The sequence below is a fragment of the Polyergus mexicanus genome, unplaced genomic scaffold, assembly GCF_030449975.1.
Source record: "Polyergus mexicanus isolate NDT 795.1 unplaced genomic scaffold, iyPolMexi1.0 SCAF_22, whole genome shotgun sequence".
NCBI classification, from domain to species: Eukaryota; Metazoa; Arthropoda; class Insecta; order Hymenoptera; family Formicidae; genus Polyergus; species Polyergus mexicanus.
Window position 1 is genome coordinate 2,955,669 of NW_027223342.1, and position 72,089 is coordinate 3,027,757.

Sequence of the window (72,089 nt, forward strand, 5' to 3'; positions counted from 1 at the left end):
AAGAAGAGAAGAGGCACCCCGCACCATCGGCTTCTCCGGTCTCGTTTAAAAGTGATAAATGCGCAGCTGGGAATATGACTGAGAAAAATAACGCCGAGAGAGAGAGAGAGAGAGAGAAAGAGCGGGTTGCCAAAGAGCGGCGGAGGGCGAGGAAAGAGGGATCGCCGATTGGGGCTCGAGAAATCGAAAAACTAATATCCGCCCCCGGAGGCCGTTTGTTTCGTATTGTTTCGGACGCCAGACTCCCAGGCGGTTGTCTTTGGCGTGATTGAGTATCGCCATTCTTCATGAATTCCGCGCTTTCTTTTTATCGTGTCTCGAGCTTCCCGATGACGGCCGGTGCGCACGGAGTAAACGAAGGGCAGAAGCGCGAAGGGAGCTGAATCAAAGAGCTAGAAAGATTGCCGTAGCTGTATGAGATTTTCAAACTAATGTTAAATTCTCTCTCTCTCTCTCTCTCTCGATATCGCTATCGATAAGAAAAGACTGGATAAGTGAAAATTGATCGTTTATGGTTTGAGACAGAATTAATGTCCATGTAATAGGTAATCTGCGAATTGCTCCGGCAAACATAAGGGATGCTAAAGTTTGGCCCTTCCTACTTAGTTGGTCAACAAACTCAAGGGCATCGCGCGGGCGCTTTAAGGGAGGTTAATACGAATACCCCGAAGGGTATAAATACGGGACCGTCTAATATCTCTCGTAATCCCCGCCATCCTTAATTATCATACACAGAGATGAACCACAATGAGGCAGATTAGAAGGTTTTAACGCGTATACAGCCATATATTCATCAATTCTCCGAACGGACGGAGAGAGTGTATCTTCTCCCGAAAATCGCGATGCGATTCTGCGACGTGTTATTCAATTGTATATTAATTTAAATCGATTAGATAAACTGGAAAAGCATTCTAAATTTGCGCCATAAAAGGATGTAAAATTATGAACGTTTAATAATATTTAATAACGAGAAACGTGAGAGAATTAACGACAACGTCGCTATTCTAATTGCGCGGAGCGCTGATATTTCTAAGAATTAAAATATTAAAATAACGAAATGACACTCTCGAGTCCATCGACTCGAATAAAGTGCACGCTACGCCGTCTAAAAGATCTTCAGGTATCCGCCGTGGCATCAAAGCGCCGCGCAAGAAATCAATTTTTAAGAGAACGAAAGATGTCGAGCGGATGTTGCAGACTCTACTACCTAGTGAGGGTGCTTTACTCGCCTCTCGGCATCCCCGCGCGGATCTCTCCGCGGACCAGACCGAGGGAGGGTAGTTTTGATTTATGGAGACCGGCCGGCAGATTTACGAATATCAAATTCGCGTTTAAGGGGGTCGATGGTGCCATCGTAGAGAGGGCTACGAAAGCTACGATGCCACGTGGGGATGGGGGCTGCGTCTCATGTGTGTACATTACTCTGAGAATTTACAGTGTTGTAGAGGGCAAGTGCGAGCCAAACGTCGCGCATAACTTTCGAAGGAGATGAGGGAGAGTTCTTAGACCCTGCAAGTCTGCCGTGGAATTTCCGGATACCCGTTTGCCCTTCGCCACCATAATGCCGGTAGAATGAGTTTCTGGTAATTGGATAATACTCTGACGAGATATGTATTAGCCAATATAACCAGAATTGATTCTTTCGTTCTTAATTTTAAAATGTCCTTGATATAGCACGACATCGTCTGGCAATGTCTTTTAATGTGTTACGAAATAAATCGATTGCCTTAACCGTCCACACAGTAGATCCAGCATGAACGGCAAGCAGGTAGAAATTAAACGATCTTTACAATATTCGTAGGCTTGTATATTACTTGGCTCACCCAGAGCCAGAGCATCGAAACAACCCTCGCCCGGGGAAGCTACTCCCGACGTTTAATTACGCGTCCCTCCCGTGAAGCGACGAAGGTTCCCTTTCATTAAGGCAATAATTTTAATAATTTTTATCTTTCCGTATAATCTGCCTAATTAAAATTACGCTTTGATCGCGCCACAGAGTCCGCCCTACTTAATACCGCTCCCCCGAAGGTATTTTCTACTGTCTGCCAGTTTAATGTATGGATTGTGTGCCAAGACCTCTCCGCGATATGGCAAATCTGTCGAAGTACTATAGTGAATGCTTAATAAACTGTCCCAATTATTAAGATTTTTGTTATCTTAAAGAAGGATCTTGTTTTAAATGCAAGACACGAGCGGCGCCTATAATTGCTTCTCGACAAATGTTTCTTTGTGCGGTGAGTCTAAGACTTAAAAAAAAAAAAAAAAGGGAAAAAAGTGAATAGTATCTCTTTGAAAGAAAAGTAAAAATTCGTGAATTTGCGACGAAAAGAGCGTTGTATCGAGCAGAATGTCTTTTGGAAGGCTACGTTATCGGCGCTTCTCGTTTCAGCCAACGCTTTTGAAAACTTTCCAACCCGCTCGTCCCTTTTCTCGCGCATCTCGTTTTCCACCGGTAGCCAGCTCGTCCACGTAAAAAGATCCAAAGGGCTGGAAGTTGTTTAGGTAGATCCGGAAAAGCCGAGGGAAGAGGAAAGGGAAGAGAGAGAGAGAGAGAGAGAGAGAGAGAGAGAGAAAGGAAAAGAAGGATGGCGTCGACTCGCGGAGGAAAAGGAGGCACGTATTCAAATGTTGATGAAATTGACCAGACGCGCTTTGATCTGGCCTCTTCAAATATTCGCCAAGAGATTGAAGTGAACATCTGAGAAGAGCGAGAATTATCTTTGCCGGTCGGAAAAAGACGAGAGAAGGAGATTCGACGAACGCGCTTCGCTGCGCGTGCAGCGAATCGTAGAAAAATAAAAAAATTTTACAGGTGGAGTAAAAAAAAAAGATAGAAAATATCGCCACGAGTTAACGATCGATACTTGCAAATTTATGTTACGCGAATGAGTAATTTTTTTTTTTTTTTTTTTGTATTAAAAAGAGAATGACGTATGTAGAATGAAGTAAATATTTCTCGACGTAATAAACGAGCCGTCGTTTTTTTCTGATACGAGCAACGAAAGTCGGAGACTTTCTACAACTTTGTACATGTCAGTGTGTAACATTTGCTCCCCGTTCGAGCGAGCAGTACGCGCATTAGCGTGCTTTATGCGAGGAACGGCTGCCGCGAAACGAAGGTAGGGCATACGCTCCCCCCGACGGATTTAATATTTAAAAGCGCATCTGAAATATGTCGATTCTGGCACATAAACACGAGACCGCCCAGCAGGTACCGACTCACCACTTAGGGTCGCTCGGAGTGTCTCGCATGATTTATTCGCCGCGTTACTAGGACCATGAGGTTTACCCTAGACGGAATTTTGCATTCTCACGTATATCCTTAATCAGAACTATTTAAACGTGCAACTCTCGGTAAGCTTTGACATAATTTCGAACATTGCAGAAAATTATTTGTAAGGATATAACGAGTCACTTTTCTACCCCGACCTGATGTTTCATTTGTAGAAGCATTTTTATTTCTCAGGAATTGTTTAAAAAATCATTTATATCCGACATATTATTTATACCAACACTAGTCGGTGATGTTTCGTAAATTTTTCTAACATCTTGTGTTAAGAAGTGTAGAAAGAAAAAAATATTAGGTGTACAACTTTGCTTCCGCCGTTTTTTTCCGAAATTTCCGAGGCTTTATTGTAAAAAACTGGTTATTGCTTGTTGAGTCACTCCCAATGATCGTGCCAATTGTTTTTGACTTTGACTCGAGTCTTCATTAAGTAATGCCTCCCATTCTGCATCTTCGAAAACCTTCTCTCTTCCATCGCTATGCCGGTCTTCGACGTGAAAATCACCGTTCTTGAAGCGTTGAAACCACTCACGACACGTTCTTTCACTAATAGCGGCTTCACCATAAGTATTTGAGAGCATTCGATGAGCCTCAGCCGCAGATTTCTTCATATTGAAGCAGAAAATTAAAACCTTCCGCAAATGACGAGAATTTGGCTCGTAAACTGACATTTTCAATCGAGAATAACTTTATGACGCGGACACAAATCGATTAATGTTTCTATGGGGTTATGTTGACAGATACCCAAGTTTATCGCATGACATCTATGATCTATTTATTGTATTTCGACCACTACTTACCGCTAAAGCCATCTATAGGAAAACGGCGGAAGCAAAGTTGTACACCTAATAGGTATGTAATTTTATAAAAAGTGAAAGCAATGACAAAATGTTAACATATAGAGAGAATTAATTATGTACTTCAGTTGCAAAATAATTGTCCAGAGTCTCTTCCCATATAATAATTGACAAGAAAAGGGAAAATTTATATTCAAGGATTAGGATATCAATTGGAATGTCGATCGAATCCTTCGGCCTTAAAGTCAATCTCTCGTCAACATCCTGAGGAGCACCAATGGAAGGTCGATAAGAGGGCCGCCCCCTTCTGATGGCAGATCAGCCCGCAAACCGCAAGGTGCCACCACACCCCCGAAAACCACCCCTGACACCCCCGCGGCCAATGATCGGGGCCTAGCCACCCCCAGAACCACAAACCAACCGCAAGACGATGCGCAGAATCGCCTCGTTGACGCACGCACCGCGCATTCCAACCGCAAAACAAAATGGAGCCGAGGAAACCGCTAAGATTTTCAACGGCGGCCGCTCGGCATTGGAAGCGACTCTCCGAGATGTCGAGTGCAATGAATCGCGAATAATAAACGAAGAGAAGGATTTCATAAACGAGGAGCATATTTTGTAGGAAGCTCTTGGCAAATCTTCAAACTGCTTATTAATAAACAATTGATACCTCGCGTCCCTTGATGATAACGTATTCTGTCACGTCTAACAGGGCCAAGAGAAATGTCCTCATAGAGAATACGCATCGACACGCATCGCGTAATTATTCGCCTGATATACATGTACTGGTTAGTCTAATATATTATCAGTTCAATATGAGTAACGTATAAAGAAGAATCGATTCTAACAATCTTTTATTTTCATCTTGAAAAGAAGCATCGTACTCGTTGGCATCGTAGAGCCGCATTCATGTAGAAATCATGTCGCGCTTCTGCTTTTATTCCCCGCCGGAGGATCCGAATGGCCGTCGTCAGATCGCGGCAATAGACGAGAATTTTTCCGCGAGAGTTTCTCACGAGTCTTGGCACCTCGCGGAGGTGGGCAACCTGGCAGGTTGCAGCCTGGGGTTCTGAGGTACCCCAGCGTGGCCGTTGTGGCAGTAACTGGGGGAACCCGCGCACCACCCGCGGTGAGGAAGGAGGCGAGTGCGCGGCCGTTGGGTGGTAAAGGGATGACGGAGGGTGGTCGAGGATGCGGAGGAGGGATTTTGAAAGAGGATCGGTGGTCGAGGTGGTAGTGGCGGAGGTTGTTGGAGAAGGAGGAGACGGAGAAGGAAGAGAACGAAGGAAGAGGAGGTGGAGAAGGCACCAGAGTCTCGTGGAGGAAAAGGTGGCAAAGGGGCGAGAGAGAGAGAGAGAGCGCGAGAGTACAGAGGTGAGGAGAAGGAGGAGGAGGCGGTGGGCCCTGGGGGTGGGTTGCCTAGCTACCGGCGAGACCCGGCCAAGATACTCCGAGATCTCTCTCTACTGCTTCAGGTCGGGCTCGCGTATTTCTCCAGCGCGTTTGACCAGGTTCTTCCGAGTCGGGAGATCGAACGCAGAGAAATGGCTAACCGACCGAACTGACCATCATCAAGTGCTAGGACGCTCGTGATTCTCGCGAGAACTCGGCAAAAGGACACGAGCAACGGACTAAAAATTTCGAAAATTGATAACTGAATTTTTGAGAATTATTCTGATGTTTTTTTTTTGTTTTTTTAGGAAATAGACATGAAAAATATTTTCCTACACTTTCCTTTTCAAAAAATGATATTAAGGATTTGATTAACATTTTATATGTAGCGGATATTTGCTTGAATTACAAAAACAATACTTTACAAAAAAGATTTTAATCAAACACATTTTTTCAAATAAAATCACAAAAAGTAAAAAGACTAGGTGCATTGTTGGAGAGAAGAATAAAACAGAACTCACAAAAAAACTCTAGGTCTTTTGAATAAGTTAATGACACCGTTTGACAAATTACAGAGAATTCGCGCTCTATAACTCGCTACAAATTAAACTTTGTAAACTTGTTATTAATTACAACCACACTTATTAATTAAAATAAACTCATAGTCTTATCAATCTTTTTTCTTAAGGAGATACCAGTGTCGCCCTCGTACGAGAAAGATAATAAAGACATTTAAGAAGACTCACCCTCCTCTCTTTCTCGCCCCTTCTTTAGTTGTAAGAAAACGTCACCCTTGGTAAGGTAGCTTGCGAAAAGGTCGGTAAAGAACGAGTTTAAAAAATGCAACGATATTAATTACTACAATTGGAATACAATTTATCACCAAGTTCTCTTATTTTATAACTTTCAGATATTATTTTTTGAATAATTCATCAAAGAGAGAGAACGTAAAAAATATCTTTTTCTCTGTGTTCTTTAATTTTAAAAAATATTCAAGACTTTAGAAAGAAAGACAGTATATCGTTTTAAAAAATATATCTTTTTAGTTTATATATTTGCTACTGGATCGACGTAAGATAGGGGGTGAACTTGGGCTATTGAACTTGGGGCGAAACGAGTCGGTAAGAAAGAAAGAATAAGGAAATTTTCTTAAAGAAGTTGCGCCGCCGGCAAGCGTCTTTTAAGAAACCGTTCGTACGCTTAGTTGCCATTGGGAAAGATGGCGCCTTCTCTAAAGAATTTTAATATCACCGCTTTATTTAATAAAAAAAAAATATATATATATCACACTTTATAATAAAAAAAAGAAAAAAAATATGTCACACTTTTACGTACTAATTCGGATTTTTTTTTTCTTTTTTGCACTTATAACATCCAAGAAAACGCTATGCAACCAGAGAACTGTTATTAACATCGTTGTATCTAAATATCTGAATCGTCGCGATTTTACATCGCAATCTGAACCTCGCGGGAGATCCCCGGAATCTCCGTGCAAGCTTTTTTTCCCCGACGCTCCTCATCTCTTTTTCCGTTCCTTTCGGCGTGTCTGCGTTTCCGCCGCTCCGCACGAAGAACAAAGGACGGCATCACGGTCGGTTAATTTAATCTAAGCAAACATCATATAGATGGGTACGGGAATGTGTTTCACGCGATGTCAGGGAGATCGAGGAGGGTGGAATATATTCAGGCTCTGTACCGGAGAATACGCGCGTACGGGGTTGAAGGGGAGGGGGATAGGGAGAGGATCCGCGGGCCGTGGATCTAGATACATACGTAAGTACAAGAGTATTCAAGACGGTACCGTGGAACGGTGTTTAGCATGTAGATGAAGATCTTGGTAATCAAGGACTGGCGGCCCCGCGGGCACACTTCGTCAAGTCTCTCTCTCTCTCTCTCTCTTATTTCCAGACATCGCCATGCGACGCACGAATCCGGCGTCGTGGAATTTAATATCGTGCTCTCTGTCCAACTGGTTTCACGCGCGATTTTTTTTTACGATATAAGAAATTGCATAATACTCATGCGAATTAAAATTTTCAACAGATCTACGCAAATCTTCTCTTCTACAAATTTTTCGACAAATTTTGTATCGGAGATATTTTGTATCGCTCACGTTACCCGAACGATTGATTTTATAATAATAGAATTGGAAGAGAAATTATTGTATAATTCGTTTGTTCTGGCAAGAATCGCGGTAGAAAGAAAGAGAAGGGCGCAAGAACGTGACGACGATTTCCGGAGCGATATCTCGAACCGGAGCCGTATCTCGTTCGAAATGATCGGGTTCTCGTCGTCCGAAAATTCACCCCGTAATCGACGGACAAAAAGTAATTTCCCATCGAGCGCGACAAAGGGTGATTTTGCATGGAGCGGGGATGAGGGGGAAGGGGGGGGAGAGGGGAGGAGGTTGTGTCGGCGATAGCCACGGGGGTGGCGGCAGTGACCGGTGCGTGTAACGACCACGTCGTCCCGTCTCACCGACCCCCTCGCTGCCGCACCCCCCCCCACCCCCGCCCCTCCTTCACCCCGCATCGCCCACGTCGCCGACCAAAACGAACGTTTACGGGGAACGCGCCACGTGCGCTCGATGCGTTAGAAAATATGTGGGGATGCGCGTACGTGTGTACGACGCACATTATTCGATCCGGCCAGTATGTGGGGCTCTGGGGCATTTTTTCCTCGTGCTTTATCGTCCCCAAAATTTTTACGCACCGAGATCAGCAGAATGTCGTTCTCGCAACGACAATTCGTCTCATTGATATAATTGATTAATACATAATACACCAATACGCAAATTAGATCAATTATGTGAAAAAATATATGGGCAATCTTTTTAAGGAGAAAGATGTATCAAAAATTTTGGTGTACGCGATCGCCATTATTATTTACATTAATAACGTAACCGTGAAAAATAAATATCGAACATCTCTATCGATCGATCGCTTTCAAGTTATATTGAATATATGGGCTGGAAAGATTTCCTCATAAATTACTTTGTGCGTTGTAAATAAAATTTACAGCACGCCTTCCGCGAGCCTTCTCTCTCTCTCTCTCTCTCTCTCTCTCTCTCTCTCTCTCTCTCTCTCTCTCTTACCCCACTGCTCCTCTACATTTCATTTCTTTCTCCATCGAGAAAGGCTAATACCCGTATTCATAGTCCGTCCTTGAGGAATAAGGATTCCTTGTTCCTCGTTTCACGTTTCATAAACTTTCCTTGACCGAACAAGGAATCTTACTGGCTCCCTTATCTCAAGGAAGGTCACGAGCTTCCTTGAGGAGTGATGCGACCTTTTTAACAGACGATACGCAGAATATAACCAAATATAACCTCCAAAAGTTAGTTTCGTTACATTTGTGGTTTTGTGGTTATTTGTTGTCGCGCTCTCAAACTGAAAGTGTATAAAGGAAAAAGGGATAATGGACAATGAATTTTTAAATGATTCCGACGATGGATTTGAAGACGAAAATCCAGCGAATCGGATTCTGTGGCGGATTCCGAAAAGATACATTCGCGATTGGGAAATCCCGTGGAATTTTTTGAAGATACGAAAAAGTTTTCATATCTATTATATGAAATTAGTTGCAGGCAGCATAAAACGGTGCTGCCTCCAGTCGGTCACTAAAAATCCCTAAAATATTCCTTCCTTCTGAAAGGGAGACTCGAGGTCCATCTATGAAACAAGGTGGCCTTGCAGATTCAAGGAATCCTTCATGGAGGCTTCCTCCGTCCTTAAAATAAGGAAGGACTATGAATACGGGTATAAGTCTCGACCGCGTTATAAATTATGTTATCGCTCTCTTGATTATGCAGGAAATGCAGGGAGTCGCCCCAGAACAGAAGCGTTTTCGACGTTCGAGATTCATCCCGGGTGTTTCTTTGTTCGTGGTAGCGATATACAATATATCGTCCTAGGAGACGAGGACGGAAAAAAAAGAAAGAAAGAAAGAGCGCGAGAGGACGACGGAACCTCGTGGATTTAACGCGGAATCTGTAACGCGGCGTGGCTGCGGGATACGATAAATCGGTATGGCCAACAACTGCTCGCTCGAGTCAACGAGCCGTGTCGAGTTTGCCATCCCGGTCGGCGAAGAGCGGGTGTCCTCGCGGGAGGGCGAGCGAAACGGCCGGACGAAGGGCCGGGGGGGGGGGGCGGAGGGAGAAAGGGAGAGAAACGAAGAGCCGCCGCGGAAGGGCAAGGAGGGTGGGGGATTCTATGCCGACATTCACCGCACGCTATTCTTCATACTCCATTATCCGTGCTCTACTCCACTCTACTCCATTATGCCGGCACCGCGTATAAACGGGGTACCCCCCTCCCCCCACCCCCCACCCCGCCGGTCCGACCCGACGCGAACCACCATATGTCCATCAGGCCCGTCCATCCGCTACCTCGGCTGTGTGCGATAAACACACCGGTGCCCATGGTGAGCGTCGACTCCGGTTATCAAGTGAGAAAGGTATACGGTACTTGTTATACGCAGACCGCTTCTCGTAATCCGCATCAAACTTGGCCGGGATGTATGGCTACGATCTTCCAATTTCGACAACGACATTCGTAATTACGAATGTCTTCGATATAATTGATAGGATTCGTAAATGTATAATTTGATTATTAGAAAAAAAAAATTATGATCGTATCCTAAAGATAAGTTGAGATAGGACTCTGTCGTCTCTTTTTGCAGAAAAATGTTATATAATTTATTATTATCGGTAACATTCTTGTTATTATTTTTTAAAACCTTCTTATTCTTTCGACGTTGATACTTACATTTGATTTTATTTTCCTTTTAGCGTGTTATTTCTTTGGACGGTATCCTTGCTCTTTTCGAGACGTCTTTGCGTAGATTATTATCGTCATCTCGGGAGGACTAGCGGCAGATCTATATAAGGTAGGTAGAAACGAATCTCTACACAGGGGTCTCGGTAACGTCGAGGGTTCTAAAGCATTCTCACTGACGGAAGTGCGTATATGCAAATTTGCAAAAGATTTAATTAAACCTAGTCTCGGAAGGGAAATTCGCGTCTGCCTCAGGCCAAGTTATACGTACGTATATGATGAAGGCACATTTCATATTTAGTACATCGGAGTTAAGTATATCGGAGTAACAAATTTTCAAATGTCAATATATTTTGTCAATTTTCATTATTGTAGACATCGAGAAAAAGCATGCGAACGAGCAGAGGGAATACCAGATATATAAATATGAAACCGGAATTTGCCCATAGCTGGCCCTAGCTGTCAATGTAGCTACCGTCAAACCGCGTCATTGGCGCCATTTTCTTCTTTTGACATCTGATAAAGATTTTCAACTCGCAACAATACAAGTTTCATACAACGGCATAGTTTTTAATAGCGTTGAACATGTCGAATTTTGCGCCTGGAAACTACGATTTGCGGACAGCATTGATTTTCCGTTACTGTTTGAAGAAAACTGCTGCAGAATCGCATCGAATGCTTGTCGAAGCTTACGGTGAGCATGCTCTTGGTAAATCGCAGTGCTTCGAGTGGTTTAAAAGATTCAAAAGTGGCGATTTTGACGTGAGAAACGAAGAACGTGGAAGACCACCGAAAAAGTTTGAAGACAGCGAATTGCAAACATTGTTGAATGAGGATGACGCTCAAACGCAACAACAACTCGATTTGAATCAAGCTTTGCGTGAAAAACGACCAGAATATCAAAAAAAGGCAACACGAAATGATTTTGCTTCACGATAATGCACCATCAAACACAGCAAAACCGGTCGAGGAAACGATTGAGGCGTTTATACCCGTATTCATAGTCCGTCCTTGGGGAATAAGGATTCCTTGTTCCTCGTTCCACGTTTCATAAACTTTCCTTGACCGAACAAGGAATCTTATTGGCTCCCTTATCTTAAGGAAGGTCACGAGCTTCCTTGAGGAGTGACGCGACCTTTTTAGCAGACGATACGCAGAATATAACCAAATATAACCTCCAAAAGTTAGTTTCGTTACATTTGTGGTTTTGTGGTTATTTGTTGTCGCGCTCTCAAACTGAAAGTGTATAAAGGAAAAAGGGATAATGGACAATGAATGTTTAAATGATTCCGACGATGGATTTGAAGACGAAAATCCAGAGAATCGGATTCTGTGGCGGATTCCGAAAAGATACATTCGCGATTGGGAAAATCCCGTGGAATTTTTTGAAGATACGAAAAAGTTTTCATATCTATTATATGAAATTAGTTGCAGGCAGCATAAAACGGTGCTGCCTCCAGTCGGTCACTAAAAATCCCTAAAATATTCCTTTCTTCTGAAAGGGAGACTCGAGGTTCATCTATGAAACAAGGTGGCCTTGCAGATTCAAGGAACCCTTCGTGGAGGCTTCCTCCGTCCTTAAAATAAGGAAGGACTATGAATACGGGTATTAGTTGGGAAATACTTTCGCATGCGGCTTACTCACCAGACTTGGCTCCATCCGATTACTACTTATTTGCATCGATGGGACACGCGCTTGCCGAGCAGCGCTTCACTTCTTACGAGAATGTACGAAAATGGCCCGATGAGCCTGGTTTGCCTCAAAGGAGCAACAGTTTTTTTGGCGCGGCATCCACAAATTGTCAGAGAGATGGGAAAAATGTATAGCTAGCAATGGGCAATACTTGGAATAAAATTATTTTTATCATTTTCATACAATAAACGTGTATTTTCTATACAAAAAATTCCGGTTTCATATTTATATACCTGGTACAGTAATATGGAGGTGACCAGTTGGCATCAATGATAGAATGATTGCCTGCTGACAGGGAGGTCCTAGAATCCAATCCTGATATTTTTCTTCCGCTCGGCTTATAATATAATAATATATAATTGACATAAAAACACAGATATGTCTTCTCTAAATGATACAAAATTCTAGGACGATAGGATGGGGTGAACGCGGTGGTGAAGGAAATTTGAAGAAAAAAGAATCCGTTCGTATCGTATTTTGAAATACACTTTTTACTTCGACTCGGTCAAAAACTACGATAACAATAGATCGGTAGATATGTATATCGGAAATCATTTTCGGAAACGCGCGCAAAGTGCCCGTCGCCGGCTTACAAAACAAAAAAAAACAAAAAACAAAAAATAACCAGAAAAACGGATAAGCTTCTCGCCGGCGACGAGCGTACGGGTGCGAAATCGTTTCGCGAGTCGTTTCCCGAGTTTTCGTTTCTTCAGCGGAAATTTCGATGTAAGGTCTTCGATGCCGGCACGTTCGTTCATTCGTTTCGTTGAATACTCGCGAGTGCTTTTTTCACGCGAATCGAATCCCATTCGATTTTATCGCCGGCTTGACGACGAACGTGACCGCACGACGTTGACAGCCTTTCGCTGTCGATCTTTCGAGATAATTCAGGGTCGCTGCGATTATCTCGCCGAAAGCGCAAAGTCGAATTCCTTCGTAGACCGAGAGGTATTTTTATATATATATATATATATTTTTTTTTTTTACGGGAGAAGGAAATCTTCGCGGATCGAAAAAGGAAACTGAACGCGCAACGTGTGGAAGATATATATATTTACAGAAAGAAGAGGAAGAGCTGATCGTCGCGCAGCTTTGACAATATTGCACGATCCCCGCAGCGGTCGCAATTATACTATGAAAACGTAATCGATGAAATAAATTAATGTATCGCGTGTCGCGTCTTAAAACGATAATGATTCGATGAAACGACAATGGTCTAGCTATGTACACGTATATACATTCTGCGGATATCATTATAATAGTCGTCGTCGTCGTCGTCACACCACTTTCACACCCGCGCTCGCTCTCTCTCTCTCTCTCTCTCTCTCATTTAATTACAAATCCTCTCCCATTTCATTCACTCCCCTAAGATTCGTTGGCGCGAGAAACACAACCGGTAAGAGAATTTTAATTTCCCGAAACTCTCCGGAAGAGCGTACAAGGAGCTCGGACACGGCCCCCGAGTTCCTTTCGGATCAAGCTTTTAATGCCCACTAATTCGTCGTCAAGAATCGTCCTTGACACTTGTATAGTCTTCGAAGAATCATCATGTCGCGCTACAATTATCAATCGAGAGCTTGAAGAGCGATTTTTTCCAAGCGTCACTTTCCCCTTGTCTTCCAAGAGCTGCGCGGTCTCTCGACGGCCAAATCGCTGGATAAGAAACTACCTTCCTCCGCCTCTCAGTACGGCCTCCAGACGTTGTTGTCCGGTCTAACTTCCTCTTGCCTCACACTGCAACTATCCGCGACGGCCCTCTGTTCGGCGCTCTCGGAATTCTGGAACTGATTCCCGTAAAGCTGGGAGTAGAGTATGCTGGGCAGCACACCGGGCGTCGGAAAGTAGTTGCCGTAATTCTGCCCGAAGCCCTGCTCCTCGTGCACCGGGCTCTCGGTTGTGCTCGAGTCGGTGGACAGAGATCTGGGCGACACGTAATCCTGATACCTCTGGCTGGTGGAGCCGCCGGTCATGAGGCTGCTCAGCGGATCCAGCGGGTCAGACTGGCCCGGTGTCGTGGTGTCCGGTACGACTGCGACAATTCGTGCAACGAGACTCACTACGTTCAGTTCGAATAGAGACAAACGGTGCTGAGAGCCTCTGAACGGATCCTCCGAATCAGCTAGGTTTCCAACCATGAGGCACAACCGTTCCCGCGGTGCTTCCGAATCTTTCTTTTTTTTTTTTTTTCAGCGACCTCTCATCCAGACAAGAGATATGACAAGTTCCTGATTACAATTCAGCGATCCCAATGAGTGCGTTAGGTTCGTTCACATTAAAGTTATCGGCTCTTGAAAAATTTATCGAGACGTTACAATTACATCGTGCTGTGACGGTTAAGCGATACCCCATGGTTGTTCGTTTGTCGAGACCACAGCGAAATTCGATGATAATCGTGCAGCAGGCAACTCAACTTACGAGACGAGACCGCGGAGAAGGCGTCCTGCTGCGGCGTCGAGCCGGTATTGCTGCTGCCGGATGTGACGGTGGAGCCCGCCGTCGAGTCAGGTGCCGTCGGCGTATTCATGGAGGCCGTGCCAGCGAAGGACGCCAACGTCGATGACGGCGGTGGTGGCGGCGGGGGCGGCGGCGGGGGTGGAAATGATGCCTGCGCCGCGCACGACGACAGGGGGCCCGGGAGATAGCCGGCGTAACCGGCCGTGCTGCCGTACCCCCAAGAATTGCTCGCCGTCAGGCCAAACTGTGACATGTCTAGAGAAACCTTCCGTTGCACGTCTTGCAAAAAAAAAAAAAAAAAAAAAAAAAAACCCGAAAGGAAGGAAAGAGCCGATGATCGCGCAAGGAAGGGAATGCATGGTAAACGCTTTTGCATATATAAACATGTAAATCGAGAAAGCGTATATACATTGGAAATACCAGCTGCGAGAAAGCAATCAACGAGCGAGGAGAACAAACGGCACAAAGAAACGTACAACACACGTGTAAGAAAAAGCGGGCCAGCATACAAATATCGATAGCAATTTTCCGACGAGGCACTCCCCGGCCAGGCGTGCCGGACGGAAAAGATAAATAATAATCACGACAATCGGATAAAGCGATAGGGGGTAGGAGAAGGTACGGGGAAATTTTCGCCGGATTATATGCCAATTCGAATCACTTCGCTAGGTGCATCGGCGGCAGTGGCGGCCACCCTCTACGATCCTTGGCGAGTGTACTTTTGCGGGCTATAGGCAACGTCCCCGATAGATTTTCCAATGAGTCACGGGGGGTTGAATGCAGAAAGGACGAGGCACGAGAGAGAGAGAGAGAGAGAGCGATCGTCCGCGAGAGGGGACACGGCGGGTTGCGAGGGAAACGGACGGGGTACATCGAGATCAAAGGGTTGGTCATCTCTTCTCTCCCTCCCCCTTGCGTTTGGCTGGGGCCAACTCAAATAACCGAGCTTGCCTCGGCGAGCGCCACCGGACCGTCGTCACGAGAGCTAACCCTAAATACTGCTACCCAGCCAGCGTCCGTGCTTTCACGTCCTTCGGCATTACCGGATTCCTTGCGGTCCGAAGAGGAGTCTCCCTTTTTATGGAAAATCGCCGAAAAGTTGCGCGCGCGAGTCTCACCGAAATATGCGGAGATCCCTATTGTAGGGGATTCAAATACCGAATTGTCTTCCCTCGCCTCGAGCTCATTTCGCTTTTCACGAAAAAGGAAAACAATTTTCCACGTATTTTTCACAAGCAAACATTTTCGATTAATCGTATCAAAAGAGAATAAGTAATTTATCAATATAATTAAAAAAAAAATATATATATATATATTTTTTTTTGTTTATATATATTTATATTATAAAAAGCTTTATACAATTTTTCATTAGAGAAGAAAAATTAGTTCGCGGAGCGAGTGTCTCTCGAAATCAAATTCGCCAAGCTTGTAGCGTGAGAATAATACGGCCGCGTATTATCGGACGGCCAGATGCCCGATGAGGGGAAAAAAGTTAATAAAGGAAATATTCGGCGTGCTTCGTATTTTATCGGGAAATTTAGCTAGAACAGAGCGGAGCAGAGAGTCAGCCCTCACGTCTGAGGTAACTCATTAAAATGGCCGATCTCTCGAATTATTGTTTAAACTCTTTTTTTTTTTTTTTTCTTTTTCCTCCCTCGTCTCTTCTTGCGCGCTTACCAGAACCACCCGTTTATCGATGTTATCGTACAAGGGAGTATTAAAAATTTTATCGCGCATCCAGATATATATATCGCTCGCGCTCGTCGATCAACGATCGAAGGCTTCTTCTTTTTCTTCTTTTTTCTTCCCCCCCTACAATTAACGATTAACAACCTCTCGATGTTGTACTTTGACGATGCGCTTTGCGCGCAAATTCGCGAATCTACGTTATAAACGCGGAGAGAAGGTGAGGCTGCGCCCCCAAAACACCAGGCAGCCAACTGACTGGGACGCGCGCGCAACCCCTTTAATATAATATTTAATCTAGCTTTGAACAGGCTTGCGGTTTCCGCCACTGAAGCCGAGAAGCTAGCTGCCGAGCCTATCCAAAAGCCGTGCTTCTGTACTCAGACCAGTAACAGTCTGGTTGGAAATATTCCCGAACTCGACAGAAGCCGCCCGCTCGATGACAAAAATTATCTAAATTTCACAATATCACTAAAAAAAAAAAAACAAAAAAAACGTGTATATATAAGTCGCTGTTTTACATATTTCGTGAAATGTTTTATACATAAAACATCGCATTAATATTAAGGGATCTCTTATATCGAAGAGAATCGTCGATACAAGCCGATAACAACAGAGACAATAATACACGCATGCGTAAAGCAAATTATATTGACGAAACACATTCAAAGCCGAGTTGCTGTGCGATTGTGGATTACGACGATCGTGCTGCTGGGGGAGGAACTCGGTCGATTTACTTACTCTGACAATTACCGGGCATCGCGTGTCTAAAGGAAGACAACGGATCCCTCGGCTGGAGCGGATTCGGTAAGGGTTGCAACGGATTCGGCAGAGGTTGCAACGGGTCCACCAGAGGCGAGGCAAAGAACGGGCCGCCTCGTTGCGAGGCGAACGCGAAGGCGTGAAATTGTTGCTGCTGCCCTAAAAGAGACAGCACTGCGATCAACCGTGCGCCTGTCCGCTGGACCCCACGTATCAATCGCCTGTCTTGTTTTACCCGTCATTCTCCTCGAGGATCGAAACGTCTCGCAGAGCACAGGCCAAATATTCTATTTTACGCGCACGAATTTTTTTTTTTTTTTTTTTCGATACATGTAAATTACACTGGATGGAAATTATTTATACTTTCTTTTTTCCTATTCGACGAACGCGAAAAGTATCGTTCATTTACCGAGAAACGACAAACGGAACGCGATATACGACTAAATGCTGTGTAGCCGTCCCTTTGAAAGCCCAACGAACGAGGGAGACACGAGAGAAAGCGAGAGAGAGAGAGAGAGAGAGAGAGAGAGGCATCGATACATTTTATTTCCCTGCGACGGTGTCGCCAACCCAATTAAAGACGTCCCAATAGGCGGACGTCCTATCCGGCTGTCCCTGGCTAGAGGTCGTCGTACAGGATAGCCGTGTGCAGGTTCGTTCCCTTTCCCCTAAAGGCAACGATCCAACGCGGAAGGCACCGGAGGCCGGAGAGACCGACACGGAGAGGGTCGCAGGAACGGAAGGGAGGTGGTGGACTCCCGCCGTCCTGATAATCCAATCGAAGCCCTAATTCTAACTCGGCAACCCGAAATTCCCGCCGGTTTGCTGAATAGGGTACGCTCGATCCGGGGACACAATGGGGGCGCGACGGCGGAATACCGACGGGTACCGAGACTAACGAGATCCTGTTAAACGACCGGCGATTCGAGCACGCCGCAGGACCCGGAGAGAAGCAGGACCCCGGGAGAAAATTCTATAGATCGGATACAGTCTCCTTACATGGAAACGCCTTTTATTCGTCTTTTAAATCATTAGCCGCGATGTGAATTTGCGTCAATGCAATTAGCAAAGTTGTCTTTGCGTAACATCTACGTAATCATTTTTAAAGGATACAGAAAAATATATAAGAAAATATATATGTACAGGGTGTCCTAGACCACCCCCGTACACCCCCTTTTTCTTTCAAAAACTAAGCATTTTAGAGAAAAATGTTTTCAACAAAAATTGTACGCTTTTGAAGGGAACATAAGATGTGTCATTGGTTTGACCTTGGATGGCATCGTTAAGGTCAAGTCAAGGACACCTTTAATTTCTTAAATGGAACCCCCTATTTTTTTATTGCAAATATTCTTATAGCTTATGTCGAGAGCTTTCCAAAACACTATAATAAAGTATTTTTTCATTAAGTACTTTTTGAGTTATTTTATATTTTATAATCTAACATATTTTGATATAAAAAATAAAATATATTTCGTAAAATATTCAGTTTTCGATCATTTTACCGTAATACTTTTATGTACAGAATAATGAGACAAATCAATTGGTGCAAAAAAAAAAAAAAAAAAAAAAAAAAAAAAAAAATACATTGCAAATAATTTTCTTAAAAACAATTATTTTTATACTAATTAATATTTTTGTATTATAGTCATCTTGAAATATATTTTACGCGCTTGAAATAAATCGCGATTCCACGTATATATGGGAAAAAAATATGCGTCCACAGAGAAACGCGTGAAAAATTGTGCATTCATGCATCCGACGATCAAACGCGGAAAACGGACAAACGAATAAACCTTATCTAAGACAACGCCGAGCGAACGCTTCCGTGCGAAGGGTTGTAATTAATTAAACAAGCAATTCATTACACATTCTACCCTCGTCTGGTAGCCGAAGATGGCCGTCGCCGCCGCCGCCGCCGCCGCGGAAAGGCTGCGGGGTCCAAGAAAATTGATTGAGGGAGATTCAGCCCGGGGGTGGGGGAGGGGGGGTGTTCCGGATGCTTCTCGCGACGAGTCGCGCCAATTCGGGATCCTCGCGATGTTTCGCGTCTTCGATAAGACGAGACGAGACGGGACTAAACGAAATCGCGATTCTCGAAGTCGATGGGAAAGATCGAAAATGAGAACGCTTCGCGCTCACCATCCATCGAGAGAAGTGACGCGATTTCGGGACGCTGCTTGCGCGGGTGGGAATAAAGAGGGATGGGGAGGGGGGAGGGGGGAGGGGGAGGGCGACGGGACGAAATGAGGATCTGTCGTTGCCAGCTGCTAACTCTCGAGAAATTCCCTGGCAGTCAGGGCGCGCGCGAAGAGGGTGTCCGATGAAATCGATAGCCGCGACTTGCTGAGAACTTACAACTTTGTCCAATCGCCGTCGATTGCCTTCTTCTAATTCGCGAAAGAATAAATCCGAAATAATAGTATTATTTCAGTCAAAAGCCATTGTGGATTGTAATGAATCGGATTAAGCGTAATCAATAATATAATGTAAAACGTTTTGAAGTAATTATTAAAAATTATTATCCTCGCGTGTGTCGAAAACTATATAGAAATAACTGATTACCGAAAAATTGACCGCTGATTTTATTTCCCTGATTATTCGTTGGCTCGTTTAAACGGAGAGACAGAGAGAGAGAGAGAATAACGTGAGGGTCCCGGCCGTTTAGAGGAGCGAGCAACTATCCGGAGGGTCGCACGAGTGCTCGACGCCTAATGAAATACTGCGAAGAACGGCGCGCCGAATTCAAAGGGTTAGGCTGACGTGATAAATTCGTGGGTCGAGCGGCATAATTTATTAAATCTATCAAGCCGCCATCGTAGGAAACTACCGAAACAAATCCTTGTTTCAAGCTGCGCCGGCTCTTTTCATCGCGGTTTGGTGTCGCGTGGCATGTCATTCTGTCATAATCATAAAAAAAAATATATATATATATATATATAATATATATACAGGGTGGGGCATTTATGGTACATTGAGACGCCTAAATATCTAAAAAAATAAAGCGAGATAGAAAGAAATGTTTCTGACAAAAGTTGTTCGGTTCTAAGGGGGTCATATGATACTGCCATTAGTTTGACGTTGGGTGGAGGCGCTTCGGAGATTTCAATGTCAATCTTGTTTTTTTAAACGGAAACAACCCAATTCTTTTACATAAATCGATTCCTTGCAATTTTCTGCATAAAAAGTTATGGGGGTACGATGGCCAAAAGTTTAATAGTTTACGAGATATTTTATATTTAATTTTGTTACTTCACTTTGACATAATTTTACATAAACTATGAAATATCTCATAAAATTATTCATTCTGCAATAACGTTACCTGAATATTTTAAGCTCAAAAATTGATAGGCATCAATTGGTGTAAAGAAAATAAAAAGAAGTATATAAAAAGTATATAAAAAGAAATACATATATATATATATATATATTTAGGTTTTATGTATTTGTCTGTGTCTTTCAAAAATGATTACATAATTCAATAAATTATATATAAAAAATCAGATGTGTGTTATTCACGAAAATATATAACAGCTGGGAGACGCTCGTTCAGGTTAGGTTGTTTGACAAACACGTGAGACGAGACACGTGTGAATCCATGGGGCATCGAAAAGAAGCGCACGCGGACCACCCAGGAAGACGAGGTTCTTTCATCTCGCACCGCCGTATCTCGAAATTGTCGCGCCATTTGCCTCGATTCAGCAAACGGTTTGTTTTCACAGTGAGAGATTTCAAAGCGCCCGACGACTTGACAAACGAGCTTATTTCCGATGTTCTTACATCGCTACCTTAACGATCGCTAAAAAAAAAAAAAAAAAAAAATTCATATCCGGTGTTCGTTTTAAAGATGCTTATATTTTTTTTCTTTTTTTATTTTTTTTTAACGCCGCTTCGCGATACGTCTTCTCAGACCGAGGGCGATTTCAATTGCGTCAATTCGAAATTAATTAAACGACGTGTCGAAAACGCGCTCGTAATAACGCAAATTTCGTTTCTAATCCTGAATGACAGATAAACGGGATAGCGTTAATAGGGCATTAATATCGTAAGAGAAATTCTCTCTCTCTCTCTCTCTCTCTCTCTCTCTCTCTCTTTGAAGCGTAGTATTTTGCTTGGATGCTCGGCGTCTCCGAGCGGTACACCGAAATTTCGCGTTTTCATATTTTGGATTTATGACGGAAGTTTCGTGGGTGGCCCGCAGATGCGGCCAAGCCGGCGGATGTGGTCGCAATTTCCCAAGGTACCAAACTTATGCTCTCCCCCTCCCCCCTCCCCCCCCGCCCCTCCTACTCCACCTCCTCCTTCCGTGCTTACCGTCCAGAGAAATCGCCTCGCCTCGATATATTAAAGCTATCGGATATTTTTGGTACGCCTCTTCTCGCAGACGACGTTACACACGCTGCTCTGTCCGATATGTCCCAAGCCGACATGGGATACCATCGGCGTAGGAAATGTAATAATGCAACGCGATGCAAAAGGCCTGCTGATTTTGATGGCGAACTCGAAAAGGGGGAGAAATGGCGCTATATTATTACTTTTTTTTTTTTTTTTTTTTTTACCGCGGAATTTTTATCATCGGATATATCTAATCTTAGACGATGAAGGGTAACGTTCTCGCGTCCGCCACAGATTGGCCGTGTCTGAAACTATTGTGGATTTCAAGAGCGCACAATGAGCGTTACGAGCGGCAGGTTACGCGACAGATAGGTAACAGGACGGAGAATGAGATGGGCGTTTCCTTCTCTTCGCGCCCTACCGAAATAACCGGGATGGGAGAATACGGTCCTCGGTAATTGTATGCCTCGGCGAACTGGTTGGTGATTCTCGCGAAGGGGCACCCGCGATCGGATATCCGCCAAGTTTGCGTTGGCGTCGCCACGCGTTTTGGCTAAAGCGCCGCGATACGAACGCACGATACAAATACACGTACACACACACACACACACACATATATACACGCATACGCGCATCTTTGCGGGCAACGCCCGGCAGCTCTTTGTCAATGTTATGGCAGGGGGGCCGGGTGCTCCGCCGGTTATAAATAATTGGCAATTGCGCGAAACTTAGCCTCGGAGGTAACGTCCGGCCACGGTACGAAGCCGCACATTCAGGCCGTTTCGAACTTGCGGCTTTTACTGCCTCCGGTGCCACGCCGCTCGTTCGTTAAGCATTACAATCGTTTCGGCAGATTCCCGGCAGAATCCCCCCTGCCCCCTCCTCCCCCCCACCACCGCTATCCCGGATTCCGCGGATTAGGCTAGGTATACGATATCGAACGAATCTGATGCGAAAGTCTCGAGGAATGCGCGACAGTAATCTCGTGAAGACAGTAATCACTGTCAGAAAGGATTTCTGATAACGTGACGAGAAAATATTCCCGACACATTTAATCGTATCGCAGCCTTATGCAATAATTCCTTTTCTTCTCTCTCGAATTAAATAAGATTGTCACATTATCTTCGAGACAGGAGTAACAATATACAAAAATCTAAAGCTTGTACATTCTTGCATTTGGAGTAACTCGATGTTAGGATTGCTATACAAATTTCCATCCTCATCTTTGTGAGAGAATTAACGGGATAGCGCACCAAGAGCATTTTATTGTAGATTTAAAGAATTTTCCATTTAAGATTAAAATATTCCTTTCTCAATAATAAATACGATTGTCGCTATATCGATCCTATTTTATGATAGATTGATGAGTAATAGCGTTAGATTCCGGAAATCTTTTCTGCGGGTGATATAATGATAAAAATGTATAATAGGAATAGCAATGCTTACAGTGATACTCACTGGTCTTGGATCGCGGCTCGCGCGGCCCGTCAACTGTCACCTTGATCGCCTTGGTGTAGGTGGCGACTTGGGGCGGCGTCGTCGACACCGTTATCGTCAACGTGAAGCTCTTGCCTGAAACACGAGATGTACGCTTAACGCGATCGATTGAAAATTTTTTTCACACCCCCCCCAAACACATCTTATCGATTTAGAAAATTTCATCACCGACATTTCTCGTTGGCGAACATTCAATTTTTTTTAATACACCGCAATGCGCAAAGTGTAAATATGCTCGAGGGGGGGGAGTCAACTTTGGAAAACGAGGCGAAAACGTACGAGCGCGTTTTTAGCGTCGATTCGTGGACGCGCCTATTCAACCGACGTCGAAAGTTCGCAAACGCGGTTAGCCGGGGCGAAACTCCGTGGTGTAACCGAATTACACGTCGGTAATGTATTTGAGGGCGTCGTCGACGGTGACGGTGGCCAGCCAACGCGGCCGAGTCAAGGGTACGGAGAGAACGGACTACCCCGTTTGGTAGAGGATTCTCGTAGGGGGTGGTTCTCGTTAAAAAGCCTCGGTTACGCGCGGAATAATGCGTCGTGGAAAAAGCTTAGGGGTTGGGAGGGGAGAGGGATGGACGATGGGAGCCGAGGCTCGTCGGGATGAGAAACGCGCGTCCACCGCAATTTCAACCCGCGAACGCGCCGAAACTTCACCGCGATCGATTCGACAGCACGCGAAAGCAAGCAAAGCGATAAAAGCAAGCGCGCGAAAATATGTATATATGTATAGAGTAACGTCTCCTCTCTCTCTCTCTCTCTCTCTGTCTCTGTCTCTCTCTCTCTCTCTCTCTCGATGCGAAAAGTCGCCGCGGCAAAAAATTGCGCGCGCCAGTCGAGGTTCACCGCAATTTTAACCCTTCGTTCTTTTTTCATCACCGTACATCCGGCCCATGGGGCGACCACGCGTGTGCGTTTCCCGCTCGGCGTGTTGCAATTTTTTCACGATGCATTTGCATGATACACCGGCACGACACACCACTCTTTCGGGATCATCTGATCGAATGTTGTATAAAAAAAGTCCCTGAAAAAATTTCCCGATCTTGCAAATAGAATATTTTTCTTCAAATATCCAGATAAAGAGAATATTGAAAAAAAAATCTTTCGTTCGAGTCTTTAATGCCTTTCACTCGTACGTAGGAAAAACGCGGAGTCATTTAAATTTCGAATGTTAAATCGCAAATGAATTGCACTGAGAAAAAGATTGAATAACTTTTGTAAGATGAATATTTTTCACTTGCGCTGAGAGTTTGTCATTTTTTTTTGGTAACTAAAAAATATAATAAAGTAGAATATATTGAATAAATATTCAATATTTTATTAAGGCATTGAATATATATATATATATATATATATATATATATATATATATATATATATATAGGGTGATTGCATAAGTTCGTGCCCGATTTAAATATAAACTTCAATAGATTATATTTTAGAGATAACACTTTTATTAATCAATTATATAGTCTCCATTCTTTTCTACAATGGTTTTCCAACGATCTATAAGCTTGTCGATTCCATTTTTGAAGAAAGAACTTGGTTTTTCTTGAAAAAAGTTTGTAAGGTGGTTTTCGACAGCTTCCTCGGAATTGAGATTCTTGCCATTTAAACTATTCTGCAAAGACCGGAACAGATAAAAATCCGAAGGCGCAATATCTGGAGAATATGGCGGGTGCTGCAGAATTTCTCATTGCAACTCCTGCAGTTTTCGCAGCGTCTGTTCAGCGACGTGTGGCCTAGCATTGTTATGGTGGAAGATGACGCCTTTTCGATTGGCCAAAATCGGACGTTTTTCTCGAATAGCTGCAGCGAGTCTAGTTAGTTGCTCACAGTATTTGTCCACCGTGATTGTGCAGCTCAAAGTAAATAATTCCCTTGCGACCCCACCAAACACACAGCAACACCTTCATCGGATGCAAGCCAGCCTTTGCTACGGGTTCTGCTCCTTCAGCTGCTGTTTTCCATGTCCTCTTTCGCTGTACGTTTTTGTAGAGAATCCACTTTTCATCGCCTGTTACCATTCAATCTAAAAAAGGCTCTTTTTTGTTACGCTCGAGAAGGGAAAGAGCCACAGTCATGCGGTTTAGCTTATTCCTTTCAGTCAGGAGATGCGGCACCCACGTATCAAGCTTGGAAATGTATCCAAGTTTTTTTAAATGACGAAAAGCGGTTGAATTATCGATGTTCAGCATCTCAGCAATATCCTCAGTTGTAATCCTTGGGTTTCTTTCCACTAAGGCATGCACAATGTCATCATCGATGCCAGAAGGCCGTCCAGAGCGGGGTTGATCCTCCATGTTGAAATCACCATTTCGAAATCTGCCAAACCACTTTTTGACTGTTCGGAGAGCAGGAGCGCGGTCCAAATAAACGCTTTGAATATTTTTTTGCGCAATCCCAACACTCACGCCTTTCCGAAATTCATATAGCATTACATGCCGCAAATGCACCTTTCGTTCTCCATTTTTAATGATTTCTCTTATGCACAAATAAACTTATCTGAACAATGTCTGACGCTAAATTGACATAAGACAACGTCATCTATTCGATGTAAGCAACAATTATCACACGAAAACAATAGAACTCCGCCATGCAGCAACTTAAGTTGCCATCTATGAAAATCGGGCACGACTTATGCAATCATCCAATATATATATAAACAGAGATAGATATATTGTATATTTTAAATATAATGATTGATTCGACTGTTTATAATACGAGAGCTAAAATTATGATAGAGAGAATTTTTCAAAAAATTTCCCGAGTCCCAATAAAATTCCATGAGAATTTTCTGATTTTTTTCAGATATAAAAGAAATCCAGGTTTTCTATATTTTTCCAGATAATAGACACTCTAACTTTGTATCGGCCCATGATAGAAATGTAACAATCATCTTACTACCCATGCCCCGCGACAGATAATATACATATAAAAAGCGAGACGTGTTTTCTTGAAATTAGATACGATAATGCTGCAAAGATAGAGTCTCCGCCATCGGTTTACAATATAAAAGATAACACATTATATTATTTATATCCGCCCCTAAACGACTTCTTCCCGCTAATGCGTTTTAACGCTCGCGTTACCCCCATTCGCGTGCGGCCATTACCGTATTTTTCTATCAGACCCATTAGACACGTTTTCGTACATTGCGAAATGGCGATAATCGATCGGGCCATAAAGTTCAACCGGAGTCGACTCGGATCCTCCCGACCCGGTAAAGTCACGATGGACGAGACGGTAAAGCACCGGTCGCGGTAAGACGTAACATGATCGATGGCGGAACCAAAAAAAAAAAAAAAAAAAAAAAAAAAAAAAAAAAAAAAAAAAAGAACGAGGGGGGCAGGAGCGAGGTGGAAATATCGCGGAGAAATAATGGCGAGTGTCGAGCGTGGCCACACGGCGGTTCGCCACGCGAGACTTTAGTTTTCCAAACGGGGATTCCCCTCTCGACGGCTACGAGTCACGCTATTCTCTCTCGCCTGCCAACCAGATCTTTTCAGGACCTCGCCATGGTTGCCGTCAGGTAAACGTAGGTGGTGCGTGTACGCGGGGTATCACCCTCGGTGCCAGTCACCGTAAAGCTATTAAGGATCGTCCGCGATCGAGCCCGAACGTCCTTACGTATCTTTTAAACGCGATCGCCTTGTTTTAAGTCTCGTTCGAGCTTGTGACAAAACTCGGCAAGTCCATAGACACCGTAGAATCGATCAGATAGACTTGTCCTCTCTGACAATTCACAGGTTGTCTATTTGAATCCTTCATGTATTTTCGTTCAAAATCCCAGATAAAGAAAATATTTTCAATATCCTTTTTACACGATTTTCTAAAATAAAATTTTTGATCGCATGCATTTTCTACCGTTTTTCATTTATACGAAGTAAAAACGTAGGAGCCTCGTATAAGTTTCAAATGTTGGAAAAGAAAACTAAATAAACCTCTTTGTAAGATGAGCATTTATTACATCCATGACATTTTCAATATTTTATTAAATATATATATTTATAAATATTTATAATAATTTCAAACACACAATCCACTTGGCTGACCTTTTACACGATATGAGAACAAAATTATTTAATTATCGAAGAAGAGAATTTTGTAGAAAATTCTCCGAGTCGAAATTTCACGACAACTCCCTCATCTTCTCAGCAGGGTTGGGAAAGTTACTTTATAAAAGTAACTCGTTACCGTTACCGTTATTTTTTCTAAAAAATAACTCGTTACCGTTACTCGTTACCAATTTTAAAAAGTAACTCGTTACCGTTACAGTTACTAAAAAGTAACGAGTCGTTACAATTTCCGTTACTTTTTTACAATACAAACTAATAAATTATTTTGCATAAGAAAAACTTTTAAAAAATTGTAAGCAAGATTTCATTCAAGGTTTATTACAAAATAAATGATTAAATTTTATCGAAATTCTTTATTAATTTTTAATAAAATTTGTCGCTCCATAGTATCATCATTTAAATGCCCTCTTTATGGTGTTAATACAAAGCCACCGATGCTAAACATTCTTTCTACAGATGCACTGCTTGGTAGAGCTGTATTATATTTAATAAAAAGTTTTTTAAGTTTTGGATAGTCGTTTAACATTTCTATATTACAATTATTTGATTTTAAAGACCGTTGCAATTCTTCTTGTTCAGATTCATTTTGCACCATTTTTTGCTCAAAAATGAAAAAATCATCGCGATCGTCAGATTTTCCAGCTTTTGAAGAATTTTCAGTTGATCGGATTCCCAATAAATCCTCCAAGTAATTTTCAGCACGTTTTCTTTTTTCTCCGGTTAACCAGTTTAACTTAAATTTTGGATGTAAACATGCTGCTATTATTATTTCTTCTGTTTCAAATATTGTACGAAATCTAAAATCAAATATAGTAAATTAAGCGACATTGTTTGTTTTATTGAAATTAATACTTTTGAATCAATAGTTTAAAATAAAATAATATTTTTCAATTAAATCCTTATTTAAAATTAAATAACATATGTATTAATCAAATTAATAAGTCACCTTTTATTTAAATCTTGCTGAATAGCTTCAACTAATGAATGGCAATCTATAAGGTCAGATTTATTGAGATTTTCTAATTTTCGTTGCAAGGTACTTTTAGAACTGGTAGTAAATGAGAGCTCTGCTTTTCCGAAAAGATAAAGCTCTCATTGGATATCGCGCGTCGCGTCATCGCACTGGTCTGCAAGAGCCATAAGTTGATCAATCACATTCAAGCATTTTTACAACATAATAAGAATGCTAATTGGTCGATTTGCTTACGGCTTTACGGTTAAGATAAAAATTTTATCACGCACAATAGCAAGAATAATATCTTAAATAAATCAAAAAATTTGAAAAAAGTAACGATAAAAGTAACTGTTAAATTCGTTACTCGTTACCGAAAAATGTAACGAAGTTACTTTTTCCGTTACAAATAAAATTTGTAACGCCATTACCGTTACAGTTACTGAAAAAAAATAACTGTAACGGTAACGGCGTTACAAGTAACGCGTTACTTCCCAATCCTGCTTCTCAGGTATAAAAGAAATCCTCCCGACAATATTCCAGGCTTTCCATGTTCCCCCAGATTCGCGATATGACAGCTTTACGCGCGCCTCGGGATATAATTTTCGAAATATCACGGAAAGCGTTACGCATTCGCGCGCGGGTGTCGCGTTGTAAATTTCGGAAAATATTACGCGGAGAAACCCCGTCCCCGACCATTCGCTGATTATGCTCGTTAGCATGTCTCCGTTCTTTGCAGGGCGTGTGCGAAACTACGTGGGCACTCTGTGCACCGGTACACGTGTCCTCCCCTCCCCCCCCCCTCCCCCTCCTCCAACTCTATTGTATCGCTGTCGGCGCACTGTGTCGGGCCAATTAATTAATTTCAATTTTGCCCCGAACGAAACGCAAATGCGCAATTGCAGTCTGATAACGAATTGATTACGGTCAGGAACTGCGTTGCCCGTCACCGCGAGCGACTGCCCGTTCTTCTTTTCGAAATGAAACGAGCCTCGCGCCGCGGCCGATAAATCAACACTTTGCGAATGAATTGGCGTTCCATCCGATTCGATGCGTTTCATAAATTTTTATTACGCTCGCGGCGCGAGGATCATTGAGAATTACTCAAATATTTTGCGTTTAAATTAAACATCGCGCACACGCGCACATTTTCCTTCAATGGGTATACGGTTGTATTTTTAAAAAGCAAACAATTTTCACTTTATAAATATCAAGAATTATTAGAGATCCGCTCTCGCTCTCTTTCGCGAATACTTAATCTCCATTTATTGAAAGTATATAGAACTGGAATAAAAGTTTCTTTCTCATTTTATAGATAGTAACTATAGTCCTCGATTTCGTCGTATACTCTTCTCAATCTGTTTTGCGTTGTATGTTACAAGTACAATGATTAATAGGTTTAAGCGAAAGTGTGTTGTGGAATTAAAGCAACTTGGTAAGATTGGCGACGCTCCCGTGACGAAGTTTATTCACGGCAACAAAGTCGAAGGATACCTCGCCGGTTACGCGTTGGAACTATATAAGCGCGCAAATGATCTATCTCGTTAAAGGGCTTAGGGCCGAAGGGTGGAAACAATCCAGTACCTTCAGGGTAGACTTTGCAGTGATGGAGCAGGCATTACGATCGAAACGTGCAGGAAGGGGGTTACGGCTTATCATCGATATTGCAAAGCTCTCGACTACCGTGGCAGTACGCTCAATCTTGTCCGGGTTAAAAGCGGTTTTAGGCGAGGACAAAAGCGCGATGTCTCGCGCGATGTTTAACGATCCCTTACGTTTATCGCAATAGTTATAACATCGAACCTGTGTGAGATTTTTTTTTTTTTTGTTTTTTTCCCCTTTGCGGATAAGATTTTGACGTATGAATTTTTTTGACGTATTACATTGATTATGCACGCGCGATGGGAACGATGACGAGGAATGCAGTTGAGAGGAATCTCTAATCCTTTCTCGAGGAATCGAAAGGACAAAATCCTGCTTGCGAATTCGTACGTGCGAATACTTCCACGCTCGACAAACGGAGAGGATCATTAAGAATTCCCGGGAGTTCGGCGCACCATCGGTTTCCAGAGAATATTCAAGGAGCCAGGCAGCCGGTTAGGAATCCTGACGAGAGAGAGACACTTCTCTTACATTCTTCATCCTAGCTTATGTTAATTCCGCGCTCGGCGAAAACAATTGAGAGCTAATCCCAGACAAATGACTGACGCGTTCCCGTGAATCTGGGAGAGAGGGGAAGAGAGAGAGAGAGATGGCGAGTTTCCCCGATTCTAAGACGATTAGCCTTCCCTTATCGATACAATCGAAAATATCATAATAATAATATACACCAAATATCATCGTTAATTTTCACTTTCAACAAACTCGAGTCATATTTTTTTCTCGCCTTAACTTTTAATCTTAATTTCCAAAATTAATTTAACTGTATAAAATAAATCGCGACATGCGTGATAAGTGGTATATAAGTCAAACGACACTTTATTGAAATCGTTGCGAGTAGGTCGGATGCACACGCGGATACTTCAAGTTTATCCAGGACTCTGGCGCGAGTTCGAAAGACGCAGTTGAACGAAATACCGGCTCTAATAACGTTAATTAAAACTCTACTGAAACCTCAATTAATATCACCCGTCCCTGTGTTTCTCGTCGTCGGTTTCTTCGTGCGACGAGCTCCGTCCCTCTCAGTTCGCCCTTTCGCCGACGAGACTGGGCGGCAAAGCGAGAGAAGAAGGTCGCCGACAAATAAAAGCCATTACCCACCCCAAGCGAGCCTCTCGGATCCACCCCCGCCCGCTCGGAGAACCAACCCCCTGAATCGAATCGAGCCGAGCCGAGAGACGCGAGAGACTTTTCCACCAAGGGCCGAGGAAAAACGAGGGTTGTCTCAAGACGACCGCGACCTACCCTTACTACGGTGGCGTACACCGAATTCTTTGAAGGGGTTTCCACCGTCGTCTTTCACCCCTCTGGCATTTTCTTCCGGCATAAAAGACGAAGGGCGACACACTCTAAGCAAAGAGACTCGGGAACTTTGCAATTTTATGAATGGAGAGGAGAAAGTAGGGCAAGAGAGAGAGAGATAAAGAGAAATGTCATGCCCGATACTTTCGTCGCTCTCTTTGTCGCGATGAATGAAATGTCGGGAGTTTCTGAGAAACGGTGAATTTTAAAGAAAGGAACGACTCTCACCCCTTCCGCTTCGGCCGACGAACCTCAAGTCGTTAAACTTGGCGACTTGATTCTTCATTAGAGCCGTCGAGTTCCTTAACTCGGCGCAGCAATTCTCATCGTTACCAGCACGAACGGTCACGAGGGTACCGTCGCCAACGTCGCCGAGGGCCACGACCTTGAAAGCCACCGGAAGTGTCTTGTTGGACCTCCAGTGCGCCGGCAGGACGGTGCAAACCAAATGCGGCGAGCCTGTTGATCGAAATATCCGTTTCATTTTATTAGCAAGACATGGCATCATAATATACTTGTCCTAAAAATAGAATATAAGCTTTTCAAGTACTCTTATAAAAACTATACCGTGTTTGTCACGATCGAGAAAGAACAATTACTTATCGATAATACCCATTTTCAAAAGTCAATCACCTGTTCTAACCAGCTCGCCAGGATGCTCGCTGACAAAGTCGCCCAGAGTCCTCTCCGCGAGGATGTCGCTGGTCATCTTGGTGTAGGCGTCGGTCAACGGAGAGACGCCCGACTCTGGCGAGGCCGCCGCCCCAGGAGCCGAGGCACCTGTCAGCTGCATCCTGCCACTCGCGCTGCTGCCGCTCTCGCTGGTACCGCTCGGCGTGCCGCCGCTACCACCACCGGCGGACTCGTTGCTCGAGGTCCTCGCCGAGCCAGCACCGCTTCCGGCTACCGTGCTTCCGCTGCCGCCGCCGTTGCAACGGCCGAATATATCCATAGGCAGTCAGAACACCGGATGAAACATCCTTCCATTCGGTTCACCCGCCGAGCCGAAAGAGCCTCGTCAGCATCTTTCAAGAGCGCATAATTTGTCAGATCTGACCCGATGTCCTTGGAAGCTTAGAATCCTTGGCAAAATTCAGAAGGGCGAATCAGTGGGTTTAAGAATTCTCTTCCGTACTCCCCGTAGAGTTTTGCATCATCGTACAAATCTGACGACGGATTTATTGCTTCTTTCAATCTTTATACTTTCGTGGCGAAGTGACGGAGATCGCTTCCCTCGCTCTTGACGTAAAATATTAATCTTTATAAAAATTCAATTTTTTTTTGCCAGATGAGTCGGGACAGATTTAAAATCCTTTCAATATTCTATTTCTCAAAGTGTATCTGCAAAAACAAAACGATCTCCTTTCAAGAATGCTGTTACAATTTATTCTATATATAGTTTCTTTTTTTGTATAAAATTATTATTATATTCTACAATTATTTATTCATATCTAATACATTGACCTAAAATTTAACGCATTAAATATGATGAAGAAATTCGATTATTAAAAGAGCCAAGGATTGATTTAGCACGGCAAGTTCTCGCCACGCGCGGCCGTCGCTGATCAACGGCCATCCTAGCCATCCTTGATCCGTTTAATGAAATCTTGTACATGCCGTTATCTGACGATCGGGACCCTTTAACCTAATTTGTGTCCGAATCCGCGCGACGACGCGACACCGACTCGGAAAAAGGACGCGAAAAAACGAACGGCGCTGGTCGAAGGGTCGGGTAACGCGCGACGAGAAACGAAAGGGGATGAGAAGGGTTGACACGAACGGGAACGGGCTCGCACACTTTTCACGCGGCCGGCCTCGTGACGTCACCGTTCATTCAGTAATTTTTGCGCACGTCACCGGGGCTGACACGCCGGATCCAGGTGGTTCCAGGAGGGGCAGACCTGGGTACGATGGTGGGGACGGAAAAAATAGGGGAAAAAGAACGCCCGGCGGTAGGCAGCCCCCCCCACACGAATGCCCAACCCCTACGCACGTACGACCGCGTGTCAAACTGCACGTGGCTACGTTTACTACGTTGCCTCCTGTCAATGACGGTGTTCGCCACTCGAAAATCCCCCGAGCCAACCGATATCAAATTCATGATAAGACGAAGACGCGATCAAAGTTGAACATGTCTATGAATACAGTTATTATACGGTAAACGTATTAATCGATAACCGAGTAATTGTTTCTTTAATTATTCTCCATCATTATATCCGGCCGAACGTAAGGAGCTTCGCGTTTGAAATAATTTCACTACCATATATCAATCACGCGTGACAAATATATTAATCGATTATTTCGATTTCGAGATGTCTAAGATAAAATTACATATTGTGTTATACATTATCCAAAATAATTTTATAAAAAGCAATTGATACGTGTTCGACATTTCTCTAAAGCCGAATTTCCATTATACGAGAGAATAATGCGAGGCGTTTCTATGTTTAAGAACTGTAATAATGGCAATCCATGTACGTCTTCTCACGATTCTTTTGTAAGAAATCTCGTCGACTTTGCGACGGCTAAGATTCTCGCTTAACTTCGCATTCAAATCTCTTACGAAACTCGTTCTGTTTACTATCTTCCGGTGGAATTATGACACCGACAGCACTTCGTTATCCCATTCCAAACATCTTATGAACAATTAACAAGTAAACTCAATACGAGCCGTATAATCTTTATAAACGTTCTGCGAAATGGAGGAGAATTTTTCAAATCGAAGTTTGATGGAAAAGATTCCTCCGAAAAGAGTCAGTATAACGGTGGTTATGTTTGTACAACAAGTGATTGTAAACTATATAAATTGTTCGCTATTTTTAATAAAACACATTTAATATATCGCAAACGTATCTCCCTTTCATTTACTAATGTCGAGAAAAAGGGAGAAGTATCCAAGTTTCCAAATGAGAGAAACATCCGTCGTCGTTTTTAGGAGACTACGTTGGTTAATGAAGTAACCTTATCGAAAATCTTCACTTACTCGCAATTTCAAGCACTCGATTGATTATCCGTTTAACGGGACAATCGACGATTGACTAATCAAGCGTTACACGATATCACGTACAATATCATCGTCGACTGACACTAAAAAAACTCTCGCATAATCACGCGCGCTCGCATGTACAAAGTTCTATCCGAGATGAGAACAAATGTGCTCTATCGTGTCTATCTTGTCAAACACTTCACTCGAACAAGCTGTCGGGTGGTAAACCGGGAATGATGTCGCGTCTCTCGAAACGCGCGCCTTGGCCAAGATCGCTCGGTCGAGTTCGAAGGACGATCCTCCCCCCCGTAAGGTGATCCCAAAGGGACCCCTTTGGCGGTTCGTTAGCGGCACCCTCGAATCATCCTTGTTCCCCGTTGCGAGCAGCGCGAAAGTGGCAGTCCGATATAGAGTCCGGGAGTGTATTTCTGAAGTATCCGTTGGGGGTCACTAACTATAATTTCGGCGGTTCGTGTGAGGCAACAGCCGTTGACGCACTGGTCCATGCCAACACACGCAGCATCCCTTTCCCCTTTCCTGGTTCCTCTCTCACACCCCTCTGCCACCCCACTCCTTCCAACCTTCCTTCCCTATTCTGGCTGTCTCTCTCTCTCTCTCGCGCGCTCCCTCCCTCGCTCTCTTCCTCACCCTCTCTCTCTCTCTCTCTCTTTCCTGTCCCTCTCATTCTGCCTAGCGTAAACCTCTTTCTCTCACGCGCACGCCGCTCTTTATCGCTTTATCTCCCACCGGACTCGATCTCTCCCTCTCACGACGTCGGCTTTCTTTCTCTCGGCACTCTCGCTCACTCTTCGCGTTCTCTCTTTCCCCTCGACCCTTTTGCGGTATGGCTCGCGTGCTGGACATCGGTGGGGGGCCGGGAAAGCCTTCGATCGATCTATCGAATCCCGATTTGATCGGTTTTCTCCGCGCAACGCGCGCGCGTACATTTTTTTCTCCTCTCTTGCTTGCGATCGGCGTTGCAGCGTCTCGATACTACCAATTAGGCTCGACGGGCAAAAGTTTCCGCGAAATTAATCACGTCGGATCGAATGTTGAATTTGCGTGCGAGGAAGAAACTTCTGGCGCGTCGAATATCGGCGTAAAGGTTTGCGAAAATGTATCATTTGTTCGATTTCAACGATCTCTGCTTTCGACAGAGGGAGAGAGAGAGAGATATTCGCGTTTTTTTTCCACAAAACGCATCGTTGTTTCATATGCATCGGGACACTCGTACAACACAGTATCTCGTACAATGAAGCTTCACTTTCGAAAATCAAACAGTGATCCCGGCGCATCCTCGCAGTCGCACTGTTTGTACGAATGTGCAAACAATGGAACTACCCATTTCCTGCGCGAATATATCCTGACGATATCCAACCGGTCGCGGACCTGCCGGTAGGCAAACACTCGAGTTTCTACGAACATGTGCGGATCCACACTTGTATAAAATCAACAAATTCGAAAAGGTTTTTTTCGCATCCGTTTGACGCTCCTACGAAACGACATCTTCGTATCCCTCTTCGATCGAGCAAAAAAAATTTGCAACTTTAATCTTTTTCTTTTTTCTTTCTTTCTTTTTTTTTTTTCCAAAGACATTCAGCAATAATATCCCAATTTTTCTTCGACTCGTATTTTTTTTATATATATACTTTCCAAATCTTCTATTAGATTCCTGAAAGTGGCTAATTGAATTCAAAGTTTCAAAGTTTAGATTCGAGTATATCTATTCGACAGAGATGATAATTGGATCGGGACGACTCCCATCGGTTGTTCCTCTTTTTTTTTTTTTTTTTCGCCAAAGAGAATTTATGTAGCGGTGTCCGTAATAATCTTCGATCGACAGCCCACGTGTGTTTGACGGGCACGGTGCGGCACGCAAAACGGAGCGGCACGAGACGCGTTCGCGCCGCAGAAGTATGCGAGCCGCTGGGGTGTGTTCGGCGGCGGCGAACGGTCGTCGACGAGACGGTGACAAACAGCGTGTATCGCTGGAAACGTGGAAACTGGACGGCCGCCGTCGTATTGACAAACGACCTAACGCCCGTGTGGACCATTGCGTTCGACGAGATTCGAATTATCTCTGTTAGAGCTTGTCAATGCAAATGCCATACCTACATTCAATTAACGCTCGTCACGCTCCGATCAACTGCCGGACACGGCACAAACCAGGTAACTCCGCTCTATATTCCATCGCGTTTCTTTCCCTCCGCTCGCTCGAAATCGCGAATCCCCCTCGCATTTTACTCGACTTAGCGCAGGGGGATTCCCATCCGCGACGATAATGTGAAAAGATACGCGTAACAGTGTTTTCGTAAAAATCCCTGTTAAGCATTTTATCTATTTTATTTAGCTTGAGACTTTAAATATCTTTTTCACATAGGTAATATACGTAAGCTATCGATACTTTAATAAATCATTGATTTAAGTTGATTAATTTTACGCATTTGCGATATTTCATTATTTTCCTGTCCATTAAGGGAGATAATCAATCGTTTCTATTCATGGGCATACAATCGTGTCGTAGATACATACCAGCTGATATAGCGACGCATTGAAGGACGTTAATTAATGAGCCGTGCTATCGATATAATTGTCGGCAGGAGTTACTAATGTCTCATGTGTGTGTGTGTTTAGAAAATAAAATAAGAGTGTCTCTCTCTCTCCATTTGCTTTACAAACATATTATTTACAATATCGCGCAACTATATATAATGATAAATTAAATTAATTAATTTATTATAAGATATGCAGTCGTGTAAACTAAATGAATAGTCTGATTATGATTCTTATACTGTGAAATAAAATACCCCTTAGCACAACCACGTGTTAAATTAATAAATCAAAAAACAATCCGATGAAATACTCACTTAAACTCCTAAATTCCGAAATGAAGAGTCCGTAGTCTTTCCTCGCGAATCGAATACGATCTTTCGATACGAATCACGATAGATCGAAAGAACCATCATTCACCGCAGATTTCAACTGGTCGGTCAATTCCAGCACGACGCTCTTCGTTTCTCGATGACTTTCGAGCTTACAAACGTCCCACCGACACGTGACAACCCCATCGAAGCTTGATGGGTTTTACAGGAGACCACAATCAATCGATGGTAACACTGCTTGTCCACAATGATCTTGGAATCCAAGCACAAACACGTGACAGAGAAAACGGATAGTTATCGCGTGTACGTTGTTACAAGATATTGTGTAAGCTCGATTAGACAATCGTACAATTGTAACAAGTTTTACATATTATTATATTCATTCCAACACCATGGAAACCAAATAGTCGAACGGATCACCAAATAAAATTCAACGCACTACACGTGTCGCGAGCGATGTGTTCCAAGGATCAACGCTTTCACGTTCGCCGATCTGCGATGACAGAAAAAAAAAAAAAAAGAAAGACGGGTACACCAGCCGAGGATCTAGAACTGTCGGCGATCGATGGAGGATTCGATAGTTTACGATCGTACGCAAATGGCACAGATCGTCGATAAACAGCGTCTCTCACCAGATCTTCGATCGCAATACACGCGGGCATGTGTCACGGCGATCGACCAATAACATCCCGTTGTTCAATGATCGCCCGCCCTCCCCCCCCACAAAGAAAAAAAGAAAAACCTCGTGCCGTACCGTATACGAGCGATATTGGCGCGCGTGGTCCGGCTCGAAAACCGGTTCGTCGGTACGCTCGATTGGATAACAATACACGAAGAACGCCGGACCGGGGCACTAGTAAAAGCAGCAACAACAGCAGCACCAGCACCAGCATCAGCAACCGCGCCGCGTGAATACTACACACCGCCCTCCCACCTCCACCCCTGTCACCGACCCCCTCCGCGTTCACCCTCTGCCAAGAGTCCCCTTTCTCATCCACCGCACCGCGTCCGTCCAGAGTTGTATCCCGTCTCGTTTCCACCGTCGATCTCTTCTCCTCGTTATCCACGAACACCCCACGAGGCACCAGAAGCCCCCTCTCCTCCTCGTTTCTCCGCTTCGTCCCCTCTCGCGTGTGGCCACCCCTACTATGTGCCGCGGCCACCCCTACGACGCCGACGAGGGGGGTCGTACGTGCCGTGGGTAGGGGGCGCCCACGGGCGAAACATGTGTAACGCGCAGCCTTGATTACACGCGGGCTTGTAAAAATTATTATTATGGCCGCTGCTGGCGCGCGCTGCACCGATCGGACGGCCGATTTTCCGCGCCCTCATCATCGCTGATTCTTCCACTTGTCAAACGTGACGATAGCTTTCGAAGCGCACCAAAGCGCGCGACATCTTTCTACGATTTCTACGACATGGGGGAGGCGAAAAATTCTTTCCGAAGAAATTCTTTTCAATTTTCCACGATTGAATTTCTTGCTCATATAGTGCATCTCACTCCGTACATCATCGTATCGAACACGTTTCTCGCAATTAAAATATAAGAGAATCATGTGTCTGTACGCGTGTGTGTCATTAGCAGGGAAACTATGTATAATGATAAAAACATGTATATTATTATATTCTCGATATTTAAATAATGCTACATTATATATACACATACTCTCATATTTATATGAGAGTCGATGCAAAATCTGGTAAGAAATGGCTGGCACGTCATATGGATTAATGCGATGTACATACGTAATTTGCGTATGCGGCTAAAAACGCATGCATCTCTATCTCTGTGTGTATGCTACTCCGCGCGGAAAGCCCGAATCGCGTAATGAAAATGCATCATTGATCGAAAGCTTGGCGGAGCAACGACGTATACCCGCATTGATTCCTGGTCATTGGGTGGAAGGAAAAATATCATTACATAGCATTCCGTGCCGGCGAATCAGAATGGCAGCCTTTGCTTCATTTCTACCTAAATAATCATAGCCCATCTCATTATGCGTATAATATTATAATATTGTACAGAGAATTTCAGATCATTCGTCCACCTCTTTTATTTCGAAAAAGGATGATGCTATAGAAAATTGGGACAAACATCTTTACCATAAAAGCCTATCTGAAGTTTCCGATGATGGTACTTCTATTTTTGGGAAATCCCCGAAAATGTCGGAAATCCGATACCCATATTACCCCGTGTTGTCATTAAAAATTTTTAAGTTGCCCTCGGTATTTCCGGGAGTTTCCCAAAAATGAAAGTCGCCATCATGAAAAACTTCAGATAGGCATTTATGATAAACATATTTGTCTCAATTTCCTAGCATCATCCCTTTTCAAAATTAAAGGAATGGATGGGGTGTTCTGAAACGTCCTGTACAATATTAGCACTCTGAACCGCGATTAATAATAATATGTTTCTAGGGATAAAAGAGTTTTTTTTTTTCCTGAAGCTATAACATACCAATATTGCAAGGTATCCATATTTTAACAATTCTCAATCGACACGCAATTTTCTACAAAACTTATTTGACATAATCGGACGCATATCGGCGCGAGGAAAAATTTCCGGTGTTTCATACATTATGTCCGCGATCTGTGAGTCTGGTTTGCAACCGACGGATACAAGCCGGCTTCCCTGGTTTCTGGTCGAAGTGGGGCTAACCGCAGAATCGGAGGCAAGATGGCAAAAGTAAGTCGAGAGTCGAGGGGCGGTGCTGCGGCCTGACCAGCCCACTAGCGGCATCCACGTTCTCCTCTCTTTCTGTAAAAGCTAAGATATCGTGCTGGAAGAGAACTCCCATTTTCGAAGACACCGCAGCTTCTAGCTCGTTCATGAAGAATATGCGCTTCACAATTTCATATTTGCGAACGTGGAAAGAGATTGGAAAAAGGGGTAAAATTATGTAAAGTATAAGATTTCTTCTACATTACAATCTCTCATTTTCTTTCTTAAAAATAGAAAATTCCCTTGCATGCTGATGGAGAAAACTGAAGAAGAAATTTTTCAATTCATTTTTGTCTTTTTTCTTCCTTTTATATATCTCTCACGGATTTGCGGCACTCAGGTTTGCGATAACAAATAAGACATGGCTGATTAATCGACAAGGAAAATTGAAGATAATTTTACAGCGAATAAGAAAGATTTAATAATATAAGGACACGAGAATCAAACAAATTCGCTGTCGAGAAAATCGCAGGACCTCAACGGAGAAGGTCATTGACTTCCAGATTGCGGGGACGAACAAAATCCAAAAATCCTTTGGAACACTTCGTAAAAGGCCAGAATAAACATTTCCTGAACGGTTAGTAGCTACGTGGTGTGAGAGCGAGAGGCGAGTGAGGGGTAGCTTGCGGTTTCAGCGGGGATGGTTGCAGACTCCGCAAGAGCGAGCGAGAGAAGCGGGATGGGGATGGGTGGTATACATGTGGCAGAAGAAGACGGCTTCTCGAGCAACTAAAAGTAGATACTAAAAGCTAGGCGCGCGGAGAGGAAGGAGTAAGAGGATGTTGCCGTTCGTCGAAACACAAATACGCAATTCTTTACAAACGCGAGAGAAGCGGGATATTGTAGTACGTTTAATGAATAAAACTTTGAAACGGAAAGCTATCGCGTGAAAAGGATCGAGAAACAAGAGTTTGGCACGAATTCAAAGAAACCAATAACAAAAGTTGATGGCGAAAAATATCTGAATATAAATACGTAAAAAAATATCGTCATCTAGTATCTATTTATATCAAAGTTGACAAGACGTTTTTCGCACGCGCGCATCATATTTTACATTAACGGAACCGTCAATTGGATGATTAGCATCTCGTAATGATTGACGCAATGATTGCATCTGTTTAACAACATTGCGCGTCTTTATTTTCTATTTAATCTTTTAATTTGACATAAATAAATATATTTTTTTCCATCTATGAGAAAGTGGCATTTCCGGCGAACGTAGGAAACGACTCACGCTCTTGTTCGAAGCCGAGCACAGAGATGGCGACACGGAGGCACTTTTCCGCTCATCCTGATACAGGTTACGAGAGTATTTCGTACGTACGAGAGTCCGTATCCGATATGCGCCATTACGAGAAGAGGTGGTCGCATCGCTTTAATAAACAGGTAGACGCATAATCTGCCTATCCATTCGCACAAGTACGCGCGCCGAAATGTCAACCGATAAACTACCACCCCGGCAGTGGTTCAAGTCAAACATATGACAGCAATACTCTGAACATTGCGCCATTTCACATATACAGCTATAGATCATTCGCGGATCAATTACATATTTAATTTTCAACTCTGTTTCTTTTAAGTCAATTCTATCTCTCGAGTGTTAAACGATACGAAGCTCAAACATTTTTTTGAATAAAACTATATTGTTTCGCCGACGAATTCTATTGAACGTAAACTTTCGTCGACAACAAACGAAACGGAATATCGACATGTATAATTTACGCACCGAGAGTTCGTGACGCCTAAACGATCATGGGAGTAGATAATCGAAGCTATCGATGGTCAGGCTATCTAAATCCAAACGATAGCGAAAGGTCTACTTCTCCGCGGATTACCGACCGTGGCGCGCATCCGGCGGTCAGGTACACCCCAAAACCTCAACAATCCGACCAAGAGTACATCCGATGCAATCTGGCCCGAGCCAATGGTCCCGCTTTAACGTCACCCGTATACGTACGACTTTGTCGTTCGGCCCCAGCACGCGTGTAACAAACCCCGTGCGACTACCGTGGGTGGAGAAAGAGAGAACGATTAACGGGACCGTGTCGGCAGGACAGCCGAAAGAGAGGAACGCGAAAGGGTGCGAGGAAAAGCAGCAAGGGGGAGAAAGAGAGAGAGAGAGAGAGAGAGAGAGAGAGAGAGAGAGAGAGGGAGTGACAAGGCGAGGGAGAGAGTCCAGTGTTTTGTTCGCGCGCGATGGACGCGTCGCCATAGCGACCGGCGGTTGTTTATTATTGCGTCCAGCGGTCGTAGGGTGGTACAGGGCGGTTTACAGGGAGGAAAGGGTGCGGGACCTGATGGGGTGGACGGGGGAGAGGGCGGACAAGGGGAGTCAAAAGGGTTAGGCAACGCTGTAGAGGGAATCGGAGGGCGGAAGGACGCGAGCGAAAGAGAGAGAGAGAGAGAGAGAGAAAATGAGGGATACGGGAGAGAGGAGGAAGCTGGTGTGCAACGAGGGAGTGGCGGCCGACCACACGAGGCCGAAAAACACACTCTCCACCAAACCAACCCCTTTCTGCACCGTCCTCCCGCAGCCTCCTCCCGGTGGTAATGAGAGTTCGATAAAGCGTCGTTACCAGTGTGTGACGTCAGACGAGTTTTCTCTCTCTCACTCTGTCTCTCTCTTTCTCTCTCCTCGCTATCGTGCAATTTCTCTTCTTCCCTCTCTCTCTCTCTTTCACTCTGTTTTTCGTTCTCATTCTCTCTCTCTCTCTCTCTCTCTTATAGCCTCTCTCTTTGTCACTCGCTAGAGCTTTTATTGCTCGTTACCTTTTTCGACCGCCGTTAGCGGCGAAGTCGCGAGGTGACGGAAAACGAAGGCATGGAAACTTCGTGTTCGCTTTTTTTCCACAACGATAAAAACGTCCCGGCAGATGGACGAGTATCATACTTTTCGAGAGAAGGAGAGTGTAATTTGCATCGGTGCTACCGTATCCGCTGGCGGAAGAAAAAGCTCGCGCGCGATGATGCGTTAGGTATAAATAACAGCGCCAAAATTGTCGATCGCGCGTGGTTAGGTTAGGTGGCCGATATTAAAAATGTTTACGCGAATTAATATTTTATTCGTATTGATTATCGAAAACATCCAGCATTCTTCAAAAGAATTATTATTTAGAGAATTATAATAAATTTTTACTTGCTTTACTTACTAAACTCTACAAATTTATAAAAAATTATATTATTAGGTGTACAACTTTGCTTTCGCCGTTTTTTTTCCGAAATTCGAGGCTTTATTGTAAAAAACTGGTTATACGTTTATGATTCAAAGTATTCCACTCCCAATGATCGTGACAATTCTTTTTGACTTTGACTCGAGTCTTCATTAAGTAATGCCTCCAATTCGGCATCTTCGAAAACCTCTCTTCCATCGCTATGCCGGTCTTCGACGTGAAAATCACCGTTCTTGAAGCGTTGAAACCACTCACGACACGTTCTTTCACTAATAGCGGCTTCACCATAACTATTTGAGAGCATTCGATGAACCTCAGCCGCAGATTTCTTCATATTGAAGCAGAAAATTAAAACCTCCCGCAAATGACGAGAATTTGGCTCGTAAACTGACATTTTCAATCGAGAATAACTTTATGATGCGGACACAAATCGACTAATGTTTCTATGAGGTTATGTTGACAGATGCCCAAGTTTATCGCATGACGTCTATGATCGATTTATTTCGACCACTACTTACCGCTAAAGCCATCTATAGGAAAACGGCGGAAGCAAAGTTGTACACCTAATATCATAATAATAATATAGAATTGACATGTTTGTGTTATCACATAATGATAACGCAAATTAAGTCGTTAGTAGATCGCTTTGTAGTAAATAAATTAATTCTGTTCGTGTTCGCCCCTCTTGCTTCGCAATAATTTGAAAATGCGAGATAATATTGCACAGAATTTGAAAATCTACCTTTTTCTCTCTGAAAAGATAATCGTAAAGAATTAAAATTTCTTCCGCGACTATTTCGAGAATTTTATTCGTTACGGACGAACACCGACATTTTTGGATTTTCACAAGACATATTTAATTACGAGAAACCGTAGATCTTTCTGAAAAAATGAAAATTACTCTCTCCCCTCTCGGTTACAACCGCGGTGAAACCGAATCATCGATCGTGTCGGTGGATCAATCGATCAAGCCCTAATTGATCCCGGACTCTCGACGCACCTGTTCGGATTCGCGTGACCCCACATCCCGACCCCGTTGAACTTCCCTTCCCTTTGTACCCCGTAACCGGCCTTTAAGACGCGTGCTAATTAAGAAAGGCATCCCACCGCACAGCTGCGACGATACCCGGAATTACTAACCGGTTTGGGGAAACGACATAAGGTCGACGAATACGCAGACTGTCTAAATACCATTAGGATTAACCCTGGCTTTCGTTTTGGCTCCTATTAATCCTCGTGCGATGAAACGTCATTGTGAGAATGCGCGCCCGCGATTTAACACCAACGCGATAAATACTTTTCCATGTTTTTGGTCACTGAAACGAGCGAGTTTATTGGGAGGAAGACGAAAGATAACGAGGAACACGACTGCGGCGGTTGGACGTACCACTCGGGAAGAAAAATGCCAACGATCGGAAGCGCGCTAACGATTTTCCACGAAGGAGAGTCTCCGGAGATGGTTACGAGAGACGGGGTCAGCGCCGGAAATCCGGCAGCTTCCTATCAGCACCTCGAAATCTGTACCGTCAGCTACCGACAACAATTCGGTGGTCCAGCGAGTAAATAAAATGAGAGAGGAAAGAAATGGAGAGGTTATCCGGATCGAACAATTTTTGCGTCCGTTCGAAACCGTGCGCATAAATTAATTCGATTTCTGTTCCTAATGAGAGACGCGCGCGCGTGTAAAATTATTTCATTAAAAATGCAATAAATCGATCGAATCGCCATTATACAGTAATGATGAGTGAATGGTACTGTGGATGGCGATTCGAATCTTGTATTAAAAACTCGCTGATTGATTTATTTCCGCTCACATCAAACAGCACTCGTATTTTCATAATCCATTATGTTATTATAAATAATTCTCACAGTTTCAATAGTAAAGAATTATGTATAAAATAATTTTCGACAAAAATATGTTATCTTTAGAAAAAGTAAAGTGAATTTTAATAACTCGATCGATATGGAAAATCCGTGCTCTGTCTCGCATCAAGTATACGACAAGCTTGAAATAAACTCAAAAAATCTATCGCTGTCACATTCGACAAACGATCATTTCCTGCATATCGAAAAATGGACGAAATGTCATCCATACACTTTTCCCGAACGTCCCGCTCACCTGCTCTCTCTCTCTCATCTTACGATAATTTACTGTTTTTTCGATTGTCGATTCGACCGCCCGGGGCTAATTTACATTTACGAGCGAGATCGGCTAATTGCCGGTTAACCGGTTGGCCGAACGCGGCGAGTACCTGGTTGCAGTTTGTTCCCTTCCAATGAATGCGTAACCGTTGTTCTTCGTGAGAACGAAAGGGCGCGCGTAAAGGGCATACACGGACATTAATTACTAGCCGTTACCTTCCGACTCTCACCCCGACGTAAACTTCCGTTCGCCAAACGCGAAGCAAATCGATCAACAACGGTCTTATACGTTCGCGATTATCGGTCGGACTTTTTCAACGATCGCAGTTTGAAAACGCGCTTTAAATCATTCGTTTTTAAACATTATTTCAAAAAATATAAATGCCTTTCGTGGAAAATTCAACGCGAAATGCAACATTTGCATATACAAGGGTGTCTCTCTCTCTCTCTCTCTCTCGAATCTTGTGAAAAAAATTTCCTGAAATTTCTCTGATCTACCAGGTATTTTCGTTCAAAATTGCAAAATATGAAAAATATTAAAAAAATTTTTTTGGTGAAACTTTCCAAAAAAAAAGTTTTCTATTGCCCGCGTTTTCTTATGTTTTTCATTCATACGAAGGAAAAACAAGGAATGTCTTAAGTTTTGAGTGCTAGATTTGTATTGAAAAAAAAAAAAAAAAAAAAAAAAATGAATAACTTTCGAAAGATAAGCACTTTTCTTCATTGCATGAAATTTTCATTTTTTTCATCACCCAAAATTATGTAATAAAGAGAATATATACTGGATATTCAATGCTTTATCAATCAGATGTTTTATATGAGAGCAAAATTATCCAAGAGAAAATTTTTTCCCCGACTCGCGAGAAAAATCCGTGAGAATTCTATGCTTTTTTCAGGTACAAAAAAAAAATCTCTGAGAATTCCAAGCTCTCTACGGAGCTAGACACTCCGAATACGCGTGTTTTTCGCATTGTATCTCGATATATCTCGTCGACGCGGTTTGTTTCCCCCGAATCAAGCGCACCTTCAAAAAGTGTATCGTTCCCTCTTAGTCCCTTTGTAACGCGGGAAACGGCCCTTCGTTTAACTTTAATTCTCCCCCCCCCCCCGCGCTCACGCTTTCGCGCTTGAGATAACGGCGGGGGGTCAGATAGGAGGAAGACAAACAACCGTGTGATATGGAGCCCGTAAAGACCACCAAAACGTAAACCGTGATACAGGCGCCGCTGGACCGACTCGTCGCCGCAATGTGTTATCGTCGGTAAACGAGTCGCTCTGTCACTTGCTGTCCGTCTCTAATTCTCCCCCTCCCCCTTCCCCCGTCCACACCTCCACCACCCGTGCCGGTCGTGCCTGCGTCGCTTTAGGAAGATGAAACTTTAATTTCGACCCCCGCCGGGGGGAGGGGGGGGGGGTCGAAAACAAAAGCGGAAAGGCCAATTATCACGTCCGCGTGCCCGTGTGCGATGTCGTGCCGGATTCATCGGCTCATTTATTTCCAACCTTTTCACCCGTTACTCATTCGGCCCGTCTCGCACTACAAACCCCCCCTCCCCGTCCCGCCCTTCACCGCGTACACGCACGCATACATACGTTCGTTTCGCGCTCGCTTACGTTATCGCGCGCGCGCGCGATATCGTCGCGAGATATCCCGCGTGCATTTCATCCCGCCTGCTCGCTCGCTCGCCCTCTAATGGACGTCGATTCCCCGTGACCCATCATGCGTTGGGTACCCGGTTTTCCCTTTGATTTCGGAATCTCTCGCACGGCCAAATTTCATGGGCTGGGAAATTTTTTTTTTTTTTTCGCTCACGAGCCTCGATACAGGGCATATGAAACCTTAACGGGTTAAAGTCCATCGGCGTGACCGGGACTAGGCGACCGGGTTCCAGGCATTAACTAAAAACCGAACCTGGCTCGGTCCCGACGCGGCCGCGGATGGAACGACCGGGGATCAGAGGCGAGGAGATAATGGAGGGGGGGCGGAAGGGGTGGCGGAAGGGGGAGGGAAAAAGGGTCGCAAGGGGGAAATGCCGGAGGGCCGTGACAGGCATCGCGCTCTGGATCTCGTTGCAGCAAGCGCGTTGTGTACGTGTACCCAGGCCGAGCATACACACACACACACACACACACAAACACATTGCTGCTGCTGCTGAATGCTGGAAAATGCCGATCGCTGGCGTTCATCGTCCCTCGTGGCCATTGACGACAGAGTCGGTAGTATTGTCTGCTCTATCGTTTTACGAGCGCGGGGAACACTTTCGGTCGCGTTTATTCTCTGATAATCAAATTAATGCGGAATTAAAAGTTGATGATATAGATTTACACAGGATTACGCGTGCGTGCGCGTAAATATGTTGTAATTAACGTGTGAGTATAGTCGTGACAATAATCTTAGACGATTGATATATATTTCTACTTCACTCATTCCTAGGATGAGACATTTATCGAGAAATCTCAGTTCACGCGTATATATTTAAAACAATAGGAAAGAAGAAGAAGAAGAAGAAAAAAAAAGAAAAAAATTTTAATTTTAACCTTTATTCAAAATCTATCGATTGATATACGGATCTTCACGCGTATAAAGATTTGCGATTCTACGAGCAGATTTCAAACATACGATTTCTATGCCTCCGGCCGATCTATTCTTGGGACACGAATAATATACAGTCCGAGAGTGAAACGTTAACAAAAAATCCACCCGCCGCAGAATAAACGATAAATTACCGGCCGGAAAACTAAATACCGCCCAAGCGATGCCGACCGCATATTCGGCAGCGAATAAAAAAAAAAAAAAGGAAAAAAAAAGAAACAGGAAACCCGGCCGGCCTCGCGCGATTCACTCGTGTATACAGCATCTGACAACGAGAGACGAAAATCATGCGCCGTCCGTGGCCAGCGTGTGCCGGGGGCGGGGGCGATCGTCGGATCCGCGGAATCCCGGTCGATCCACTCCGTCGGGGAAGGGGACGGGGAGGGGCGAGGGGGAGGGGGCGGGGGGGGGCAGAGGGTGAAAAGAGAGGGTGATACGGGGAGAAGAGAGGATACGCTCGCTCGCTCCTCTCGAGAGCCGGAAGTAGCCGTGAAAAATTTTCCCGTCGACGTGTGGTGGCCCGTGTACGAGGCCAGGATCGCGCATTTCGCGGTGTTCGGGGTGTCGGGGGTGGTTCACCAGAGAGTGTACCGCGGGTTGGGTCACAATGTGGGATGAGTTCTCAACGGTGTTGGACGCGCCGAGGGTGGAGAGCCGAGAAGAGAGGGGACCGGGGGGGGGGGCGAGTGGGTGGATGGTGGATGCGTTGCGGCGAGGCGCGCCGAGAAGGCGGGGGGGGGAGGGGAGCGGGGGGGAGCGAAACGAGCGATGCAGAGCGCTCCGAGCGTCCCCCGAAAGGGGTACCGCGGGGAGGCAGCGGAGAGAGAGGGGAGGGGGGAAGGGAAGTGCGCGGAAGGAGCGAAGTGGCAGTGGTGGTGGCGGTGGGTGGCTGACGGTGAGGGTATTTGTTGGCGCGAGTGGCTAGCCAGTCGGATTACCACCGGGAGGGTGATTCGAGGGGGGTTTCCCCTCCCCCTCATCCTCTCGTTGGGATGGGGTATGGACGACGGCGAGGGAGACGAGGGGGAGTACTATAGGGATGGGGGGTGGCCTGGCTGGCTCGCGTGGTGTGGTGTACGCGCGCGAGCGACGCACACAGTGGCACTCGACGAAAAATGTAGCCAGAGAGCGACCGCCGCTGGAAAATTTACACGCATCACGAGGGCGAAGCTGAATGGGCGAGGGTTAAAAGAGCATCGCTAATGGCTACCGCGTCGGTTATTTTGCGGATTTTTATAATACGACTGGTCGGGACTATGTCTTCTCTCTCTCTCTCTCTCTCTCTCTATCACTTTTTTTCTTTTTTTTTCTCCCGACTCTCTCGCAAGAACTACTGACGACCTCTCCCAAAATGATGAATTTTTTTTCGCGAAACGATCTTCTCCCTCCCCCCCTCCCTCTTCGCCCCTGTCTCCCGCAGCTTGTCCACCTACATTCCCGCCTCTCACCCTTTGACATCTCGCGCCATTTGAAAATTTGCAGCTGAAATCGCGCGCGGAATTAATAATTCTCTATTAAAGTGTAATTCGATCGATCGTCCCATGCGATACAGTTATAATTACAGCAGAGCTCGCGGAAAGATAATTTTTTTTTTTTTTTTTTTTTTTTAAATCAGTGATTGCATATCGTTTGTCGAACGTATGTACCCAACCGTTATTATCGCTCCACTCGGCCGCAAAGTTTATCGATATAGTTAGGGGCTTGAAAACCGGTTTTTATCGCGACCGTTTAAATCGAATTTCTCACTACTCAATCTCTCATTAACCGGAACACGCCGCGTTTACAGAGCGCGGATATAATTGAGTCTGTGTGTGTGTGTGTGTGTGTGTTTTTTTTGTATTTTAAAATTTCTAGGGTTTTACGGAATGAAATATTTCGAAACGGAAACGAGAGTCGCTCGACTTCCCCCTTGCGTATCCTTACGGAAGTGCCGGTAATTAACATCACCGTTATCTCTCGCGTACCAACTCTTATCTCTTTCTGGCAACAAGTGCGCTCGCAATTGATGATGCTTCGTATACGGCGAAATTACGCGTCGGCGAAAGTAATTGCCACTACGTGATGCGATTAGGAATAATTTATTTTAATTATAAAGATATGTTCCCGGCATATTAAAATCGAAAGTGTTATTATTTAATATAATCGGGAGAGCGATCGGATGTTGGACGGAAATAATCTTCGAAAAAACTCGTCGAGCAACAAATTCGATCTTTACCGAATTCACGCTCTATCTCTCGATAAACGGCGGCTTCGCGCATCGAGTGAGCGCGGGAAAATAATTTTAACCTATAAAAAAAAAAAAAAAAACCCTCCGTCGAGCACGCTTGGCGGCTGCTCCGATTTCACCACTTCGAATACACTAGATTCAAAGAGACGCGTTACGGGCCGAATAAATTTCGACGTAGGCGAGGTTGCTAGAGAGGCGACCTCTCGGTTATTAATTCACGCGTACTTGTTTCCCTATGCTCCGCGAGACGTAACGCTAACCCAGTGAGATAGATAGCCATTTCTGATTGATATCGCGAGGACACGGAGAAAGAGCGCAGGGATGGTGAGAAGGGGGAAGGAGAGACGAGGCTTGCGAGAGAGCGCGAGAGTTCTGGCAGGATGCAAGTGCAACCTGACCGAATCCGTCCATATATCGTAGGGCCAACAAACCGATCGGATCTCGGATGGATAGGCCGCGTTTTCATCGTCGCCACTCTCCGCACACGCGGCCGGCCGCAGTATCGATGAGAGACAGAGAGACAGAGAGACAGAGAGAGAGAGAGAGAGAGACGTCGCATTCTCACTCTCGGTGTGTACAATGTATGCGCGCGTGCGGACGCGCCGCCGTTACGGTTTCTCGTAACCGACGCACCGCGTCACACCGGCTACGAGCAACGAAAGCGCCTTCATTCCCTCCCAATAGAGCGCGATAGAGAGAAATATAAAGTACGCGGAGAAAGAGAGCAAGGAAGAGGGAGAAAGAGAGAGAGAGAGAGAGAAGGCGCGCGCGATACTGGCAGTGCAGCTCGGCACTCCGCAAATTTTCAACCGCCACCCACTCGACCACCACCGACACACTCCACCGTTCCCCCCCCCCCCCACCCCGTCTCAACCTCCGACCCTCAACCTTCCTCCCTTCTCTTCGTCCCCCTCGTCGCCCCGATCCTCTTCCTCTCTATTCGAGCTCGTTTTTGCCGCGTCCACCGCCAGATCAATGGGGTTGCTAACACGGGTAGGTATATATGTCCGCGTCCCCCTACCGCCCCCGGTCAGTCTACCCCCTCCCCACCCCGCTCGCTTAAACCCCTGCCCCACCTGTGCACTCTTCTTCCTCACCGCGATCCCGCTCGACCCCACGGCCGTACCCCGCTTCCTGCCCTCGCACATCCACGCAATGCCTGCCTCCTCTTCGCAGGGTGTATATACCCTGTACAGGGTGATTATAAAGTTCTACGCGACTGATACTGACGGACCGACGAACGCTTTTAGCTGTTCCTTGGCCTACGAAGGACCGGAATTCGTTGGATTGTTGGAATTTTCAAGGGGAAGTGGGCGACGTAAGAGACGGATAACATTTTATTAAATGTATATTATAACAAAAATTAGAGATTATTATATTACAATGTTAAAGCTTTTTTTTAAAGTCCGATTTTCATTGTTTCAACTTTGTAAAAAAAAAAAAAAAAAAAAAAAATGTCATTTTAAACATTTAATGCGTGACTATCTTTCGTATTTTTGTAAGGACATTTCTTCTTTTATAAATGGCCACAGATAAAGTAAAAATTTATCTTCACCGACGTTATTTTATCGAACGTAAATATCACGTGTGTACACATACACACACATATATGTTCATTGTTTATTGAATTTGTGGCTTTTTCACCAATCTGTACCTCGACTGTAGTCGCGCGACTTGCGAGCTACTACACGACAGTCGGACAAGAGGATCCGATCGATAATTCTATTTCGGTTACGGACAATTACGACTGATTCGACCGCTAATCAACGGCAGGGCGAGTGGTTCTCTCCCCGGCGAGCCGACAAATAACCTCTCGAAACGATCTGAAAATGTTATATAGATCACTGTGCTCGTAGCATCGCGACTTGCACTCTGCTCGTATAAGGGAAAAAGTGAGAGGTGTTCGAGAAAAAAATGTTAAACTATTTTACGCACTATACTTATAGTCGACGTATCCGATAAAAAAAAAGAAGAAGAAGATATTTGCATCGCTATGACTATTATAATTAATCGATAAACTATGCCATTGATCTTAAAATACAACTGTAATAACGCAGTGTGTCCAGTGTTACAGCCGCTTTATTAAATCGAAAAGACAAACGAGTGACGTAATTAAATACACGTACCTATTACGGACGTAATAATGTCGAAAATCTCACTCGCGGCTATCGTTTTCTATTTTCATAGGAGGAGGAATACTTTTGCGAGAGAGAGAGAGAGAGAGAGAGAGAGAGCGGCTTATTAAATTCAGGAAACTTAAGCACCACCTGTTGAAGGTCTTCGACCGCCGTGGTGTCGCCGGTTCCGGAAACGGTTCCAAGGGTCCGCACTGTCGGAACTTTGCGCGCGCGCGCGCGCGTCCATTACAGGAAACATTTTTCAAGCGAGAAATCGCCCAGCGATTTTATTCGCGGCGTGAAATCGCGACAGGGAGAGTCCCGCCGATTTGGACGACGGCCAACCCGCCTGGAAAGCGCTTGACGATAAAAAAAAAAAAAAAAAAACCGGTCGCTGCCGCCGATAAAAGGATCGTCTCGTGCGGCTTCTTCTCTTCTCTCTCCTTTTTTGCCCCCCCCCCTCTCTCTCTCTCCCTCTTCACCACCAGCCCAGCCGCTAAATTAGTCGACGGCCATCGTCATCGGCGTCGCGAGAGTCGTGTGATCGCTGGCGGCCGATCCAATCGGCGCGTTCCGATTCAGGGGCTCGTAAAACAATACGCGACTGATTACTCGATAACTTTCGCGCGACCGAGGTAGGTAGGGTGACGGCAGGGCGGAGGGAGGGGTGGGGAGGGGTGGGTGGGGAGGGGTGGGTGGGCAAACGGGGAAACGGAGGGAAATGATGCAGTTGCGAGGCGGCTTTTGCTATTCATATGCAATGGAATTATCGGTTTACGCGCCGACGATACCGTATACAATACATATACGAATGCCGATGTACGTATCACATTCCGAGCGGCGAAAAGAGAAAGGCGAGACACGAGCGGATTCTTACGGATTATCCCTTCTGAAAGGATGTTGGGGCGGAGAGAGAGAGGGGGGGGGGGGGACAGCTGAATGAAGAGAGCCGTCCCTCCGTCCGGAATACTTCTCTCGAGCGTCGTTTCTGAAATATTTCATTAATTCGATCACCGTTTATATTGCAAATGACACGAATCGTATAGAGAAATAATAGACGGATAGAGGAAGAAACACGATTCGAATAGAACTGAGGAAAAGTGAATATGTAGATCGAGATAACAAATGAGAGAGAAAAAAAAAAAATAAAAACAATTGCCATTAAATCGAGAAATATGTTCCGTCTGTCGTCGCTTTCGAATTACCGGTCGCGCGACCGGTTTTTTTCTTCTTTTCTCTTCTCCTTTTTTTTTCTTCTTCGCGACGAGGATCTCTTCGGGAATCGAGGGTAAAAACATCGGAGAAGGCTTGATCGATATGCCTCGATTGACGATTTCGATCGGGCGAGTCGAGTTGACGTGGGGCCTTATATACGAAGCCTCGAGAGATGGGGGCTCCTCCGGCCCCGGCCCCCCCTCCCCCCCGACAGGGGAAAAAGAGGGGAAACGGCTACTTCAAAGTCTCCACCGCGGCCCGGTGCGGTCTCTCTCGCGGAAACCGAAAATACTCGAGATCCCCAAAACATCTGTCAGGTATCACTCCTCCCGGCACCGCTGTGTCCGCGTTAAATCAGGTGAGCTGATTCGCACAAAGAACGACGACGCGCTCTCCCTCTCTAACACGCCGCATAAGTGCATCGTCGCGGAAGCTTCCTTTCTTCATCGTACTTATTCCTCCTCCTCTCGTCCACGAGGAAACATTCGCGAGAGTGCGATTCTAATTTTCCTTTGTTAATAAAGGCCTCCTTGTGCGCGGAGCGTAACAAGATTCAACAGACGCAGAAAAGCGTTTTCTTCATCTGGCGTATAAAAAAAAAAAAAAAAAAAAAAAAAAAAAAAAAAAAAAAAAAAAAAACTGGTATCTGAAAATATTGGCAAAGCCATTGTATAAAACCAGATGATTTATTAAGACGCATCACATGTAATTAACGCAATATTTACAGCCCCAACGAAATCTTTTTAGAAAAATTCCGTGAGACAAAACTTGTTCTTTTCCATTTTTTAACCACGTCTCCGGCCACCGTTCTTTGTCTTAAAATGTGCATTTTGAAATTTCACCTTTGTAACGACAGATGGCCCGCAGTGGTCGATTTTTTTGAGAATGCCTAAAGCCCCATTTCTCTCTTCAAGTTCATTGTAAAAAAACGTTTACCTGTAAACGCAAAGTACGTTTGAAACTTCTGCTAACAATAAGACTGTCTCGGGAACCTCGACAACTCGGAGAATTAAAAGATCCGCGAATCTTGGGTGGGAGGGGGATTTAGGAAAAACTGACGTTGGTATAATCTCGACGTTTGAAAAACAGATTGTCTATAGCGATTTCGGCGCATGCCTTCCGGACTCTTACGCCTTAATTCAATTTGATCGCCGGCGATCGAGATCTTTTTCCATTGTTTATTTTAATCCCGTGTTTACACTTGCAGAAACAATCGTCCGACTCCTAGTGAGAATCGCAAAAATTCTGATTGAAATCTTTTTCCCGACACAATTTTCCCGCGCGATCATTGCTTTCATATAACATATAACATATATATATATATATTTTTTTTTTTTTCATCAGATAACGCGTATTGCAGTCGATTAAGCCGCTAGAATCGCCGTTTACACAATCGGCAACGCGAATTTACGACAAATCAAATCTAAAGAAATTCCTGCGAGATCGTATTAAGCGCAAAATGTTTCTCTCCTCCGGGGCTGTTTTCGTTCGATCGTCCAACGTACGTGACGAAATGCAATCGAATTTTTCCGCGTTTCGTATAATTCCGAAATAATAAAGCCGACTCTTTGCCTTTGATGCGACAAAGACGAAAAGACAGAGAAATTTTGAAAATGACAGATCGCCCGCTACGATGTTTCGATTCGTCTCATGGTAAACGCGACACGTGATTAAATCGATCCGATGGCTGCTGCGGTTCGATCGCGTAAAAAAAATCCACACGCGCGCACACACACACACACACACACACATATACACGCTCTTATCGACCCGCTTCCAAAGTCATCACGCGCATCTGCCTCTCTTCATTTCTTTTTCCATTTGTGTGTTTTCATTTCGAAGAATTCACCACGGCCGAGCGAATTGCACAGCCAGACACAATCTATACGATTAACACGTCAGAACGGACACAAAAGCGGCCTTAGAGATGTGTCATGGGAATCATTTCCTTTTTTTTTTTTGTTGTCGCGATCCCCCCCTTCGATTATGTCTGCACACATGAACGTTTGTCTGTGGGGTACCATGATACACCGCGCGCCCCATCGTTTCGGCGGATCCGTTTTTCACGTCTCAGAAAAAGACATCGGCCTCGGAGAAAGAAAGAGAAATTCGACAAATGTTTACGCTTCCTCGAGAGTCCACAGTGATGATCCACTTGAGATCGGCGGAGGCCACAATGGCATTTGTATCGTGTAATCCTACCCGATTACTTTGTCATCCTCCCTTCGCAACGTGCTGCGATTCAGGAAAAGAGTTTAACTCGAAACTAAATATTTTATCGAGCTTACCGAGAGAATCGGATCTTCCCGGATCGTAAAAGAAAATAATCTCTCCATTGCAGTTCGGGTGAAAAAGATTCCCGCGCGCGGGGGGATGATAACTATTTCGGTAAATATTTGACCACTCGCTTTTCCCGGAATCTTTTCAGATACGGGACGGAAGACACGGAGCAAATAAAGGGTGCGTATCCCCGAGAACCTAAGTAAGTTCGTCAAAGCCACTCTCGCCAATCGATATTAGTCGAGAGCGAAGGTGAATTATAAATCGGGCCGAGTCTTCCGACTTTGGGTCTCTCCTCGAAATGTCATGAAATATGTAACGGTCTTAGAGGGTAGTTTCGATCCGGCGGCGGAGAGAAGGAACGAGCGTTAAAATGGAATTAACACCCCCGTCCATCCAAAAGCCCCGTGTGGTGGGAATCCGCCCTAAACTATTCGCGGCGATCATTCGACCGGATGTCCTTTCACGTTCCGGAGAACTTGACATATTCTTCGATTGTGTTTTCCTTCGTAATAAATATAATATTATTATTCAAAGATTGAGAAAGAAAGTATTGTACATTTCATTGTCAAGCAAAGATTATATCTCATACTTTTTTATTAGGTGTACAACTTTGCTTCCGCCGTTTTCCTATAGATGGCTTTAGCGGTAAGTAGTGGTCGAAATAAATCGATCATAGACGTCATGCGATAAACTTGGGCATCTGTCGACATAACCTCATCGAAACATTAGTCGATTTGTGTCCGCAACATAAAGTTATTCTCGATTGAAAATGTCAGTTTACGAGCCAAATTCTCGTCATTTGCGGGAGGTTTTAATTTTCTGCTTCAATATGAAGAAATCTGCGGCTGAGGCTCATCGAATGCTCTCAAATACTTATGGCGAAGCCGCTATTAGCGAAAGAACGTGTCGCGAGTGGTTTCAACGCTTCAAGAACGGTGATTTTCACGTCGAAGACCGGCATAGCGGTGGAAGAGAGAAGGTTTTCGAAGATGCGGAATTGGAGGCATTACTTAATGAAGACTCGAGTCAAAGTCGAAAAGAATTGGCACGATCATTGGGAGTGGACAATACTTTGAATCATAAATGTATAACCAGTTTTTTACAATAAAGCCTCGAATTTCGGAAAAAAACCGGCGGAAGCAAAGTTGTACACCTAATATTATCCATGCAAAAAGAACCGTGCGTATTCATGTTGACGGAAAATCACTCGGATAAAATAATTGCGGACCGGATCTCTCCTTCCGTTGAAATCGCTTTAAATCCATAACCGCTAAGCCGCGTCTCATTAGTGTTTTACGCGAACGCTGGTCCGTGGCGCATTTTACGATTCTAATGATGGCCAGCTTGTTGGACCGAAACGCAGAGCTACTCTAATAAAATAAATCATGCGCGGTATAGAGAGAGAGAGAGAGAGAGAGAGAGAGAGAGAGAGAGACCGGGGCTGCGAACAGCGCTGCCGGTTCAAATTAATCCCATTGTGCCTGGATTTGGTCGGGGCGCCAATTAAACGGATTATTATCGTCGCTACCGTCATTACTTTTTTTGTAAAAACACTCTACCGATTCAAACAGATCGTAAAATTTTAGATCGCCCGTATTCTCTTTCTCTTGAAAACGACTATCTCTCATTAAGCAATATTAGATTTTATTTTTTAGACGCTTTCACATCTCTGAAGAATTTCTCACATATATAAACTTGAGAGATACATATGTATATGACATTTTTTGCAATAATAAATACAATCAGATGCGGATTATTAAAAAAAAAAAAAAATAATATTCTCCAACATTATACAAGGATATATATAAAAAGTGACAGACGCGAAATGAGAGAAAGAAAAAAAATATATAAAGAAGCACATTTACAAATCGGAAAAAAAAAATGGAGAGAACAAACATCAAAGATTATCTTTGTGTTTTATTTCTTTTTATAGTTATTTTATTTGTTTTATATTTTATAGTCATTCTTATATATATATATATATATCATTATACTTACTGAAAATTTGCATTTTCTATCGCAACATTAAGCGATAAATTCCTCATACTTGGACCGTCTAATCTAACTAGATGGTACCAAACAAGCTGCTCAGACACATCGTCCCGTCTAATTCAAGCAAACCACTCTCCAACCTGCGTCACCGAAATCTCGCTTCTACCCCTGTGTGACGCGTGTCCCTGCGAATTCCCGACTACCCATAGTTGGGAAATACACGGCGGGTGGATCGTGGCGAAGATGGCTACCGGAAATTGCTGGGTGACCTTACTTAGGAGTTAGCGCGCTAGAACTTAAGAGGGACGGAAGACCGTCGAAGGGTTATCGCATCGCCCAAGGCGCGGGGCAGGGCACGAGCATTAATGAGGCAATACCGAGAGGGAGAGAGAGAGAGAGAGAGAGAAAGACAGAGAATCCAACTCAGTTCCATCCCGACTCGATGAGCCATCCCGGATTACATTGTCTTCGACCTTACTTGATTATGAGATAGTCTCTGAAATTCTCGTAATACGACTTCGTATATACTAGTATATTGTGCGTTAATTTGGAAAAGATGCGTAACGGTATCCGTGAAGCATTGAAAGTCTCTATGTGAATATAGTTGTATAAAATATAATATATAAATATAATTTTTTTATATATAATTTATAATTATGTAAAATAATTATATAAATTATATATATATGTATTATATATATATTTATCTATTATATATATATATATATATATAATATATATACAGGGTGTTTCATTTTAATTTCCCCAGGCAAATATTTTGGAAAATAAGGGAAATTCGACGAAATGTTTCAGACAAAAGTTGTATAGTTTCTAGGGGGACATAAGATGGTACCGTTAGTTTGACCTTGAAGAATCGCATGAAGGTCACGTAAAGATCATTTTGAATTTTTTAAATAAAACACCCTATATATTTTTACATATTCTGGTAGCTTACTTCGAGAGCTATCTCGACGTAGTATAAAAAATAATTGTTTTTAAGAAAATTATTTACAAGGTTTTTTTAAAACAATTATTTGTTTTTTTTTTTTTTTTTTTTTTGGCACTAATTGATTTGTCTCATTATTCTGTACATAAAAGCATTACGGTAAGATTATCGAAAACCGAATATTTTACGAAATATTTTATTTTTTATATCAAAATATGTCAGATTAAAATATAAAATAACTTAAAAAGTACTTAATAAAAAAGTACTTTATTATAGTGTTTTGGAAAGCTCTCGAGATTAATTAAGCTACAAGAATATGTAATGAAAAATAGGGAGTTTCATTCAAGAAACGAAAGTTGACCTTCAAATGACCTTGAAAATGACCTTTAATGTCAAATCCAAGGTCACTATTAGATAGCCCCCTTTGTTCCCTACAATTTTTATCCGAGCCGTTTTCCTTCAAACGTTGATCTGATGAAAAGTTATGAGGATGGAACTTTTAAAATGGGTCAACCTGTATATATATATATATATATATATATATATATATATATATATATATATAAATTATATAATATATAATTATATGAATATAAGTAATAAAAATAGATATAATATAATATAAATATAAATTTATAGAAATATAATATATAATTATATAAAATTCTGTTATGGATGTAACGATAGCAATGCGACGAGCAGAAATATATTTGACGTCTCACTTGGACGACGGCGATCGGATTCCTAAACTTCATCAGTACCACGTGTCACTCATCTCGCACTAATATTGTTCAATCAGGATTTGTCACGCAGTGCCGATTTTCCACACATATTCGTGTTCCCTTTCCTCCCCTCTCTTTCTCCATCCATCCTGGTCGTGCCTTCGTTCCGCATCTACTCCGCATGTGGTCCGTAACAATACTAGGTAAGGGGCTGCAAGTAATAATGCCCCGGGGTATCAATCATGCAACACGAATGCAAGCGTGCGTTGGTAGAGAATTTCAAAAACAAGATCTACTATGTCTCGACTTCAAATCTTTTAGCTTTTACTACAATCTTTTATAAAACATTCCCTGTAATGTACGCGTAACTTTAAGACGATACGACTATACTCTCTCTCTCGCTCTCTCTATTTTAACAGATGTTGCGACATGGGTCCAACAAATTGGAACGGAAGTGAGCGTATCCAAATTTTTAAAACTGCCACGAGAAAAACTCTATATACCCGTACGAAATCAAACTGATGGAAATCCACGCAAATCCGGATAGATTGAAATAAAAATCCCATCTCCATCTATCGGGATGTATGGGACTTTACACACCGAGTCCTATTCCATGTCGCCCAGAATTTTATAGCAACGTATTTTTCGTTGAATATTAAACGAGCGAGCGCGAATTTAAGGGAGCGCGCGTTGGCAAAAAAAAAGAAAAAAAAAATTCGGATCGATTGAACTTGGTGATCGCCGGTCATAGTCGCGATATCACGCAGAATCGCTTCGAATACAAGTTAATCGTCGTCTGATAAAAATCTGAAAATCTTCAAACGTGCGAGACGCGCAGCGAAACTTTGCGTTACAACCATACACGCGAGGATGTACACTATGAAGATCTCGGCGCGCAGTATAAATGTGTCCGTTTGCGTACATGTGGCAAATTGCGCGCGTGTACGAGGGTGCGTAGTAACGTCCCCGAGGGGTGCGTCCCGAACACGTGACGCCTGATTCATACACAGACTGCTACGGAATCAATTTGTAATCTTGACTCGAATTAAGGACAGCGGGAGATGGCGGGGTGAAGGAGGAACGGGGGTAGGAGAGGAAGGTTGGAACGTGCGGAGAGAGAGAGAGAGAGAGAGAGAGAGAGAGAGAGAACGGTATGGATGAAGATACGTTTATTGGTAAGCGGAGTCTGGCATTCGGTTCGAGAATGCGCCACGGGTATACTGGAATCCCGACTGTCTCGTGTTGAGGGCATTATATAGTCGGGTTGTAGGTTATTAGGTGCGCCAACTAATAGGCATCGATATAGCGTATTAATGGCAGGTAACCGGACGGTGATAATGGGTATCAAAGGTATCTCTCGCAGAGCGATGGGGCCGCGCGAACGCGCGTACCCACATACGAGGCGAGGGGCTTTTACTTGCCGCGTTTTATGGAAAAATATGGAATAATGCCATTAGCCTGACGCAATCCCGGATGCGCGCGTCCCTAATGCGTGTTTGCGTTTTTTTTTTTTTTTTTTTTTTTTTTTTCCCGGACGGAGAGCCGGGGGATGGAAACTTTCATCAGCCGGCGCAGTCCAACATAAATCCGCGAAAAATGTGTGTAACGTGAAATTTAGAATTAGAGCCCTAAACCGATAAAAGTGCGAGCGAAAGAAAGACTGCAAATCTATTGACCATCTACGAATCGGGCCGCGATATCGAACGTCGTGCGGGGAAAACAGAATGCGCGAGCTCGCGCATTTTTTTCCCGCCGATTTGCCTGACGTTGCGAATAAAGAGAGAAAGAGAGAGAGAGAGAGAGAGAGAGAGAGAGAGAGAGAGAGAGAGAGAGAGAGACGACGGAAGCGCGTCCCGGTAAGATCGTACATAACTCCCCTTTGTCGTGCCGTGCCGAACTTAACGTACGAGTACGCTCGTGACGAGAGGAGGACTCGCGAAAAGAGAGCACTCTTCTCGTACTAAAACAAAAGGGCGTCGCGCGGTGACGGCGCCGCGGGGGTAGCGGGGGCCGAGGATGGGCGCAGAGGCAGAAAATGATCGAGGCGAACGAAAACGGAAACAAAAGCGACGCGGGGGCGATACGCAGTATGGCGACGCTTCCGGCTCGCTCACCGCACACAATGCACTCTCTCGTGTTAACTTGTGTGTCCCCTCCCCACCCCGTCGGTCCCTCGTCACCCTCCCCCCGTCCCGCCGTCACCACGTGTTTCTCATATGTATCTCTCACCTATTCTCATGGAAAGAACTATCCTATCCATCCTCTGCGAAAATTTTGCGACTCCGATATGCGCTTTAATGCGTTACATAAATTGTCGTTCACGCAAAGTCAATGAACCGTGTAAATCGCATCCTTAAGAAGGAACTGGACGGATCGACTGCGTCAAAAGTTATAAAATCCAATATATTTCGAGATTTATGAATCTGACATCGAGCACGCAAAGCACTTTTTATTATTAATTTGCAAGTTAAAGCGAACATTTGTCCTGTAGAATTAAAATTCTTATTTTCACGAATTTTTGTACACAGTCGCTACAAAAAAAAAAAGACGCTCGATATAAGATAATATTTACAGGACATATCTTCACTTTAACTGATAAATTAATTATTAATTTTATATTGTCAAATTCATAAATCTCAAAATTAGATCTATTAATTTTTGACGTAGCGGACCCGTTATAGTCCAGTTCCTTCTTAAGGAACGATCTCTGCCACTTTATTCCGAAATGAAAAATCGATGTTAGATAATTAAATAGCTTGTAATTAGACTCGTCAACGATAATTGACGCTAATAATGTCGGTGTTAACGAGTTTCTGTCGGCAATGATCCCTCACAGAATCGCATACAACACGCCTTCTCGCGACGCCGAGTCTCTTTATAGTCTTTGACGCCGGCAGGCACTAGGCAATATTAAAACCAGGCCGAGAGACGGCTCTTTTGCTGGGCACTGGCAAGGAAACGGAAACGGCTAACGTGCCGAGATGTTTTAAGAAATTAGTCCTCATTGTTGCGTGAGTCGCAAAATGACACACAGTCTTACGACTTCGTCCGACCCTCTCGCCGAGAGTGGCGCTATTATAATTACTTGTCACAGTCGGTTCACTGTTGCGTAACAATACCGAATTATAACGCTCAAAGCTTTCGTCTTCTCGCGACACGTCAAGCGCCATTAGTTGCGGAAATACACGGACCGTACGTGTCGAGAGAAATTGCGTAATAAATTAAAACGTCGAGAGTCTAAATATCGATACGAATTTAAAGCTTAATTTTATAATTGTGACACGCGGATAAAATAAAATCAAAAGTTAAATAACCGTACATTTTTCAAACTGAAAGTTAAAATTTTACGAAACAAAATTCATTGACAGTGTTCTCGCGTTTCTCCACTTCCCCCACCCTCCCACCCCCCGACTAACTCGAAGCGAAAAAAAAGAAAAGGACCATGAACGATTCAAATGTAAGTCGACGAAAGAAAAAAAAAAAAAAATGAGGTTAATCTGGTATTTGTCCCTGAACTATAAAAAGCACCGCGAGTTTTATGGCAACTTTGCTCAAGGACAATTTTGTATACGGTAAGATGGAAGTGAAAGCGGCAAAATGACGGCGGACACGGAAAGGCTTTTACCCAAAAAAGTTCTTCTGCGTTATTACTGAACAATCGTCCTGACAACTATTGAAAGGATGCAATCGGCAAAAGTTTATGACATTCGTAGCCACAAGGCTACCATGGCAGCGACGAGTATAGGTATATAAAAAGAGAGAAAAAGATGAACAGTTTGGTTTTCCCGGAACAATCAGGGAAAACGCGCAAAGCAAACATTTTCGCACACGAACAAAAAACTCAACGCGCATAAAACACACCGTTCATTTATTATCTCTCGCAAAATATCCATTTTAATGGACTACAAATTAGCGCGTCCGCGTTATCTCCGATATACTCGCGCACATTTAAACCACGATGTCACACACCTAAAGTGGATATTTATTAAAGTCAAGTCACACAGAATTAAACCAATGCGCCTATGGAGCTTTGCGCTAGAAAATGATGCCAGTATTATAGTATAATTTTGATACTTAATTTTTCTATATTAAATGGGGAAAAAAAATGTATCTCGCGCCGGTTGTTTACATTTCCATTGTTGCGAATAAATATAAAAATACATCGCTTTAATAAAAAGACTCTATGACATTTTCTGTACCTTAATGTTTTTATCAAATTTATAATGTTGAAATTAAATACTTTATAAGAATTATTGATCAAGCAAATAATAGATTTTAAATCACTTTGTACACACACCCACACATAAACGTGTGTTTAAAAATTTTTTTAAATTTGCGTTAAGAGATTTTATCACGCGAAAATCGAATACAAAGAGTATGCTCGACGTGTGATGTCATTTTTGTAAATGAGAAATAGAGCCGAATGAATTTAAAAGTAAAAATATATATATACATTTGTACAATTCATTAACTGCATAATATGTTAACGTCAACTTGTACAAATACATTAACGTCAAAATAAGATAAATTGATTTTGGTTCAAAAGATTCTCGAAATTGAATTATTGTAATTTAATAGGTTTCGGAAAAGCGCTTCTCGAAGATACTCTTTTTGTGGTTTAAAAGATGGATCGCTGTATAATTTAAGAGGTTTTCGAAAAATACTTTTCGAAGTGCATTATTGTACAATAATTTAAGAGGTTTTAGCAAAAGCAAAGCCTTATTCAAGATTATCTTCGCGCGCGTTCAGGTAGATCAAATAAATATTTGAAAGCTTTGAAAATTATAAATACAAGAAATTCCGTTATAATAATTCAAGAATTAATTAAAAAATTTAACTCCACGCATTTGATATTTACGCGATATCGATGAGTATATTATATCTCTGTATCACCGATGAGAGAGAAAGACGATGATTTTTTTTTTTTTTTTTTTTTGGACATACTGTTTACAGTATACAAATGATCAGAACAATAGCTTCATCGAGGAATACTTTTCGCATACATACCTTTGAAAATATCCTACGTTTGATTACGGATTAATTTTCGAAGAATGTGGTATCCAATAATATTTGGAGACATTAAATCCGTCCATGAGAATTAATTTCATTTTACGTATAAATGCGATAGTATGTTCAATGAATTCATACAAGAGACCAGAACTTTCTCTTTCCCTTTCTGTCACATTACATGCCTCTCTCTCTCTCACAATCTCTCTTCCTTTGTCACATTATCTTTAACGTTTACTTTTTACATGTATATACAGGGAATCGTAGGGGTTAGGTTAGGTTCAAATTTTAGTAGTATCAAATTTTTTAATACGTAGAATCGAAAATCAAAGATCGATGCAAATATGAAATAACTTAAGAAAGTATATATATTGTATAAAAAATATATATTACAGAGAGAATAATGAAAATATATATATATATATGTATATTAGGATATATACAAACTTTTTTTCTCTATACTTATCTTTGTCTTTGTTTGACAACTATAGTATAAGAATTGATACAAATAGGCGAATGTATGTGTGTGTGTGTGTATAGATGTATACATAGATTTGAATGACGAAACGGTTTATAAGAATTTATTGAATTTTACTAAGTTTAATAAACGATCGTTTTAAAACCAATTTATAAAAATCTTGAAAATTGTGCAAAAGGCGAAATGAAAAATTTCAAAATAAACCAATAAATTAGACACATAATATTGTGCGAGATATGAGGATTATGTAATATTTGGGCAGACATTCCGGCCAAGATACCTCGTAACATCGCATCGGTCGATGCTTTTAACATCCGGAAAACGGATGGCACGCCGAGAGGCAGCCACCGAAGATTTATTGCGAGACCACCGGTCTCTCCTTTCATCGAATTTTGCATAAAGACGACTGTTGGAGTTTTAACCCAGTTTTCATTCAATCTTAACTCCTCTCATGCGAATCTGAAAAGACGGGTGGTATGCAAAATTTTGTTGATTTTAACGGTCGAATCCTTTAATTTTCTAGGTCAACGAGCGTTTAGGTTATGTACCGCAAGATTTATGGTGAAAATAAGAAAGATGATTTTACTTTCTAACAAAGATTTATCGCGGATATGCGGAAATCGATTCGGATAAATTTTTTTTTGATCACTCATTATTTATTTCGTCATTTTTGCTAATTATTTATATTAATAAAACCGTTTTATATTAATTAATAAAATTGTGAAATTCTGCGCGAGTCTCTCGATTAAAGCGGCATATAGCAGAATATAAAGTAAACATGAAAAATATATACAAAAAGAATTTATAAAAGAGAGCTCGTCTCTAATAAACATTTTCTTGCAAAGTAATTTTATATATAACTATTCTCGACATTACTTTACTATGCAAAATATAGATTCTTATTTATAAGACGAAATAATATAAGACAGAATAAAATTAGATAATAAAACGAGACGATATATTTAGCCTCTAGTAATTTTTGACGAGATAGTTTACAATCCTGTGAGACATCGAGATACTAAATATTCATTCTTATAATAAATTCGCGTATATATAATATATTTTTCTATAAAAAATATATATATATAAATCAGTCAATCAAATTGTCTTTAATTCTCACATAAAATATAAAGGAAATAAAAATTGTCAAAATTGGATTCAGGAAGAAAACGTAATACGGTTTACTCCCGAGACTGTCACGGATAAAAAATATAAACACTATTTTCGATGTTGGCAAATTATCATAATCTTGAAATAATATTTCAAAATTGTACACATCGCGCTTACTTTGTATTACAGAGAAAATATAGCACGCACGGAAGCTTTGTCGGTTCACCGCTTGGGCAAGACGCATTAGCCTTAGAGGTCAAGAAACGCGTGCAGCTGTCGGAGTCGGATCATGGTGATCGCTCGCGAGTGGTGGGGTAGTTGGAACACGTGCGCGTGAGAATTTACGTCGTCACGTAAGCGTGGCGTAGGTGGAAAGGTAGCGACGAGGTAAGCACGACGAGGAGAGCAGAATACGAGAAGGCAGAGGGACCGTGGAAGGGAGACAGGTGAAACGGGGTAGAAGGAGAGACGACGGAGACGACGGGAGCGAGAAGGAGCGAAGGAATGGTAGAGATATAGAGGGAAGAGGGAAAGAGAGAGATCGAGCGGATACGTTAAGGAAGAGCGGAGGCGCCAAGCCACCCTTGGCGAGCCAGGCGGCAGGCAGGCAGCCCCTTTCGCAAAGCACCCCCTAAGCCTGGTTAGGGGCGAAGGCGGCGAGCCGCGGAGGCCACAACACGACCGCCGTCCTCATTGGTCGACGCGCTTGTCCTGGGTGGGGCTCCGGAAAAATTGGAGGGGAGAAAAATCCCCCCTAAATAGCTGTGGCTACGGCCACGAAAAACTAGAATCCGCTCAGCCGGCACCGAGTGCGCGTCAGTCCGATTTATTTTACAAGCTCGCGCTACGGAAGGTGCGCTCGCGAAACGTCAACTCGGAATCTGGAGCACGATCAACTTTCTTCGCTGAGAGAGAAAGTGATGAGGAGGGGGCGGGGCGGGGGGAGGGGGGCGCGAAGAGATTAACTCGTGTTTACTGTTTTTTTTTTTTCGCGAATGTGACAGCAGTGAATTATGAAAAAAAGATCAGTGACCGATCGCGTTATCCGTGTTAGCGCTGTGTACGAGTTTTCATAGCCGTGAAAGAATAATCATACTACTCTTGCCTTTTGGACTTTTCGCTAAAAATTGGCGAAAGAATGCATTTGCCGGATGGTCCGTTGGCGATGGAAACTTACAAGGCGATCTACGAGGCCCTCAGAAGCTGTCACGGGGATTTGGTGCAGACGGGAAGTCCCACCATCCTGTGCTCCACGCTACCGTGCCACTGGAGGTCAAACAAGTCTCTCCCGGTAGCGTTCAAGGTCATTGCACTTGACGAAGTCAGCGACGGTACCCTGGTCACCATTAGAGCGGGCAATGACGAGAATTGCTTCGGCGAACTGAGAAATTGCACGGCCGTCATGAAGAATCAAGTCGCCAAGTTCAACGATCTTAGATTCGTCGGTCGCAGCGGAAGGGGTGAGTCCGAGAGCTTGGACGGTCACGTGCAAGCACTCCATTTATCCGCTAAGCTTTAAAAGTCAGATTTCGCTCTTTCGTTTACAGGAAAATCATTCTCACTCACAATCCAGATCAGCTCGATGCCGCACCAAGTAGCCACCTATTCCAAAGCCATCAAGGTCACAGTCGACGGACCACGCGAGCCAAGATCTAAAGCGAGTAAGTCGATGTACGATAAAATACATTCGACATTGCCATTAATTATAAAACAACGTACACCCAACCTTTTCTGACCTATACAATCGATGACGTAATACTTCAGAATTTAAACTCAAAGAAAATCAATTTTGAAATCTCAATCTCCTTTTCGTATTTTTTTTTTTTTTTTTTTTTTTTAAATACGTCGCGAAACAAATACCGGTACATAGTACACATCATTAATTGCGGAGAGAGAGAGAGAGAGAGAGAGAGAGAGAAACGAGGAGGACGGATGGTACGGCGGGGGGAGAGGGGGCGGCGGAGGGCACGCGGCTTGTGCTTTAGGGAGTTGTGCGACGGCCGAGAAGTAGTAGTCGTCGGAAGCTCCGTGACCACCCGCGGTATCCGCAAACTGGGGGGCCTCGCGGGCGTTTAATAATCCGGCGTTATATCCTGGCGGACCTCAAACCGCGAGGCGGTGGCGGTTGGCGCTGAACGATTGCCGAGCAGCCCTCGACGGTCCGAGCTCGGTCGGGCTCGCACGTGTACGAATGAGCGCGCGCGCCGCTCATACGCACGTACATACACGGCTGAGACGATAACGCACGAGGCGGGGGGTGGGGGTTGGGGGAGGGTGGAGGGAAGGGGATTTCTTTGGCTTGGCGTAAAATCCGCGAAAAATCAAGATCTACGCTAACTATCGGCATTACGTTCTTTCGGTCTCCTACATTCCCATACAGCATCGAAAGATTGCAAAAACGTTGCATAGATCTTACATCGAGACATTGTAATATTGCATAGAAGTTGCGAAATGTTTCTGCAATGTTACTGCAAGCTTGCGCGGCAACGTTGAAATGTCCGCCCTCAGAAATATTTCAATGTAAGACTACAGTAATGTTACGGCGCAATGTATTTGTAATATTTAAATACATTGCTACAAATATGCAAGACGCTTCAAATTTTAATACATAAACTTTGAGAACATGTAAAAACATTCAAGAGAGATAAGAAAAAAGATTGCGAATTTACGCAATTACAACGAGTTTTTTCTCGCCTCTCTCGGATGTCTTTATACAATATATTCTCCAAGTTTGTCTATTAAATTTGAAGCAATTTTGCATATTAAAAAATTATTATCAAATTTTTGCTTTTATATAAAAATGGGAACTATTGAACAATTTTCTGTTATCTAATTAACATCGCTATTTTATAAATTATTTACAAGTTTAAGAAATTGATAATGATTAAATAATTTAATTCATGAAAATTAAAATTTTATTTCTATAACTATTAAACTCCATATCTTAAGTAGACAATAAACGGATAATTTTAACTTTTTTCGGATAATTATTTGTCCGATTTCTGAGCACTCGATACAATATCTGAATTTCCTGTGTTGGGATTGTATGAAACAAATTAATCTGATAAAAATAGTTATTATACCTTCAATATTACTAACCGATTTTCGCAAGCTTTATAACCATCGTGATTAAAACTTAAATACGGGATAGATAAAGCAACGCGCGCCGCATAGTGGTAAACGAAGGAAGTAGCGATTATCAAAAACTGTCTTTTGTCATGTTTTTGAAATGTTGCTGTAACAATCTCTCATAAAATATTACAATTCCATATTCCAATAATGTCTCAACAATATTTCATTGCAACTTGCAAGATTGTAACATTGCTGCAATGTAATTGCAATATTCTGTGCTGTATGGGTTTCGGCGTTTATTTTGCCCGAAAATCGGCCGCCGGTCGGTCGCCGCGGCGCATTAAGTCCAACTGTTTATTAGCTCCCGGACACCCGGGGAAAGAAGCCAGAAGGGGCGACGGGCGGGAGGGAGAAGGGAGATGGACGTCTGAGAAGCCGCGTTTGTTTATCGCACCGCATATGGCGGTAGCATGTGCCGCGCCACGAAAACCCGCGCGCCACGTAGTAATAATGGATTTTATGCCGTGCTCGTATAAACATAGAGATACACTAAGCCTGCCGCCTCCTCCGGATCGACCGGGGAAACGTCGTTAATCTTCGGCTTTTATAGGCCTCGGGTTCCTTCTTTCGGTGATGCTTGTCGGTTCGGTTAGTCCGCGTCACTCCGAGACCTCTCGTCACGCCGTCAAGCGGATCGTGTAACGGTTTCGCGGAGTCGGTCTTCAAGTTTTATTTTTCGCGCGGATTTATACGCGTATAGCCGAACGCTTGTAAGAGCTCTGCGCGAGAGATAGGATATATTTATCAAACATAGCGATGGTAATTAAATGTAATCGTTTCATTTTACAGATTGTCAATATATCCCCGGATTTCCAGGATTGGGCGGCTTACTCAATCCCTGGCTGGACACCGCGTATCTCGGACACGGCTGGCATTTGCCGCATCCTGCTCTGATTAAAGGTAAAGTCGTACGATAAAAAAAAAAAAAAAAAAAAAAAAAAATTAAACGCGGGGAAAATTGTTGTTTCACGTCTCCGCGTATCGCGAACGCGAAAGAAAACAAAAGAAAAAAAAAAAAAAACTAGAAAAATCTCGAAAGAGAGCCCGCGGCGCTTATACGAGAGAATCCGCGTTATCGATTTCGTCGAGTCCGCGACGCCTGCCGATGATTCATACCCCGTGAGCTGGACCGAGGGGTGAGATCTGAGTTCTCTTTTCCCACAGCGAACCCCTCTAACGCGCTCCCCCTGCCCTCCCGCCCGTCGTTGAAACAACAATGCGACTTACACTACGTTCGCCCCCGCGAATGGTCGGTCGAGATTAACCGATTCTCTCTCTCTCTCTCCCTCTGTCTCTCTCTCTCTACATCAGGAGCGATGCCAATGCCGCCACCCGCGGATCTGTTCAATCCGGGCTTCCCGCCGGTCTTCCCGCCGTACACGTTCGATGCCATCAAATATTCCGAATACGCGGCACTGACGGCCGGTACGACGATCATGACGACAACTGCCTCGACGACAGCGGCAACGGCCGGCATTCTGTCGAGTAGCCCGTCCAGATCACCACCCAGTGGCAACACGTCCAGCAACGACTCACCGACCGACGAGATCCGAAGTGCCTTCGTGCCCCTTCGAATCAACACTCTGCCGCCGAGCACGTCGTCGACGTCGCCGCCGGACAAGAGCGAGAGGAAGCCGACCGAAGGCGTGAGGAACGCCCTGAAGGCGCCCACCGCTCTCATTTCCCAGAGGCTATCGCAATCCGAGAGGAGGAGCCCGTCGCCGACCAAGCCGTCTACGAAACCAGTCTGGAGGCCGTATTCGAAACCATAGATCCAACCGGACTCGTGCGATAATGACAATTCATAACGACAAGGTCCTGAAAGGCTAGTGAGAGATAATTCGTCGCCGCCGTGTAACGGGTGACGCCGTTTCTGACGCGAGCTTTCTAGCTCGTCAGATTTTGACTATGGAGAAAAATGGCAAAATGTCTACGCGTTATCGCTTTTTTCCCCCCCGAGTGTTCGTTGGCGCGCGCGCAAGCGCATTTCTCTCTTCGGTTTTACGAAGAGTAGGAAGAACACGGTTAGGGGAGAAGGATAAGAGGTCATTTTGTCGATTTAAGCCTAAAAAGCATTGTTCGTAATTTATAAATAATTTTATTGATAAATTAGAAATTTATATAATTCGCGACGAAACTTGAACAAATGTACACATATACGAAAACGAATTGTATATATGTCGTGTATATAGTTCGTGGACAATAAAAGCATAGTTGTGAAGAGGCAAGGATTTATCTGCATTCGTGTGTTCATGAAAGTGTACGTGCGAGTATAAATGAGCGAATGAGTGATGAAAAGGGGAGACAGAGACCAAAAGACAGAGATATCGATATTATTTATATTATAAGAAAGATATTTATCAGAAAGATTTAATGTGTAAACAGAGATGGTATAATATAGAGACGCAATGCGAGAGGAATAAAATCGAGATCTATACGTGAAAATATTGTATTTAAACAGCCTGCCATTTTTAATCTCACCTCTGTTTTCAGCACCATTTTAATTTAACCATCGATCATTATTATATCCTGTATATATATATATATAAGAATGATCGATATCATCGCGCGCGCGCGAGATCCATTCTCCAAAGTGTCAAAAAAGTATCGTCGAATAGTTTAAGCGTTGCGAGCAGAAAGGCAGAACATGAAAGAGAGCGAAACGCACTCCGTGCTGCTGCAAAGGGGGATCCATATATATATATTTTTTTTTTTCGGTCGCGATTTAAATCTGAATGGTCGTACCGTCGCGCGATCGTTCCGTCTCTTTCGTGCGTGCGTAGAGGATCCCATACGGCGAACACAAGGGTGGAGAATGGTTTATATCGAGGGGAGTGCGTGAGATCTGTATTAGTACCTATAGAAGCTCGGGACATCACAGCGGTTCTCAATTATTACGTCGAAAATAAATCCGAGACGTGTCAGTGGTTCTTCGCCCGGTAAGATCTCGGTCAAGATCGTTCGTAGAGACGCGATTCCTTTTTTTTCTTTTTTTTTCTTTTACAAATAATAATTATTATGTTTAAATTTCGGTCATTTCGGCGAGGAGCAGAAGCGAGATCGGCGAGAAGGTTCGCTCGATCCAACGAGACGTCGCGTGACGCGAAATGTCCGTCGGGATTGTATCCCTGTCATCAACGCTGAAACATGACCTGGGGTAAGAGATAGTTTTTTTTTTTTTTTCTGAATTGTTCCGGTCGTGTTTGTCAACTGGCGCACAGAGCACGAGTGCAGTTAATCTCGGTGACGTCGAATAACTCAATTTTCGCATTCCGGTTGCAGGTGCGACGTATGCGCAAAAATTCGATACGCGGCACGTAACGTGTTGGCGCGATGTAAAATCTTGATCGCGTTGCCTTGATTAAAAATCGCGATCGAATCGCGCGCTCTGAAATGGTGAAAACCGGTCGCGCGCGCGCGTAGCTCGCGCGTAGCTTTGCACGGGGCGCTTAATAGGATTTAGCTCCAGCGAGAAAATGAGAACCGCGTTGACGCGCCCTGTGTAGCCCGTGGGGCTGCTCGTTGACGAGTAGACAACGGAACCAAGCAACCATGAAGGGTCACCGCACGAACCGAGGCGAACCGATCCAAACCAATCCGGACTGGTGCGAGTCGAACTGGCGCTAACTAATGTTTGCTCAAAGAATCGTCATGTATAATCGAGTCAGCCGCCGATGGCACGGGATGGAAAAA

At 43.6% G+C, this 72,089-nt stretch overlaps 2 protein-coding genes across 7 annotated transcripts; one reads left to right on the top strand and one right to left on the bottom strand.

Moving 5' to 3' along the window:
- Positions 1 to 12,384: 12,384 nt before the first annotated feature.
- On the bottom strand, positions 12,385 to 37,226 carry LOC138942342 (runt-related transcription factor 1). Of its 6 annotated transcripts, none has more exons than XM_070312509.1 (7): positions 36,526 to 37,226; positions 31,306 to 32,013; positions 30,901 to 31,131; positions 22,639 to 22,752; positions 16,828 to 17,007; positions 14,362 to 14,655; positions 12,385 to 13,975 (listed from the first exon to the last, which is right to left on the bottom strand). In XM_070312509.1, the coding sequence occupies exons 2-7, from the start codon at positions 31,622 to 31,624 to the stop codon at positions 13,629 to 13,631; spliced, it is 1,485 nt and encodes a 494-aa protein (XP_070168610.1). In that variant the 5' UTR covers positions 31,625 to 32,013; positions 36,526 to 37,226; the 3' UTR covers positions 12,385 to 13,628. The 6 variants fall into 6 exon arrangements, with proteins under 6 accessions (XP_070168610.1, XP_070168608.1, XP_070168609.1 ...); XM_070312507.1 differs by having other exon boundaries at positions 16,828 to 17,022; XM_070312508.1 differs by having other exon boundaries at positions 22,627 to 22,752.
- A 29,009-nt stretch (positions 37,227 to 66,235) lies between these two features.
- LOC138942315 (segmentation protein Runt) lies at positions 66,236 to 70,818 on the top strand. Its single transcript, XM_070312451.1, has 4 exons — positions 66,236 to 66,724; positions 66,812 to 66,925; positions 69,186 to 69,296; positions 69,708 to 70,818. Exons 1-4 carry the CDS (start codon positions 66,403 to 66,405, stop codon positions 70,166 to 70,168), a joined length of 1,008 nt encoding a protein of 335 aa, XP_070168552.1. The 5' UTR covers positions 66,236 to 66,402; the 3' UTR covers positions 70,169 to 70,818.
- Positions 70,819 to 72,089: the final 1,271 nt, after the last annotated feature.

What these genes read in the sequence shown, in the direction of transcription:
- LOC138942342 (XM_070312504.1), bottom strand. Translation starts at nt 31,624, where the DNA reads ATGGATATATTCGGCCGTTGCAACGGCGGCGGCAGCGGAAGCACGGTA. An exon ending in TGGCGAGCTGGTTAGAACAG is followed by an intron (nt 31,132 to 31,305) that starts GTGATTGACTTT and finishes TTCGATCAACAG; the next exon opens with GCTCGCCGCATTTGGTTTGC. An exon ending in CAAGACCAGTGAGTATCACT is followed by an intron (nt 17,023 to 22,626) that starts GTAAGCATTGCT and finishes GGTTGATCGCAG; the next exon opens with TGCTGTCTCTTTTAGGGCAG.
- LOC138942315 (XM_070312451.1), top strand. Translation starts at nt 66,403, where the DNA reads ATGCATTTGCCGGATGGTCCGTTGGCGATGGAAACTTACAAGGCGATC. An exon ending in CGTCGGTCGCAGCGGAAGGG is followed by an intron (nt 66,725 to 66,811) that starts GTGAGTCCGAGA and finishes TTTCGTTTACAG; the next exon opens with GAAAATCATTCTCACTCACA. An exon ending in CGAGCCAAGATCTAAAGCGA is followed by an intron (nt 66,926 to 69,185) that starts GTAAGTCGATGT and finishes TTCATTTTACAG; the next exon opens with ATTGTCAATATATCCCCGGA.